Below are 72,089 nucleotides of genomic sequence, written 5' to 3' on the forward strand. Positions count from 1 at the left end.
GATGCTATGCTAGGAAGTGGAGGGGGGAGGGCAGTTTTGTAATTTCCCCCTTGTGATACTGTTGCAGAATGATGAATCCCCCATAACACTTCAGATTCACTGCTACTGTTAACCATTTAATGGCAAGCATACGTATTAAAACGTCATGCTTTAGCCTATTAACGGCAACATGACGTTTTAATACATCGAGCGTTCCCGCCGCCACTTCGCACGTGTCCGTGCCGCTACCGCCGCCATTACCATCGGGTTTCCGTGCTATGTGATTGGGGAAGAGGACCGAGCGGTCCTCTACCCAATCGCAGTGCCTGGAGTGAATGGACGTAACCGCGAATGGCGGCTACGTCCATTTACTAAAACATAAAGTGATCACTTCCTATTACGGAGAGTGTTCACTAGCGCCATCTTGTGGCCAAAAAGTATATTACACATACACGCACATACATAATATGAACATACACAGTATTAATAAATTAATACATTACATTTCCAACCCCCCCCCCCCCCCCCGAAAAAAACCCTTGTAAAAAAAAAAATCAGCTTCAAATAAATAAATAAATAAATAGTTGTCTTAGGGACTCAGCTTTTTTCAATCTATATTTTATGTGGGAAATTTTATTTTACTTTATTACATAGGGGCTTGTAATTATGTCCAGAACAACAACAAAAAACCCAGAAAAATAACACCTATATTTCAAAATAATATATTGTCGCCATACATTGTGATAGGGACATAATTTAAATGGTTTAATAATCAGGACAACTGGGCAAATAAAATGAGTTGGTTTTATCCACTGGAGAATGTTTAATTTTAAAACTATAATGGCTGAAATCTTAGAAATAATGATTTTTTCCCATTATTTTTGTATTTTTCCAATTAAAACACATTTAGAATAAAAAAATTCTTAGCAAAATGTACTACCCACAGAAAGCTTAATTGGTGGCAAAAAAAACGAGGTATAGATCATTTTCTTGTGAGAAGTTGTAATAAAGTTATTAGGGAATAAAAGGGAGGAGCACTGACAGGTGAAAATTGCTCTGGTCCGTTAGGGTAAAAACCCTTGGGGGTGAACTGGTTAATAAGCTAAAAACACAAAGCTACATGCCTTAAAAGCTAATAAAAAATAATTAAATGTTAGTTTGCAGTATCAAAAAACAGTCCACCAGGCATGTGTGTCAGATGCCAGGACAAAATGACTCTATTGCTCTCTGTTATTATTAGCTTGCCATTTCAGTCAGTGTTATCTGTTATCACAAGTGTTCCAATGACTACGTTAATCCTTCAGTGGAGTTTCATTTTGTACTTGCCATGTTCCCTTGCTGCACACCTCAAAACAGTCACCTCTAATAACCCTACAAAAGTAAAATGTACGACAGTTATGAGGTGACTACTAATTTGTCTCTGAGGTATTACAACGCAATGACATTAGATCAGAAGCCACTAATTAAGAACCAGGCTAACACCATTGGTCCTGTTAACACACAACCTAAAGCATATCAAGCAAGCAAATGTGGAATAATAGGATAAAATACATAGTCTATCAGTCAGTACAGGCCATAAGATAATTAAATGGTTAAGCCAATGCAGTAATTTCCTGTCTAGCACATTCATTTACTCTTCAATTAGTACCAAAAAGTACCAACATACAGGATTTTTTCTTTGCAACAATATTGAAGTCTCATTGATCATAATTTATTCTGATGGTTTTGTTGAACTTGGTTTACTTGTCTAGCATTGTTGCAGCATAAAATAAGAGTTTGCCCATGGCATGAACTGTACCTGTAAGGTTTTCATGTAAAATGTTTGTAGACATTAGATATGTTTTGGAAATGTCCGAGTCTGTGCTTTGCAGTACATTAGCACAGTCAGATATGTCAAGCTTGCTATTCCTATCTGCTCTTCTAAAGTTCAAGTCACTGGCTGTCAGCTGTAAAGAAAATCAGGATTGTGTATTATGCAGTGAGGCATCAAAGTTTGTTAGCAATGTGTTGGGTAACTTTCTGTCTTCTATAACCTACTCTACAGAAGCACTCAAACAGTCATGACACTTGAAAAAGACAATGTTGTCAAAAAAAAGAAGGAAGAAAAATTATTCAGCTACTGCCTCAGTATATATTAGTTAATTTTATATCCAGCCAATCCTTATTTCTCTATGTTCTTCCAATGCTATATGGTTTTACCTGTCTCTGAGATATCAGTTCTTTAAAGCCTTAATTATAATAGATCAATCCACCTAAAGTACATTTGCTGGCTGATTAGCTGAGTCTCTGACAACAAGCATGTAATTCAACTTGTAGGTAATTAGAAAAAAAACTAAGAACTGCCATATATATGCATATGTAAGTCTAGAAATGTAGGTCTGATTCTCTAAATAAAAGTATGGGGGTCGACCAACTTGAGTCGGAACCTTAATTTCTGACTCCTAGCTGAGGGGATGTGGTCGCACCTTTCTTTCAACCTCTGTAGAGCCAGCCCCAGTGACCAGCATGCTTTATAACCTCCCTCCCACCTTCACCTTTTGCTTTGAAAAACACTGCTTTCTATAGCTTACTTTAGTATAACCCCATACTCCCCTCCTCTATGGACTGTATACCTATACCCCCCTCCCCTATGGACTATATATCTAACCCCCCCATACCATCCATTACATCCTCCACACTCCTATGGACTGTTTACCTATATCCTTCCCTTATTCCCCAAATCCCCCCCTCCCCCATGTTAATGTTTTGTTTTGCTTTGGCAATGCTAAATGTATTTGGTCCTGCCAATAAAGCTTTTTAGATTTGGATTTGGCTTACTTTTGATATGGGCATACATTATCAACCAATGACTGTAACACTGAGCACACTGAGTAATGTGTGTACTATTAGTGACATTGCCATTTGCACTAATTTACCTAGTGGTAAGTGACACTTTCTTAAAGCGGACCCAAACTAAAAATACAAGATTTCAGAAATAAAACCTATTTTCTAAATTATAATAATAAATAGCAGCCTTTTTTCAGCTGCATGATGACAAATATAAAATGTATTTACATTTATTGGAGAAACCCCTCCCCTTTCTTTCATATTGCAGGCAAATAATCCGGCAAACTGGTGGAGTAGATGTTGTCCAGCAAAGCAGGAATTGCTAATGGCTGCCACCTGTATAACCCTAGTTATGCAAAGAGGAGGGTGAAAAGCATGCACTGAAATGCTCAAGTGTTTATTTATATTTGTATGTGTCAGAGTGGTGCAACTAAATATTTTGAATTAAAAAAATGTTTGGTTTGGGTCCGTTTTAATAAAAGAAATGCCAGGAAAACAATTTACATGAAAGGACAGTGGCAAAGATACTGTGCTGCAGTGCTTACTAGTGAGGAGTGGATAATTGCTGCACTTGGTGACCTGGAGGAGTTATTAGCTGCACTTAAAGAGAGATTGTCAGACACAAAATCAAAATCCATTTACCCACAGCACTGTTCATTATGCAATCTGGAACCTCACCCTGCATTGCAAGCACTGCAATCGATTAGAAATGTTTCTGCTGTTATAAATCTTATCTCAGTCAGCCTCACCATCGCCAATGAGTAGGAAACTTGTCATCACCTTCCCACATTCCTGCTCCTCACTGATTGGCTGGGGGCAAGTCAGTGTGAAACTGCTGAAATCTGGTCCATGCTTGTACTCACATGTTCACAAAGCAAGCTAGCTATGACAGTGCAGAGTCTAGGAGAAAAAAAGTAAGGGAGGAAATGACATTAGGATTGGCTTCAGTCAGAGGGAATCAAGATGGCAAATGCCAGGAACAGAATTCTCTTTATTTACTATATAAAATTCACCGAAATCAAAATGTGGACAGTACAATACATGTGTTATGTAAGTAGAACAAGTGGTTATCTCCTTACATATGGGATTTTTCCTGGCATAGTATGGCTGACCCTGCTGCTTTAAGGGCCAGGACGGGTTAATGACTGCAATAATAAACAGTAGAGCCATTAACCGTTCTTGGTTCCCAAGTGGAGCCATTAACTTATACTTGAGTCAATGAAAAATGTAACCTATAGACCACCAATAAATTATATCAACCCCCATTAAACAGAAAGGATCAATCAGACCAGACACCTACTAGACGGCACACCACAAAGCTATTCTTAGCACACTGTGCTTTATGGAATTGTTATACACAACTACTAGTTCAATTAAGAAGTGTATGAATGGGAATCTACTTTTTCAGATTTAAAATACAACTGTAGGGTATCTAAAAAGGAGTCCATTTTAGGAGTAGGAGGATAGATACAATTGTTTATCTATTCAGTTTATTTTCACCTCAGGTTCACTTTAATTTGCTTGGTAATAAAAAAATAGCCATTAAATGGAAAACTTCAGTGATAGGGATGCGTACACCACCTGTTTGATCTCATTTAAAAAATACTATTTTGCTGTCCATGACACTGATCTTCTACCTCTTAAACTAGCAATATATTTATAGATTTTCTCGTCGATTTCCAGCAGTTTTATCAGTCGTAATTTTCATCAATGAAATGATTTATCCCTTGAAGTACGCATGCATACCTTGAGCCTCTCATGAGTCATATCCTGACAAAAGGTGTCGGGCAGAGATTAAAGGTACATAGATGTTTGAATTGCAGGAGCAAGGAAGCACACTGGAGATGTGTTAGTTGTGGTCCATTAATTATTGTTATTGTTTAATTCACTATGTTGAGCATTATCCCTTTAGATACCAGATGATGGTCAGACTTCCACCAGAATACACTACCTACACTTCCCAATACAGGTGTTGGTGAGTGTTTCCTTGGTGGTGGCACATCCCATGTGGAGTGCAGTGAACTCACTGGTGCATGAAATCATTTATGCAGACCATCTGATACCTACTTTATAGCCTAACTGGAGATAACTAGATCAAAAGCGTAACAAGATGGCGCTGACACCGGCTGCCCCAGCACACAGGCTCCGAGAACTTTCCTCTTTTTTTCACTTTTTTCCCCTCTTCCGATAATTTTTGATACTTTTTGATACATTTTATTATTTTCTTAGTTTTTAGCTTAGTGTTTAGTGTTTAGTTAGTAGAATTTTGATTTGAGCGTAGCCAGAAAGACCTTCTGCTCTCCCTAGCAGACCCAGTCTCGCCCACCCACGTGGTTGAGAGAGGCCGGCAAAGCCCACACACAGCTGTACCACGCGGCGTGCCCCGAGCAGCACCTCCAGCGAGACTCACCAGCGACCAGCGACCAGGTTTGTAGGAAGAGAACAGCATAGCAGTTGTGCAACTCCCATTTCTTAACCTTTTCCCTGCCGCTTTGAATTTTGCTTTAGTACGCTGCAGTAGTACATACTTTTTTGGCTCCCCCAGCCTGCCACCACCTATCTGCAGAGTAAGCGCAGGAAGCACTTTGATATTTACCTATTCCATGTACTGAATTGGATCTCTTCTTTTACTACGGAGTGGCACTGTATGTGCACATTCTCCCTCTCTCAAAGTTACATGATATGACATGCGATCTGGACCCAAAGGAGGATGTGTGCATACAGCGCCAATATTTCAGGTGCTGAATCAGGTTTCTTCTATCAGAGTGGCGCTGTTTGCAGATTTCCTCCTTCAGGTCCTAATCACATGATATGTCATGTGATCGGGTTCTGAGGGAGAATGACTTCATACAGCACTGCTCCACCTTAGCATAGTACCTTAGCCCGTAGACCTTACTTGTGTATTTTGTGTGTCGACTTCTCTAACTAGATTTAACATAGATAACAGAGAAGCATCGCTGTTCATGTTGGGAAGCTTCAGGAATCAAGTACAACAATTAATCAGTGTTACATCCTGCTGTGTGTTATTTTGTTGACATAAGAGCTTGCATGTCAGTTTCTTCTACGCTTATTGCACTATTCATATAACACTGGACTGAATGTGGTATGTTCAAAGAATGGTACTTATGTATGCATCGGTGTGCTCCGATTTTAACATAATGACAGAAAAGCTTTCAACGGGTTTATTTAAGAATCATCCATGAGCATTGGCCAAAAAGCAAACTTTGGAAGAAAGACCAATACCCACGTGTATGTAAAACCCAAAAAAGCTGGGACACTGTGTAAACTGCAAATGAAAACAGAATGCAATGATTTTCAAATTATGTCAAACTATATTAAACCAAGAACAGTAGCAAGACAACATAGCAGATGTCGAAAAAAAATAAAGGCTCATTTTGAATTTGATACCAAGAACATGTTTCAAAAAGGTAATACAAGAGCCAGTTCACTATTGTGTTGCATAACCTTTTTATTTTAATGGTATTCTGGTAATGTTTGGGAGCTCAGAAGACCGATTTCTATGACTTTGAAAGTGAATTGTTGCCTCATTCTTCCCTGATATACGATGTCAGCTGCTAAACAGTTTGCGGTCTTGTTCACATTTTTTTGTTTCATGATGCACTTAATGTTTTCAGTGGGTGACATGTCTGGCTTTCATTATACTTTTCCTGGCGTTGCAATGCATTAAGAATATGTTTTGGCATTGTCATTCTAAGGCTGCTTTTATACTTGTGCAGTGTGATGATTCTTCACCGGGGATCCTGCCACGGGATCATTGCACCACGTGAATCTGCAGTTCATATGACCCTGTGGTAGAGTGCGCCGACAGGGTCATATGCATAGGCCCACCCCCTTTCAGTGACGTACTCCCTGCTGGAGAGGAAGTACATCACCCGGATTCCCGTCGGTCCATGCATGCGTTTTATATAAAAAGTATATTGCAGCAAATTGTAATTTTGCAGAGTTTTAAAAACCTTTTTTAGGGTTTCAAAATCAGTTTTCTCAAAAACTACAATGTATTTCTGAAAAAAATGTTTTGACTTGTTCCCACTATTTCCCTTAACATACCTACCTAGTTTGGTGATAATATCATGTATGGGAGTTTTGCAAATAACCACTAAAGTTGGTGGTATTCACTTTAAAGTAAATGATGAAATGTTGCATAACTACATGCAATTGCCAAATTACGATTCATAGTTATGGATACAAGAGAAATTACTTATGAATCTTCTGGAAATTTTGCATTCCGATTTTACAATGTAACTACGAATTCTGAAGTAAAATTACACTTGTGCAAAAGTTGAGCTCATCATTATTGGTCAACTACATTGCATTACATGAAATTCCAGTTAGAAGACAAAGCTGTAAGTAGGCAGGCACCAAGGAAAGATATCACCAGCCGTGTTGGGTCTCCCAACACTTGCTCACAGCCTGGGATAGTAAGTTGGAACCTTCTGGTTTCAGTGGTCCAGAATTTATGGCCTTCTCTTTTCTTCATTTAATGTACAGCTACCAAGAGACCCGTAGGCAGCCATCTCTCCAGTGGCGGACAAAGCCAATGATGGGCCCCTGTGCAGAATAAGTGAAGCGGGCCCCATGTGAATGGGCGTGGTCATAACATCATGGTTGGATCCAAACAATGCTGATAAGATAAAAGTACATGAGACTAGGTCACATTCTGTAGACACTGTATTAACCACTTGCCGACCGCACACTCATACCGCGCGGCGGCGAAGTGGTAGCTGGAGGACCAGCGACGCACATCTGCCTCCCTAATTAATCAGGAAAGGCCGCTCGCACGAGCGGCCGTTTCCTGTTAGATCACGGAGCGGGTCTCCATGAATAGCCTGCGAGGCGCTGATCGCGGCTCGCAGACTAAATGTAAACGCAGGAGACGTTTGTCTCCTTTGTTTACATTGAACGGCGCTGCTGCGCAGCAGCGCCGTAAGGCAGATCGGCGATCCCCGGCCAATCAGCGGCTGGGGATGGGCGCCATGTGACAGAGGACATCCTGTCACAGGCTGCACAGGACGGATAGCGTCCTGTGCAGCCCCGATCACCAGGGGGGACAGGTAAGAGAGAGGGGGGGGAATTTTGCCGCGGAGGGGGGCTTTGAGGTGCCCCCCCGCAACATGCCAGCCAGCAGGAGCGATCAGACCCCCCCTGCACATCATCCCCATAGGGGGGAAAAAAGGGGGGAGATCTGATCGCTCTGCATGCCACCTGATCTGTGCTGGGGGCTACAGAGCCCACCCAGCACAGATCACAAAAAACAGCGCTGGTCCTTAAGGGGGGGGGGGGGGGGGGTAAAGGCTGGGTCCTCAAGTGGTTAATGTAGCACACATTTTAAACTAGCATATGACTGGGGTACAAGTTATTATCACTGTTTCTCTTGAGTTTCGAGGAGAAATACACGGAGAAAAGCCTAGAGGATAATCAGGCCCTAACTGGTGTAATTGTATGGGCCCTAGAGGACATGGGGCCCCTGTGCGGCTGCACGGCCTGCACGGGCCTATGTCCACCTCTGCATCTCTCCTACTCTGTTTTATTGTGACCAAACAGACAACTGCACAGGTCTGGAAAGAATGTCCATGTTTATGGTCCACGAGAAGATAATCAGACTTGATCTGGACACACATGCAAAAATGAAATTAATTTGGAACCCCTGGATGAGATCTATTTCTTCCTAACAATTACAAATCCCGTGCATAATAGTGTGCAGGAGCATAGTTCATGGACTTCTTAGAAATCTTTCCATTTAATCTTCTATTCTTCAAATGTTCTTCCTTCCTTCTTCTTCCATCTTAATAACGCAGAGATAGTGAAGCCCTCACTCACTTACCTGAATCAACCTATCCCATAGACCCTGATCTGGTATGTCTACCATGGTCCCCAACCTGACTAAACCAAGACCCATTGCTATAGACTATCTGTTTTAAGAGTCTGCAATTATGCCCTTGTTATCTAAAGGTCCATTCGAGTGAACAGATGTTTGGATCATCAGTGTAAGGTAATTACAATAGACAATCAAAGCACTAATCACCATCAAAATGCCCTTAATTATGGCATTACAAATGTGGTAAATTGATTTTAATACTGGATAACAAAGAACTGACAATCTGTTAGCAGCCTTTCACGTCTTTTTAAAGAGGTCCTTCACGCTCTGTTTCCACTTGTTCCAGAGCACATGCGGTCAGCTGGAGCCAATGGTCCGCCGTGGTCCCGGATGTAGCCTGAGGCAAATGTGCTCCCCCATATGCTATATGGGGGAACACATCCATGTGCCTGGGATTATCCCAGACTGCACAAAAGTGTGATCTGCTTACTGCATCGGATGCCGCGGATCCTTTGCAGCGTTACAAGTGTGAATAGCTCCTATTTATAAAATAGGAGCTGCTCACTTTGGAGCGGAGAACGGACAAGAAATGTCCATTCCTCCGCTCAAGTAAGAACAGAGCCTAAAGGTGGCCACACACGATACAATAAAATGATCCGATTTTACGTTAAATCGATAAAAACGATCGGATCTCCCGAAAAAATCGAAAGCTTTTTTTCATTCGACTGAAAAATCCGATCGGATTTTCCGTTTTCTTCGATTTTAATCGATCCGGAATGCCAGATATTTTTCTTCAATCATTCTGAAGATTGTATGGTGTGTGTTGGATTGTCAATTTATTAATATACACACCCTAGCAATTTTGTCAGAGTTTCCAATCATTTTTATCATAATTGGGGAAAAATTTAACATACGTGTGTGGTACATTGGTCATATTTTTTAAAATGTTACAATCAGTCAGAACAATTTCTTGCAATTCTTAAATTGAACAGATATTTAAAAAATTGTATGGTGTGTGGCCACCTTAAGGCTCAGAGTCCCTTTGAGTAGCAGTGTCTGCTTACAAACACCCCTAAAACAACATCAAGCTTGCTTTAAATAGTTTCCAATTGACCTAAAGCTGAATTTTAAATGTTTACTATTTCAAGGCAATATAACCTAAAGTAGGAGCCTCAGCTATGCTAAAAGGCAGTCATCCTGACAGTTCACTCAACATTATTGTAACTTTGATGGAGTCAGCAAAGTATCTATCACTGTTACTACTTGCATTCATTGTAGAGTGCCATTATCCTCATACACATATTTATTATGTGCACAGTGCTTATAAGCAATGCAGACATCTTCAAATGTAGCAAGCACAGTAAAGATCTCACATAAGTATATGCTGTCAGTGGTATTTCTTACATGCACCTTACAGCTGACTATAAATGCAATCTTTTCCAGCAATCCATTATATTTCAAAGCAAAGTATAATATACAAGTATTCTATGAAGAAAGGAATACATGTTCTATGGCTTACAGACTGTGATTTTTTTATTCATTACAGAGAGTAATATATATAGTGAAATAACACATGAAATCCAATAAGAATTCACCTTTAACTGATCCAGCTCCAGCAAAGTGAGAGTTGATTACTATAATTTCTTGCACTTCACAGATCAGGTGTGCTCTTAGCTTAGACCTTTATATAGGGGACATGGAAGCAAGGTACAGTCTTTTATCATGTACTGCTAAAGGTGACAAAATGTGATGAAATTAGATACTTGTTCATAAACTGTTGGTCTTTGCTCTCTTTTTATAGTACCACTATTTGATCATCTTTAGTCATGTACTTTCAATCATGTCTAATTATAAATCGTCTCATTCATTATTGTGTGCTTCCTGTAAATTGTTTTATTCCTGATTAATGATGATTCCAGATATCAGATATCCAGACCGCAGTGGCGTACCTAGGGTATTTGACACCCGGTGCTGGATATCTACAGACACCCCCCCCCCCCAAACAAAAAAGGTAAAGTAGTGAGCGTGACAGCTAGACAGTGGTAGGATTAGCTTGTAAGATCCCCTGAGGACAGTCAGTGACATGACTATGTACCTTGTACAGCGCTGCAGAAGAGGTCAGTACTATATAAATACACTATAATAATATGGTAGGACATTAGACTAGGACTATGGAAGGATTAGATTGTTAGCTCTTATGATGATAGACATGACTATGTACTCTATAAAGTGCTGCAGAAGATGTCAGTGCTATATAAATACGACTATACAGTGGCGCGTACTTTACAATAAAAGTATGCCTCACAACCAGGTTAAACACGCACGCTGCACTGCAGTTTGATAGTTACATAGGACTATCAACGCTTTTGTGACAGGATGCAGCATTTCTTTTTGATGCAATGCAGCAGCGTAAAGGTCCGTACACACGCCGGACTGCAGGCAACGTTGGGTCCGTCGTCACCTCCCGCTGGGCGGGTTTTCAGCAGACAGTCCGGCGTGTGTACAGTCTGTCGGCGGACTGATACGGCTGTTTCTGAGCAATCCGCTGGGCAGATCGCTCAGAAACAGCCGTATCAGTCTGCAGATAGACTGTACACACGGCGGACTGTCGCTGGAACGCCCGCCCAGCGGGAGGTGACGGCGAACCCGTCGTTGCCTGCAGTCCGGCGTGTGTATGGACCTTTAGTGTGAAAGGGGACCAAAGGTCCACATAAATGCCAGCGCAATAACAATTATGGCACATAGTATTTTTAGAGGGGGCAGAAAAAAACAGAGAGAAGAAAGGAGAGGGTGATAGGGGAGTGAAGAAAAGATGGAAGATTGGAGAGACTGTATTGGCTATCTAGCAGGCAGGCTGATACAGAATACTCAGCAGTCTCCAATCCCCCCCCCCCCCCCTCGTAAGGGGGGTTACCTTAATTACAGCTATTCAGTCCTTGCTCACATGGCCAGCCCAGGTGGTCACTCCAGTATCAGATAGCAGCCCTCCTGCAGAGCTCAAATCTGCCTGCAGCTAGGATGTGTGACAAGCTGCCCATATAGAGGTGACATGGCTCACTACACTACACAGTGCTGAGCACTGGCAGGACAGCTCTCTGTGCTTCTGTAATCAGACACATAAGCACGTGTCTGATCTCACAGCAACAAACTTTATTAAACTAGGAGACCCGGGAAGGGAAGTCATCTGAAGCAGAGACATTCACAGGGCTGTGACATGTATAAGCCGATCCTGTCCTGCAGCCTACACTGCTGTCTTTCTTCTGCTTCCATAATGTAAGTAAAAAAGTGCAGCCCCTGTAATGACCTCTCCTCTGTATGTTCCTCTGCCAGTTGTATCAGGCTGCAGGCAGCTCTACCCTCCTATTTATAATGAATGTTAGCTGGATACCTGCTCTAGAGTCATGTGAACTAGTGAGGATAGGCTGGGTGTCACTGCACCCTCACGGAGCTCTCACACTCTCTCTGCTGCCGCTGCTGAAAGTTAAAGGGGATGAGTGGGCGGGCTCACTCCACTGTCTTCCTCTCATTCATTGGCAGGAAAGAGGTGCCTGTGCAAAAGAGCCTTATGCTGATTGGAGGGCGGGAGAGAGAGAGGGAGGGACAGACAGAGGAAGATGCCTTGAACTTTTTCTGGCTCAGCCGCTCGGGGATCAGCCTCCCTGTACTGCGGTGCGCAGTGTGACACAGTTTAGTTTAATTTGGGTGATTGGCAGCGCTGTTATAAACTAGTCTCTGGGCTGGCCTTTTTGACACCCCTTTGTAGGCTGACACCCGGTGCGCCACGCCCCCTGGCGCCCTATTAACAGAACGCCACTGCCAGACCGTGAACTATTTATCCATGGCTGCAAAGGACTTATCATTTGTCCTCTGTGAAGCTGACAAGTGGCCAATAAAAATGCTCTTGGCAGCTTATACTTACATTACAACACCCAGATGACTTCTAATCAGTCGCCAACAATCTACAGATGGTAGTCATCAATTTTAAACAGTGACCCAGTCTGTTTTGCTGTTTATATCCTCTAGTACTCATTTGTAATTTTATGTTATACATAACCTTGCCATTAGGTACCATTCAATTCTTACACATATCTGTTTGTTTAGCCTCCTGTAGTTTGTATAAAACCAATAATAATATATATTTTTTATATGAATTGCAGTTGCAGAGGAGAAATCGAACCTCCAAACTAGGTCTTATTACTGCAGGTTCGGAAGATAAATTAATAAATAAAGCAAACCAATGTTTTGAGTCTGCCAAAGGCTTCTTTACACAAGAAGTCCGCTCAACACCAATCCCCTGAAATGCAACAATCCATTTGAGTAAAGCAAGCTGGACAGATACAGTGCCAGGGGGACTGGCCACAGTCACTGCATTTCAGTAGAATGGGGTTTGGTGGATTTCTTTTGTGTGAGTCTAAAGCTCAGGTATCTAACTCAAGGCACATCTTATGTGGTCCTCAAAAACTTCAATTCTGTATCATTGTAAGCAGTAAAAGAACTACAGCACACTACCTTCCCATCCAGAAACATTGTCATTTTGTCAGGGTGCAGCAACAACCCACGGGAACCCTAACAGGGAAGTGCAGTGGAGCAGTACTATATTTACCCACTCCAGCACTGCATCAGATCTCTTCTGTTCTTCCTGACAGCCACATGCTCTATGCTTGCACACCTCCAGCCCCTGATCATGTGACATGCATTTGGAGCCAGAGGTATGCAGCATAGTGTGTCTGTTAGGAAGATCAGAGGAGACCCGAAGGAGCACTGAAGCAGGTAAATATTAAACTGCTCCACTGCGCCACTCTGCAGAAGGAGGGGGATGTGGATTGGAACCCCCCACCTCCATGGTCGCTATAGTTGCACCTCATATTTTGAGACAATAAATGTTAAATCTGAATAAACAATCTGACCCGCGACATATACTAGGTTTTAGATTTTGGCCCCTTATGCGATTGAGTTTGACACCCCTGGTCTAAAGGTGTGTGGCATCCTTTCCTGCACCACCAACCCATATTAAACATTCTGTCAGTAACTGCAGCAAGGAATTGAGCAATATTTTGAGGTTTTGCTTTGTTGGCCTCGTTATTAAGACATAATATTCAAATATATTTTGTGAAAGCTGTAAATAATATTGTGAAGAAACACGGAAAAGCCGCCGCATGGACGCAGGATGAGGCGGCTATTTCCCCCCCTGGCATAGCGGAACGCGGAGAAACCGCCGCGTCAGACGCGTTTGCGCGCATAGGCCTGCTACCGACAGTATGACTAGGCGCGGGGAGGCCACCGCATGTGCTGTTAGCGGTGCATCCCACCCCGCTTGCAGGCCAGCAGAGACATTGCAAAGCGTGACTGGTGTGGATGGGACTGATAGTCCACACAGGTTTAGAATGACACGCTGAGAGGCAGAGTTTATATGACAGCCAGAAGAAGGTCAGCTGACCCAGCTGGTCAACTGACATTTCCACCACTTCTCATTGGTCCAGCACTTAGGGGAGGCGCTGGAAGCGCTGATGTATATATACTGGGTGCTGGTCATTTCTCTGGTGTCTGGCGTTGCGATCACAACGTGGTAGCACTCAGACCTTGTCATATCTGTGTTCTAGCATAGTTTCCAAAGGTGTTGATGATCACGTACCTCACACCTTAGCGTTAGGAAATTGAACTGTATTATTTGTTATGACCTTCTGCTTGCCTGACTTATCCTCCTGATCTCTGATTCTGTACCTTGCTATTTCTGATATCCTGTTGCCGACCTCTGCTCGTTCCTGAACCCTGTATTTGCCTCCTGACTCTGTACCTCGCTATTCTGATACCCCGTTGCCAAACTCTGCCTGTCTATTGGATTACGTTTCTGTCTCCTGTATTGGTACCTTATCTGTCTGTGTGTTGACAACCTGGCTTGCCCGACCACGAGAACTGGCCTTACTGTTAGAGGCAGTTCCCAGATTTGTTAGTGACACCCCCTCACTGGTGTCACTCACGTTCTGTCCTTCCTACCCTCAGCCTAGCTCCTCCCCCGGGAGAGTCTAGGCATACGGAAGGAACTTACTTCTGTGCAGTACTCCTTACTGCTTCTGTACCTTCTCCTAAGGTGCAATACTCAAAGTATTACTGTTACACCAAAACACTCTTATCTCTCAGGTGTCCAGAGGTTAGAATATATATCTGATTATCGGTGAAACTGCAGATCATCAATAATCGGGTATATTCTGCATTCTCGGTGATACTGCAGATCACCGGTAATCAGACCCTCTCTGTGTTACACCGATCGTTACAAATATGTAATCCAACACCAAAAAGTAATTAACCAGCGTAAAAGAAAAATTATAAAAAAAGGTTATCAGTACAATATTTAGTTAGAATATGGGGGGGAGGGGGAGAGGCTATCCCATATTGCTCTTGGCCACAATTGAGCAGGACCTTCGCCACTGACCAAACCATTGTATTATGAGAAATATGTCAAATGAAATGGGGTAAGAATTTTAAACACCTAAAGGCCAATTGGATAAATAACCATATACCATCCTCCTCCGTTTGTGTCCTACCTGATCATGCACCTCCATTACTGTGCACCCATGCTATGCATCTGAGTGAACCTAACTTGCCTAATCTCCATGCTCCCCTCCAGTTACTGACTAAGCATTACCTTGTACTCATACTGTGCTGCATGATCTGGTCTTTCTTGTATTCCTGTATTGTCATATTGCTGTATGTCACCCCTAAATATTGTCTGTAACCTAAACTAATGTGCAGCGCTACGTAATATGTTGGCGCTTTATAAATACAATAAATAATAATACAATAAATAATATAAGGGTCCACTACAAAAATAATGTTCTTTGGACATGTAATGGTCTTTCCATGCCACTTTTGAGCATTTGGCTGCTGTGGTTGCTTGGCAACAATTTGAAAATTACATAGAATTTTCCACCGATAGATTCAATGTTGTTCAGATTTGAGAACTACCAACCCCTGAATCATGGTAGGGCCTGTTTGACTAAATAAGCCATTCATGTGAGCGGTGTCAAATTCAATCAACCCTATTTGTACTATGTTAATGCAATATATAAGTTATCCAAATGTCCAAAAAGATCAGGAGAGCTTACAATTTGGGGAGGGGTAAGATTTGGGTGATCTGAGCAGATTAGAGCAGTCTAGGTAGATCAGTTGGGGTGTCCCAAAGCAAGCTTGAAAAAACAGTGTGAAGGATTGAATAAAGAGGCTTTGTGTGTAATAGCTAACCTTTGAATAAAGAGGCGTTTAGTAATGATTGTAACTTTAAATAAAGAGGCTTTGTGTGTAATACCTAACCTTTTTTAAATTCGGAGTTACTTATCTCATGCTGTGTGGGCTAGGGAGCACTAGGTGGAGGAACCAAGAAAGGTGATTAGAAGCCTGGGATAGGTGATTTGGGCTGATTTGCTGCTCTTTGCAAGTGATCCACTTCTGCTTCAGTTTTCTTTGTGTCTGTCTTTGAAAATTAGTCCCAGTTTATTGTAGAAGGTGTTCAGGACTTTTTGCAGTTCTTAAGTTCCTTATGTTATGCTGCTTCTTGCTACTGCTGCTGCTTCTTGCTACACTTATACTATGCTATGTTTTGATCCTCCTTTAAAACATAACCCAGGGATTTACAGTTTTGATGCACCGAGTGAATCGGTCCTGATTGGTGACTCTCAGCTGCCCTTCGGAAGCATGGTAAACTACGCTTGGGAACGTTGCAGTTGTGTGTTTGAAGTTTAAATTATTTCGCATAAATCATGAAATGATGTGCCTCTAAATGAATGAAATTACTCTCATGTGCAATGGAATTAGTATTCATTTAAAGTGGGCTTTCTGTAATATTACAGATACCGTTACTGAATAGCTTGGAGCCTTACAGAAGCCCCTTGTTGGCATTAATTTCTCTTAAGCTTCCACACATTTAAGAACCGTGAACAGGGAATTAAAATCCCGAGTGTTAATTCAGCGAACACAATAGACATCTTCCCTGTAGTTCATCCTACTTTGTGGTTGTAGTTTAGTAACTATAAAATGTGGGGATTTCTCCTCTCATAGGATGTCCTAGTCCTCTGCTGAGATAGTTACTTCCCACTCTGATATACTTGATGTCCAAGCCAAGATCCTGCCAGATAATACCTTTATGACCTGGGGTGGCTGAAATAGGAAAGAGCATTTAGACACAAACTGCAGTATACATCTGTCCTTAAAATGGTATGAAACTCATAGTTACATAGTTATTTGGGTTGAAAAAAGACATACGCCCATCGAGTTCAACCATAAAATAAATTACAATACCAGCCTGCTCCCTCACATATCCCTGTTGATCCAGCATGTCTTTTTTGCTCTAAAAATTATTTGCAGCCTAAAACCTACCACCATGAAAAAAATTGGTAACAGAACAGCATTCAAAAAGTTAAACACAGCACATTCTTCTTCAGCGGAAAGCTTGTTGCTGAATCTGAAGAGGTTATAACATTATATTTTGTTTACATTCCTTTGTCAGCTACAATTAGTAAACATTAGCAGCGTTGCTGAAACTGAGTTGCACACATAGTAGAAGCAGAGAGAGCTGAGAAGTGATAACTAGATAGATTTTAATGTATAAATACAGCAGCTATGCAATAAAATGCAACAGCTATCAGAGCAGATAAAATGTGCCTTGGGAATGTATTTTACTTGTGCACAAAAGCAAATATGGTAACTATATGAGTATTAAAAAGTAGCAAAACACATTTTTATTGAATGTTATGTGAGAATTGTATCCCACCTTAGCTATTCCAACCACAGCTTAAGAAAAATAACCCACAAGAGCTCCTCTCTGGCATTAACCTATTGAGTTTTGGAATTTGTTATGCATTTTATTCATCGTGTTGCTTTTGTCACTGTAATTACCCATTCTGTATTCTATATTTCTATATTTTGTACCAAATCTGCATTTTGTATATTGGTGTATACCATTGTCTGTATTATTATCTGCACCATGTTTGTTTCATACTTTGGAATGGAATATGTTGGCGCTTTATAAATCAATAATAATAATTACCTATCTGTGTACTGTACGGAGTACTAAATCCCTTAGTAAAGTTAATTTACCTTGCTTCAGACTCCCCTGACTCACCCAGCATTGTCCGCATGGATGAACTGACTCTGAGGGTTCAGGGAGGTAAGTCAATGGAAAGCTCAACGATAGGAAGGGACTGCCTTCCCATCCATGTAAACTGGTCCTACATAAGCTGAGTTTAGCTCATATGACCACTATTTGGGGTTAAAATGTGTTTAGGCTTTATTAATGAAAGAAACATGCTTACAGTGGGATGCAAAAGTTTGGGCAACCTTGTTAATCGTCATGATTTTCCTGTACAAATCGTTGGTTGTTACGATAAAAAATGTCAGTTAAATATATCATATAGGAGACACACACAGTGATATTTGAGAAGTGAAATGAAGTGTATTGGATTTACAGAAAGTGTGCAATAGTTGTTCAAATAAAATTAGGCAGGTGCATAAATTTGGGCACTGTTGTCATTTTATTGATTCCAAAACCTATAGAAATAATTATTGGAACTCAAATTGGAACTCAGTGACCCCTGACCTACATACACAGGTGAATCCAATTATGAGAAAAAATATTTAAGGGGGTCAATTTTAAGTTTACCTCCTCTTTTAATTTTCTCTGAAGAATAGCAACATGGGGGTTGCAAAACAACTCTCAAATGACCTGAAGACAAAGATTGTTCACATTATGATTTAGGGGAAGGATACAGAAAGCTGTCTCAGAGATTTCAGCTGTCTGTTTCCACAGTTAGGAACATATTGAGGAAATAGAAGACCACAGGCTCAGTTCAAGTTAAGGCTCGAAGTGGCAGACCAAGAAAAATCTCGCATAGACAAAAGTGATGAATGGTGAGAACAGTCAGAGTCAACCTACAGACCAGCACCAAAGACCTACAACATCATCTTGCTGCAGATGGAGTCACTGTGCATCGTTCAACCATTCGGCGCACTTTACACAAGGAGATTCTGTATGCGAGAGTGATGCAGAGGAAGCCTTTTCTCCGCCCACAGCACAAACAGAACCACTTGAGGTATGCTAAAGCACATTTGGACAAGCCAGCTTCATTTTGGAATAAGGTGCTGTGGACTGATTAAACTAAAATTGAGTTATTTGGGCATAACAAGGGGCATTATGCATGGAGGAAAAACAACACAACATTCCAAGTAAAAAACTCGCTACCTACAGTAAAATATGGTGGTGATTCCATCATGCTGTGGGGCTGTGTGGCCAGTGCAGGGACTGGAAATCTTGTCAAAGTTGAGGGACGCATGGATTCCACTCAGTATCAGCAGATTCTGGAGACCAATGTCCAGGACTCAGTGACAAAGCTCAAGCTGCACCGGGGCTGGATCTTTCAACAAGACAACAACCCTAAACACTGGTCAAAATCCACTAAGGCATTCATGCAGAGGAACGAGTACAACGTCCTGGAATGGCCATCTCAGTCCCCAGACCGGAATATAATTGAACATCTGTGGTGTGAGTTAAAGAGAGCTGTCCATGCTCAGAAGCCATCAAACCTGAATGAACTAGAGCTGTTTTGTAAAGAAATTCCTTCAACTAGAATCTAGACTTTCATTGGAATCTACAGGAGGTGTTTAGAGGCTGAATTTCTGCAAAAGGAGGATCTACTAAATATTGATTTCATTTCTTTTTTTGTGGTGCCGAAATGTATGCACCTGCCTAATTTTATTTGAACAATTATTGCGCACTTTCTGTAAATCCAATAAACTTCATTTCACTTCTCAAATATCACTATGTGTGTCTCCTACATGATATATTTAACTGACATTTTTTTATCCTAACAACCAACGATTTATACAGGAAAATCATGAAGATTAACAAGGTTGCCCAAACTTCCCACTGTATTTAAAGTGAACCTCCAGACTAAAAATCGACTCAGCAGCACTGAAAAGGCTTGGTGTTTCTTTAACAGCATCACAGCATCAGACCTTTGTTTCTCTTATACAAGTCTCATTTTTAGCTGCACAGAAGAAAACTGCCCGGGCATTTTTCCCCTAATGCCGTGCAAAGCATGATGGGATTTCTGATGTTGTTGTTCTCGTTCTGTTGTTTTGGTGCAAAACATTTTTTTTACATTTTGAATTTGACATTTGAAGCCTAGGGTGTGCAGCTGGGAGGGGTTATCAGGACACAGGACAGTTGGAACTGTGTCTCATGCTCCCTGTCACCTCGTTTCAACCAAAAAAGATGGCTGCCCCATGACAAAGATGGCAGCCCCCATGAATCACAAACATTTGCCTGTTCTTTTAAAACAGGGTGGGTAAAAGATTGTATTACCTATCTATTCTAATTAACATAACTAATGTAACTTAATGACACAGTATTGTAAACAGAGTTACAGAGGCGCCAAAAGTATAAAATAAGATAAAATGTTTAAAAGACAGGGAGGTCGTAGGTGGACTTACCTCCCTGATGCAGACACAAGAGAATGTCGGGTTTTCGGCAGAAAAAGTTTTATTTACATACTCCAATTAAACGCGTTTCGCGGGTTTGACCCACTTCATCAGGCTATAGATAGGAGCAAAAAAACTTGTGAACAGCTTCAGTCAGCTTAGCGCCTCTCTTACATTCACACACCTACATTTAACTTCCAGTACATACTGCACCATAGCGGGCTCTCGGTGTCTCCCTCCCCCCATTGTAACTTAATGACAGTATGTTTGTATAGGCTGAAGTTCCCCTTTAACTTGTGTGTGGTTAGTAGGGGAGCTGATGTGCAAATTATTTTGGAAACTAGTGGCCATACCCTTTAAAGCTGAGCTAATAATAAAATACATTTTCACATTAATCAATATGGTTCCTTATGATAAATTATATTACTAATTTAAGAAAAAAGTATTATTTTCAGGGTCACTATGTCATATCACTGAAGCATGCAGGCACTTCATAGACTATACAAAGGAAAGATACCAAGATATTCTAAAATTGCTGCCCATACGCATTACGGTAAGTATAATTTTCAGCAGAACTATGTGTGTTTATTTTACAAAATGAAATGTTTTTCTTATGATTAGTAAGATTACTTTACATTTTTTTTTTTCAATACACTGACAATATAACAGATAGGCAAGGGAGTACACTATACAGTACAGTTACTAGTGTGATGACGAATGATAAGCCAGGAAGAGGGGCAAATATCACAATGGGTATCATTCATAAAGCATTTCCGCATGCGGAAATGCTGAAAACAGCTGACTTTACCGGACACTTGGCAAAATCTCCATTCATAAAAGCTCTTTCCACATGAAAAGCTGACATTACCAAGCAGAGTGATAAATCACCGCCTTGTGCGGTGATTATCGTAAAAAATGCAACAAAATGTCAATTCATAAATATTACCGCAAGCGATATGAGGACGGGAAATACCGCTCCCTTGGATGTGGCGATAACCATGCTGAGTTAATGGAGACACAGACCTCCCAGGCAGCTGCAGTAGAGCAGAACACGGAGAAATGTATCAACTCGGCAGCTTCCTGTGTGTCCCAAGCCTACCGCCTGCCTAGCTCGGGAAATCTCCGCACTGCTATCGCACCTGTACACTTTTTCATGAATGACCACACAGAAGTCTAAAATACCGACAGCAGTGTTTTCCCGCACTGATTCTCATTACCGACAACACTTTTATGAATGATACCCATAGTGTCTGAGAAAAAAAAGAATACTAAATATTAGACATGTATATGTAATTGTATTTTCACCTTTGCAAATGCCAGAATACTAGTACAGTGCTGATGGTGTGATGACACAGATTTTTTTTTTCCCGACAATTTAGTCATGCAGATTATTGTCACACACAGATTACTTTCTTAATGAAAAAAAGAACACAATTTTTTCTCAGAGGTTTAGGTAGGTACAGAGGTTTAGGTAGGTACACTACACAGTACAGTTACTAATGTAATGGTGTAGGACAGAGGTGCCCACACTTTTTTGGCTTGTGAGCTACTTTAAAAAGTTAGCAAGTCAAAAGGATCTACCTATTTGCAATTTCAGGAGCACACTTGTAGATACAGAATGTAAAATGTAGTGGGGTCGGGATCTACCATGAAGTCCTTCTCGATCTACTGGTAGATCGCAATCTACCTAATGGGCACCCCTGGTGTAGGATATAGGTGGTGATGGAATAGCACAGGATTTTTTTGTCACACAGATGACAGACAGGAATATGCAGTCACTTTCAGTCAGTCCCTAATACAATCACTAATCTATATGCTGTGTAAATATCATACAATAAATGAAATGCTATTATAACCTGTAACTGGCACTGCATGAAAACAGAGCCTTGGGTAATGTGTAGGCTCTGATAAAGCTGCAGGAGGCACGGTACTGGTAAGGCAGTTCACTTTCTGTGTAAGTGGTTCAATCTGGAATAACACTCTGAAGCTGAATATACTCACCTGCTGTTTGATTGGGGAACCTCATAGCAACGCCTCCTGATGAACAAGGTTCCCCACGATACATCTTCCGGCCCACGGTAACAATAGCGGCACTTTGCGCGGGAGTAGTCTAGAATCTTAAAGATCCAAAACCATTGTGAGGGTCACTATCGCCGCACGTTGCAAAGTGTTGGTCACCTAATCGCGCACTTGTACCCACCTCGTGAGATCACAGGAATGATCGCTTATGGCTCAAAAATTGCATAAAGAATCGCAAGGAGGGTACTTGCCTTCAGTGTTTTGAATCTTCTATTTCAGCACTTGCTGGTTTATCACTTCCCATCAAGCTATTAACCATTTCCCATTGTAGGCATTTGCACAGAGTAATGGATTGTACTTAGCTCTGTATTGGCACATTAGTGATTCATTTATTTATATAGTAGTTGATGGCCCAGCGTTGCCCAGGTATGTAATTGGCTGGTGTTGGACCCACCCACTTTTTCTACCACTAACACACATTTACTCAATGACCTAGTTTGTGTCTTTGTCATCAATAATTTGCATTGAAATGAAACAAATCTGATTGGCTGTTTGTGGCTCCACCCTCTTTTGTGAATTTTATCCCCAGTCATCGAATGACCAACTGTACCAGGTTTGAGGCTTGTGCCATTAACATTGCAAGAATGGCAGCAATTAAATAATACTCTTGAAAATCAATAGGTGAATTTTGATTGTCTTTTGTACCCACTTTTCTGTATATTAATCCCAGTCCCCAGTGACCAATTGTGCAAAGTTTGAGAACCCTACGATTACAAGTGTAAGAATGGCTGCAGTTTAAATGTTCCCAGTGAAACTTATATTTGTTTCCGCCCACTGATGACTTAGCATTGCCCAAGTATGTATTTGGCTGGTGTTGGCTGCGCCCACTTTTTCTAACCCTAACACACAATTACTCAATGGCCAAGTTTGTTAGCTTTGCGGTCTTTGGCATCAATAATTTGCATTGCAATGAAACACATATGATTAGCTGTTTGTGGCTCCACCCCCTTTTCTGAATTTTATCCCCAGTCACCCAATAACCAACTGTACCAGGTTTGAGGCTTGTGCCATTAACAGTGCAAGATTGGCAGCAATTAAATATTCCCCTTAAAAATCAATAGGTGAATTTTGGTTGGCTTTTGTAGGCTCCACCCACTTTTCTGAATATTAATCCCAGTAACCAACTGTGCAATGTTTGAGAACCCTATCATTAACAGTGTAAAAATGGCTGCAGTTTAAATTTTCTCAGTGAAATTTGTATTTGTCTCCGCCCACTGTTTGGTTATGGGGATACAAAGTATCCTATATGTTATTCCAGGTAATGCACTATGTGTGTTCCAAATTTCATTCAAATCCGTTCAGCCATTGAGTATGATTAAGTAACAAACATCCAAACTTTCACATTTATAATATAAGTAAGAATTTTTTATAGCTGAAAGAGGTAACTATAGGTCAATTTATGCTTATGTATACATATTTTATTATATTACTTTTTACTTAAAAAAATGTAATTCCAGGCCCCCCTGGAATTACCCCATCTTAATAAATACAGTAGGTCTTTTAATTTATGGGCATGGCAAAGTACTGTGATCATTATCTAGTGTTACCTTGCTAAAAGTTTTGTGAAACCCAGGGTGTTAGTGATCATACGATGTCAGTGCCATATAAATGTGTAAATGAATGATCCATATCAGATTGTTTATAAGGGAGATTATTTTTCAGATATTAGTGTTTCTGAAAAACAAAGCAAAACAAAATTGTTGACTCTAAAAATACATCTACTTCCAGGTCAATAATTCTCACATCTGTGATGACTTGTGTATTTTCTTGTAGAGAAAACGGGATTGCAGACTTTCCTACCTCCAGGGATCTCTTTGCTTCTCAGGAATCAGCATTCTGAATCAAGTGTTCAGCACAAGGATTTTTCTTCCCAGTGCTTTATTTATCCTCGTTCATATGGTATGTAAGTTATATTTAATAATTTATTAAATGGATAGTGATAATGCATCGATGGATGGGAAGTACTTTTTCTACCGGCTCATGTAGAACGCAGAGCAGTTTGCATCTGCATAAAAAAGGTGAACTTCATTAAACACACCTGGTTATAAGGCAGTTTTGAAACATCTGTTTATTGTGTGACACAAATCATGCTCCCCTTCTAAAAGTACAACATTCCTTTAATTCTCTTGAGGACTCGTACAAGTACACCGGAAGGTGTGATATCAAGAGACTATGCCATCACCAGAAATGTCAATATGGAAGTTGAAAGCGTAATTTATGGCAGTCAAACTGCAGAACACTTCATGTGCCACAGCAAAAGTGTCTGTAGGTAAATTACTGTAGTAAGTACTGTATACAAAACGCTTCTGAATCCCAACATTGCTAAAAAGGCATAGAAGATACTAAAAAGCACTTGGCATACACATAGTTTAAATTTCATAGGTAAAAAAAGATAAACTAATGTTAACCTGTCAGAAACAGAGTACCTCTTATCCTGGCGCCGGGCAGTTTGACGCAGGGCAAGCCCGAATGACGGCTCTCCCTGCTGCCAGCCCTGAATTAACGTTATGTGGGGCGTGCAGCATAGCATTGCTGCTATGGGGCGCCCAGCTTTGACGCTTGGGCACTCAGTGCCGCACACTAAGATGAACTGCTTTGCAGAAATAGGGTAGCAGAGCTGGTGCACATGTTGGATATTATAGCTTAAAGTCCCCAGATAGCCTTTGCCCCTAGGTCCCAGTACCACTTAAACCGGCCCTGCATCTGAGGAAAGATGTGTAGCCTCAAACAATGAGCCTGCCATTGGCTATATGATCTGCCACAACCTAATGCAATCTATCACACAAATAAATAGTGATGTAAGGGTTGAGCTTCGTCGTCTATCATGTCTAGTGATGTCATCGAACGGTTCCCGAACCGTTCGCCGGCGAATCCCTCACCCCGTACTACTTCCGGGTCGCTATGACCCATGGTAGTACGGCTGTGCTGGGCCGGCGGTGCTCGTCCTTGATTGCACGCCTGTTGCCGGGCACTTTCTGCGCATGTGCGTGACATCATGAGTGACATCACGCTCATGCGCAGAGAATTCCCGGCAACAGGCGCGCGATCACAGACTTGCACCGCCGGCCCAGCGCAGCCATACTACTACGGGTCATAGCGACCCGGAAGTAGTACAGCCACATAGAGATTCGAGGGCGAACTGTTCGCTCACATCTCTAGTCATGTCTGGCCTACACCAAAGTGTCTCAGCTATTCAGCTAACCAACTTATTCCCCAACATATAATGACCTCATATATATATATATATATATATATATATATATATATATATATATATATATATATTGTTTATACAGTATGTTTATATTCAGACCCAAACCTCCAAAGCATACTTCTTTGTAATGAAACATCACTCCACACACTGTATTCAGTGAAATAACACTTCAGCTTTGTGCAGACAGAGTTATTTGCAGCAAATATTAGTGCTAACAGAAAAGGCATTTGAGAATGGCACTATGCAGATTCTCTGCAAATGAAATGTATTGCGCAATTAACGATTTACATAAGAGAGTGATGGCAAACAAGCCAGGATTTAGCACTGATGAGACACGTTAAGGTGTCTGCGTAGGAATGTGAAGCTGCTCTCATGCAAGTATGATTTTATAGTTTAGTTTGATAATGCTGCAGTAAATTGCCATGGATAATAGATTTACTCTTCCATATTATTGTTATTATATAATAGATGAATGAGATAGCTGTAATAACTCAATGAAATATCTGGCAATTAAATGACTCGTACTCCAGCGTCTGCCATCTGGTCACACCTCTGCCAGTAATAATGGATTGAAATCATAGAGTGTAGCAAGATACTTCTAGGCACAGCTGTACAAAGTGGAATATACATATATATATATATATATATATATATATATATATATATATATATATATATATATATAGCCAGCATGCTTTTGCATTTGTTTTTATATTAGATGCAAGAGTAATTGCCTCACTAAATGTATGGAGGTACATCAGAGTCCCTAATATCCGGCACTGGCGGGGATCACCTGGTGCCAGATACATGTGCTTTCCAGCTTCCCCCCTGCATGGAAGCCGGGGTGTCAGCTGACTCGCATCGGTTTACATGACATGCCGATTTGCGTGGACGGATTCCGAAGCCGCTAGGAGCCTGCTAAGTGATGCAGGAAGGCTGCTACACATTGTTGGAGGCTTGGTAAGTAATTAAATAGCCTCAAAACCCATCTCATGCAAAGTTCCCATTATCCATGCCAGTTAGTTGAGACTTCCGGTTGCCTGAGTTCCGGATAACAGGGACTATGCTATAATTTACCTTATTTTACTGTATCCCACCCTAGAGCTCAAGTAACTGGAAGAAAACTTGATGAGTAACACAGGAGGCTGAGTAGGGGTGGAAATTTGGCTCTTAGAAATGGGAAGACTTGATTGTATTATGCATTTTATTTATTGTGCCATTTTAATTAGTCAATAGACAACTGGCAGCCAGTATATAAGTCAGGTACTACGTGGTCTGAGCACACACCTTTTTTTTTTTTTTTTATATGCAGAGGGTTATATTTTATTTGACAGCCCATTTTAATTCAACCTAACCCTAATGTATACTGTGTCCCTAAAGTGCAGCTGTCTGCCTCTTCGGCAAACATCATATGCAACTGAGGATATTTATATAGTAATTTCCCAAACAGTATGTGCTATAATGAGAAGACTGAGTGCAGTTGGGACCATAGACACCTTCCATCCTCCACATGAACACACATAGTAACAGTTATTTAGGTTAAAAAAAGACATATGTTCATCATGTCCAACCAGAAAATAAGGTACAACACTAGTCTACACCTCAGATATCTCTGTTGATCCAGCTGAAGGCGGAAAAGCCTTACAAGTCATGGTCCGATTAGCCCCAAAAAGGGAAAAAAATCCTCATTCCACATTTTAATCAATCTTTCTTTAAGCAACCCTTTCCTAAATAAATGGCTAATCTGCTTTCATGCACAGATCATGTCCCTTAGTCCTTTGCACACGCCTAGTGACAAAAAGTGTATCTGCTAAGGTGGGTTTTTGCCCTCTGATGTATTATTAGTTCTCCTCTAAGGAGTCTTTTCTCCAGACTAAATAAGTCCAGTTTATCAAGTGGGACCTTCCATCCCTCTAATCAATTTTGTTGCCCATCTCTGCACCTGCTCTAAAACTGGACTATCCTTCCTGTAATGCGTTGCCTAGAACTGAATTCCATATTCCAGTTGGGGCCTTATTATTATTATTATTAATTGTATTTATCAAGCGCCAACATATTACGCAGCCTTACTAGAGAATTAAACAGGGGCAGTCTTATGTTAGCATCCCCGGTTTTTATTTCCCTTTTAATGCATCGCAAAATTGTATTTGCTTTAGCTGCAGCGGCTTGGCATTGAATATGAATATTTAACTTGTCGTCTTATCAGTCTTATCAGTTGTGTGAACAATAGCAAACAACTTTTATTTGGTTGTTTCAACTTGTTTCACAACAAAAGTTGTTTGATAATTGTGCTGCATAAAAGACCGCCGTTGAGCATGTGAATGGGGCTTAACTACTCTCTTATTCTTTACACTGCTCAGCCCCCCCCCCCCCCCCCTCAGCCCCTAATGCTAGGCTTCCACAGTCTATTTATCCAACTTGTTGATATATTGAGAATTTACCCTCCCCCCAGATTCTAGTTTAAAATTTCCTCCAACAGTTTAACCATCTTCTCCCAAATGTCGCTGCACCCTCCCCATACACAGGACAAATACACAGCTGCGCATTGATGAAGAGGCTGGCTTATGGTCATGTGAGTAAAAAAGTAGTATAAACACATTTCTTACCCAACCACCTATCTTTAAAGAGACTCTGTAACAAACAAAAGTTCCCCTGAGGGGTACTCAACTCGGGAGGGGGAAGCCTCAGGGTCCCAATGAGGCTTCCCCCTCCCCAGCTGCAGGCAGTCCAGCGATGGCTCCCCCGAAGTGTCCCGGAATCCTCCCTCAACAAGCCTTACAAGCGCTGATAAGCTCTGATTTATTTACCTTTCCTGGCTCCAGGGGAGACTTGCGCCTGCACAGTAGAGGCCCGACAGCGATCAGCTATTTCCACCCATCTCCGAGCCGAGAGCCGATACTGCACCTGCGCTGGAGTCTGGAAGGTACATATTTACATCCCCGCTGTTCGGGGAGCTTTATCGCCGCCGCCGTGGGACCGAGGAGGACGGGGGAAGCCTCAATAGGATCTGGAGGCTTCCTCCACCCCAGTTGAGTACCCCCCAGGGGAGGTTTTTCTCATTACAGGTTTTCTTTAAGAGACTGGTTTCATGTCAGGTGGGAGCCAGATAAAAAAAGAAAAAACTGAGTGACACAGAGGGGGTCTTAAGATGCATTGTTGTGCTCTTTAGGGGGAGGATACACTTCCCAGATTTATTTCAAAGTATTCTGCCATGAAAGCAGCTCATTAGTTTACTTCCTATCCTACCTGTTTGCATTTAGGTAATTATATATATATATTGTAGGGGCCATCGGGGCTGGGTAGTAGATGGGAGGTACATTTCCCCGGTATTTGGACTATGGTCACTTTAAAACCTTGTGTGGTCCTAGGAAAGGAGTCCGGATTTTGGCAGCAAGCAGTTGCTGCTTGGTTTTTTTGCTTTTCAGGGCCGGACTCCTGGGATGGGAGGGAAGGAAGGGCGGGCCTTCCCATCCCACCTAGGTACACACCTGGTTGTCAGTGGGGCTGAGAGCCTCACTAATATGGTATTGATGAGATGCAAATTTATGCATAAGAAGCAGCCTCACAGGCAGTCTGAGGAGAGGTGTTGGAGGAGTAGCATGTCTGCTACGGAATCTCCTGACAAGGAATATTGGAGCACTTGATGGAAGCCAAACCATACCCTGGTCTGTTGTTAGTATGGTATTGGCCTGATGAAAATTGAACTTTGTTTGAACCTGCTGGACTTTCTATTACAAAGCTGAAGTAAGCTGTTTATTTTCCACTTGTTACTGCTGAACTGAAGCTGTTTTTCTTCTACTGCACAATAAATGGACTTTATTTTATACATCTGTGTACTGCGTGCTGGCTGCGACCCCTCTAAACTTTACAACTGGTGCTTGGATGCAGGCAGCGCAGCACTGCAGGAAAAAGTTCCGTTTAAAAAGTGACATTTAAAGGGCCAGTCTCCTTGTCTGCATGATGGAGGAATTGGTGAAACAAATGGCCCTAGCAACTGTGCAGCTGCAGCAGAGCATGGTGTCTCAGCAGGCGAGTATGGTGACTCAACAGCAAGCCACGGAAGCCCTGCGAGAGGCCTCAGAAGCGCAAGCCAAAATACTGCTTGAGGCGGTGCAGAAGCTGGCCCAGGGGAGAGAGACAGCAGGAGCTGCCCCTAGCAACCAGGCGATGGTGAGAGCCAGTCACTTTCTGCAGAAACTGACACCCACAGATGATGTGGAAGCCTTTCTAAAAACGTTTGAAAGGACAGCAGAGCGGGAAGGATGGCCGAAAGACAAGTGGGCTGATATCTTTGCACCGTTCCTGACGGGAGAACCCCAGAAGGCCTACTACGATCTCAACCCTGCAGACACCCTCAACTATGATCGACTAAAGGCAGAGATCCTGGCCCGACTAGGTGTAACCACAGCGGTCCGGGCACAGAGGGTGTACAGCTGGCAATACCTGATGGATCGTCCAGCCAGATCGCAGATGTATGACCTCATCCAACTGGCGACAAAGTGGCTGCAACCAGAGGTATTTACCGGGCCTGAGAAGGTGGAGCGATTCGTGCTGGATCGTTTTCTACGTACCCTGCCAGTGGGACTACAGCGATGGGTCAGTTATGCAGACCCCAAAAAAGCGGAGCAGCTGGTGAAGATGGTGGAGAGATATACCGTAGTGGAAGATCTACTCTCTCCAAAGGGCCAGGCGGGCCCCACCTTATCCCGTGTTGCAAGGTTCCCTGACTCTGGAAAGGGTGCTTCACGGAACCCCGCAACCAGCATCACCAGCAATAGGAAAGTATTTCCAACAGCCGCTCAGGGGTTGCCACCTGCTATTGCTACACCTCGGAAGGGAGGTGCGATCCAGTGTTGGAGATGTTCTGCTTGGGGCCATACCAGAGCCCAGTGTCAACTGCAGGAGGAACCCATGCAGTGTGACGTGCTACGGAGGGTGTCCTTTTTTGCCCAGGAGGTATGCCTGGCAGAGTGCCAGGAGAGCTTTGTGTGCCCCGTTAGTGTGAACCAGGTACCTGCTAAAGCCTTGCTGGACTCAGGCAGTATGGTAACCATGGTGCACGCTGATCTGATTGGAACAATTGACACTGTGCTAAAGCCGCTTAAGGTGGTGTGTATTCATGGAGACACAAAGACTTATCCTGTGGTGCCAGTGTCGATTTCAACTGACTGTGGGACAATTACTCACGCCGTCGGAGTGGTAAGAAACCTAATGTGTCCAGTAATATTGGGTCGAGACTTTCCACTGTTTTGGGAACTATGGGAGAATGTAAAAGGGAAGTTATTTAAGGATTCTGATAATAACTTATCCCCTCCTCCCCCTACCAGAGAACTTGATGCACCAAGTCTGGACAAAGATGTTGCAGAAAATTTAATGCAAAGTGATAATGTATTATTGCAAAATGATGATGTAATGTTGCAAAAGGATGAAAATGTGACTGACCATCCTTGTCGGGACCCTGAGCAGGTTACTGAGGGGGGGGGGATGATTCCCCATTACAGGTTATGTTGGGCGAGGATGATGAGGAATCTTCCCCCCAATCTATGCTCCCTGACCTGGATGTGTCAAAAGGGATATTCATCACTGCGCCGGTTGCGGGATCCAACGTTATCCCATGCTAGAGAACAGGTATCTGTTGTAAATGGAGTTTCCCAGGAACCTGGGGCAGAGGAGAGATTCCCTCATTTTGCAGTTCATGGGGATATGTTATATCGGGTTGCAAAGGTCAGAGAAGAGGTTGTTGAGCAGCTGCTAGTGCCTCAAGAGTTTCGGAGGATGGTACTAGACTTGGCTCACAATGAAGCATTGGGAGGTCACCTGGGTGCCGAGAAAACGGAGGCGCGGATAACTGAGAGGTTTTACTGGCCTGGGTTAAAGGCCGAAGTAAAGAATTACTGCGCTTCTTGCCCCACCTGTCAGTTAACCGCGCCAGTGTCCCATTTTCGAAACCCTTTGGTGCCCTTGCCAATAATCGAGGTGCCATTCGAGCGCATTGCCATGGATATAGTGGGGCCATTGGTAAAGTCTGCCAGGGGGCACCAATATATCCTTGTCATACTCGACTATGCTACTCGCTACCCGGAAGCCTTTCCGTTAAGAAAACCCACGTCCAAAGCTATCGCTCGAGAATGATTTAATATGTTCACTCGGACGGGTTTTCCTAAGGAAATCCTTACGGACCAAGGAACCCCGTTTATGTCTAAAGTTATGGCTGATGTGTGCAAACTGTTCCAGATCAAGCAGATGAGAACCTCTGTTTATCACCCTCAGACAGATGGGCTGGTTGAACGGTTTAAAAAGACCTTAAAAATGATGTTAAAAAGAGTTGTTCAAAGGGACGGAAAAGATTGGGATTGTTTATTGCCTGCGGTGATGTTTGCTGTTCGGGAGGTACCTCAAGCCTCCACAGGTTTTTCACCATTTGAACTGGTATATGGGCACAGACCTCGAGGGTTGCTTGACTTGATAAAAGAAACATGGGAAAGTGAGTCCAGTCCCAACAAAAGTGTGGTGGAACACGTTTCCCAGTTGCAAGAACGCATTGCCAAGGTGATGCCCCTTGTCAAGGAACACTTACGGGCAGCCCAAGAAGCGCAGAGCCGGGTATATAACCGCTCCGCAAAAATCAGGCAGTTTCAGGTGGGGGATAGAGTGACAGTATTGATCCCCACCGTGGAGAGTAAATTCTTGGCCAGGTGGCACGGTCCCTTCGAGATCATTGAAAAAGTGGGGAAAGTGAATTATAAGGTACATCAGCCCGGGAGACGGAAACCCTATCAACTTTATCATGTCGATCTGTTAAAGCCCTGGAAAGAGAGAGAGACTGCTCCGGTTATGGTGGGTGTGAGTGTTGTACCCCAAATCAGCATTGAGGATGTGAAAGTAGCCCCCACTCTTTCCAAATCACAGGTCCAACAGGTAAAAGAGTTTCTCCAGAGAAACAAGGGGATATTTTCTGATTTGCCTGGACTCACTAATATGGTTGAACACAACATTATTACTGAGCCCAGGGCTAAAGTGTTTGGCAGGCCCTATCGCATTCCGGAGGCCCGCAGAAAGGCTGTTTCAGAGGAAGTAAAACGCATGTTGGAATTGGATGTCATTGAAGAATCGCAGAGTGAATGGTCAAGCCCAATTGTGTTGGTACCCAAGCCAAACGGAACTTTGCGATTCTGTAATGATTTCCGGAAATTAAATGAAATTTCCAAATTTGATGGCTATCCCATGCCACGTGTGGATGAACTGATAGAGAGGTTAGGCCCAGCATGCTACATAACCACATTAGACCTGACCAAAGGATATTGGCAAATACCCTTGGCCAAAGAAGCCAGAGAGAAAACGGCATTTTCCACACCTGAGGGCCATTTTCAGTACAAGAGAATGCCGTTTGGGTTACAGACCGCCCCTGCCACATTTCAAAGAGTTATGGACAGATTGTTGCGTCCACACCAAAGATATGCATCGGTCTATTTAGACGACATCGTAATTTTTAGTTCAGACTGGGAGTCTCACCTTCCAAAGGTTCAAGCAGTCCTGGATGCATTAAGGAAGGCGGGTTTTACAGTGAACCCCGAGAAATGTGCCCTAGGCATGGAGGAAGCAAAATACTTGGGGTACATTGTCGGAAGGGGGTTGGTAAAACCCCAAATTAATAAAATTGAGGCAATCCAGGAATGGCCCCGCCTCCTCAGTAAGAAACAGGTTCGAGCTTTCTTGGGGATAGTGGGCTACTACAGACGGTTCATTCCCAATTTTTCTACCCTAGCAGCTCCCTTAACTGACTTGACCAAGGGCCAGAAGTCAGTGATGATACAGTGGACGGCAGAGACAGAAAAAGCGTTTTTGGAGCTGAAATCGGCATTGTGTAGTCACCCTGTCCTGGTAGCCCCCGATTTCACTCGAGAATTCATAGTGCAGACAGATGCCTCAGATGTTGGGTTGGGGGCGGTTCTGTCACAGGTGATTGATGGAGAAGAACATCCCATAGTTTTTCTCAGTCGGAAACTGACGGCCGCTGAGAAAAACTATGCGGTAGTGGAGAGGGAATGCTTGGCCATAAAATGGGTCCTGGACTCCCTGCGCTACTATTTATTGGGTAGGAAGTTCAGGTTGATCTCTGACCATGCCCCGCTAGCTTGGATGAAAAGGAACAAAGGAACAAATGCAGGAGTGTCCCGGTGGTTTCTCTCTCTCCAGGAATTCAACTATGTGGTGGAACATAGGCCGGGTAAAGTGCACCAGAACGCTGATGCCCTTTCCAGAGTCCACTGTTTAGTGGGTCTATGTGCCTTTGGGTTGAGGCAGAGGGGGGGGATATGTAGGGGCCATCGGGGCTGGGTAGTAGATGGGAGGTACATTTCCCATCCCACCTAGGTACACACCTGGTTGTCAGTGGGGCTGAGAGCCTCACTAATATGGTATTGATGAGATGCAAATTTATGCATAAGAAGCAGCCTCACAGGCAGTCTGAGGAGAGGTGTTGGAGGAGTAGCATGTCTGCTACGGAATCTCCTGACAAGGAATATTGGAGCACTTGATGGAAGCCAAACCATACCCTGGTCTGTTGTTAGTATGGTATTGGCCTGATGAAAATTGAACTTTGTTTGAACCTGCTGGACTTTCTATTACAAAGCTGAAGTAAGCTGTTTATTTTCCACTTGTTACTGCTGAACTGAAGCTGTTTTTCTTCTACTGCACAATAAATGGACTTTATTTTATACATCTGTGTACTGCGTGCTGGCTGCGACCCCTCTAAACTTTACAATATATATATATATATATATATATATATATATATATATATATATATATATATATATCCCGTACTATATTTTGCTCTAATGCTGTTGTTGTTACCCTCTGGCCACCTGATGTTGTTTTATGTTTAATATGTTTTTCTTGTTTTTTTCTTCTTGAAAATAAATAAAAGATGATTGAAAAAAAAAAAAAAAAAAGCAGCTCATTAGTGTTTCCTCTGATAATTCCATGAGACGGAAAAAATAATGTAATTCTATTTATTGCTACAATGTACAGTAGAATGAGGCTCTCCATTACCAATGTATTGTACGGTGGCGTAGTCACTCCTGGCACACCGGTTTCCTCTCACATCCCAAAAACATAGAGATAAGTTAATTGGCTTCCCCCTAAATTGGCCCTAGACTATGATACATACACTACACGATACATACATAGACATACGACTATGGTAGGGATTAGATTATGAGCCCCTCTGAGGGGCAGTTAGTGGCAAGAAAATGTACTCTGTAAAGCGCTGTGTAATATGTCGGCGCTATATAAATACTAAAATAAATAAATAAATATTGTATCTGTTAACCATCACGCTACAAGAGTTGGTATAATATTGCACAATCAGGTTGTATGCTGTGTTGATTTTCAAACAGTGAAATAGGACACAGAACAGAAAACTGAGAAACTGTATAAAATACAAACTAATCATACCTGAGAAAAGTTAATACAGCAAATAAAAGGTAGAAACTGTTGGAGTTTATACAGTTTATTCCCTATAGGTTTGATATTATTTATACTAAAATTTACCTCTGGCATACTTTATACAGAGACATTCAGAGCTATACAGGCGCACACATAGACATCATATGGGAATTGTAATAATTAAAGGCTGTAAAAAAATCTAACTCCATACTTTTTTGTAGCAGCCATCTATTGCAGAGTCGCATACAATTTCCCTTTGCAGAAAAGCTACTTTTTTCCTCCATTTCAACTTCTTGATCTTTTTGAATAATGTGTATGTGCGAAAGGCATTTGAAATCCTTGGTGAGTGCTTAGGAAACCATTATATTTTATTTGGAGATAAGAGTAAGGCTTGATTAATCTATCCTTAGGCAAATTTTATTCTGCTATATTGACAGTGAAATCTTTGTTCTTCCTCATTGTGTGTTAGAAGTTTATATGCACTGATTTTAAGTGATAGTTCTTGGAATTAACTCCTTTACTGCAAGTTATCACAGTTTGATAGAAAGCAGAAAAAGATTTAATATAGAGGTAAGCAATAAGCAGGGGCTACATTTGCTGCATACTAAACTGAGCTGTGTTAAACAGTGATCATTTTCCATGCACATTCCTTAAGCCCTAATACCATCCCTCCCTTCACCTTTTTGGTTTAGGGCAGCCTCTGCTTACTGCTCAACCCCATTTAAAGAGAATATGTAGGAAAGCCCCTTATGGGGTACTTACTTCGGGAGGGGGAAGTCTCTGGATCCCAGTAGCGTAGCTAAGGAGCTGTGGGCCCTGATGTAAGTTTTACAATGGGGCCATACATAACAATTGATACGGTGCACCAAAACCTGCCAATGGCAATTACAGTGTCAGAGGTGCAAGAAGGGGATGGGTAACAGTTTGTTAATGATTGCCACTGATCAAAGCATCTATAAAAATGATTATTATGAGCACAGGACCAATAGAGAGCTAATACTGTAGTTGAGGAAGGGCCCTTCGTTGCCCCTCTGGCCCAAGGGCCCCGATGCGGTCGCAACCTCTGCAACCCCTATTGCTACGCCCCTGCTGAATCCTAATGAGGCTTCCCCCATTCTCCTGTGTAGCCCCAATCCAGCACTGGCTCTCCCTGAAAATCAGTATTGCCGGCAACACACAGCAATATTTACCTTTGGCATCCAGCGCAGGTGCAGTACCATCTTCTCCCTCAGGCTATGGCGGAAATAGCCAAGCCTGATTGGTTCTGCTCTACTGCTCAGTTGCGAGTGCACCTGCGCAGTAGAGTGGACTGGATTGGGCTCAGTTATTAGCTATTAACTATTTTACACAATAAAGGTGCATGGGAAAAAGGGTGCAAGATAATGTTGATAGTAGAATATTTTTTTTCTACTGTACCTTTCTGCAACCTAATTCTCACATGAACCCTCCCCTGGCTATGCCTAACACTATCCTCCCCCCACATAAGCTACTGAACTGCTTACCTACTTCTAAAGGGGGCCACTAATGGTCCAATTTCTAGTGAAAAATCATTCTAGTGATCAGAAATTCTAATCGGATTGGTTGTAAATAATCTCTGTTGATGGGCATAATGATTACAAACGATTATGAAAACAATCATCCAATTGAATTTTCGTCTAACCAAAATTTGGATTTCCTTGTTGGTTGTGATAGATAGGAAGCAAAGATTGGTTTGTTGATGATGTAGTGAACAATTTCACTTCCGATCAGAATTTCTGATTGCTCGAGCGATTTTTTGCTAGAAATTGGATCGTTAGTGGCCACCTTAAAGGGGTTCTGTTGTGGCTGCTGCAGATAAAAACAGACACTTACCTTGGGCTTCTATCAGCCCCCTGTAGCTGTCGTGTCTCACGCTGTCCTCCTCCGATCTCCTGTTCCCCGCCACCGGCACCGGGCTATTATTCGTCTAACACAGATGAATAATGCATGCTCCCGTTCGCGTCATCGGGAGCTTACTGTGCAGGCGCAGTGCTTCCGATGACGCGGGCGGGAGCGAGCAGCCGCGCAGCCACAGTTGGATGCATGACGCGCTAGACCGGGGCCGGCGGCGGAGAACGGCAGATCGGAGGAGGACGGCGTGGGACATTACAGCTACAGGGGGCTAATAGAAGCCCCAGGTAAGTGTTTATTTTTATCTGCAGCAGCCCCCACAGAACCCCTTTAACACTAACCTCCCCCCGTATATGCCTAAAACAAACCTAATAACTCGGCACCACTAAATTATGATAACGTAGCAGCAGCCTATAGTCATAGCTGCAATTACTGCTCCTCTGACCAAACTGCAGATAAAATAATGCTGCACCTTTTTTTTACCTTGCGCTCTTATTAAATGAGCCTAGCCAGACAAATGACATTTCAATTTCCAAGGTTAGCTTTTAAGATTCCAGTGTCATTCGTCTACTCTCTGGATTATGGACCATAACAGTGGATGCTGATTATTGCACACTAAGCAGGCAGATGACAGAGACCTCCAAAACAAGCAATAGAGAATTGTGATCTCAGCTAACTGGTTGTTCAGTCTGGAAAGGATGACTGAACAAACTGCTAATTGTTTGGCAGGTTGAGTACTTCTCATATGTATATTTAAAGTGTATGTTTATTTGTTTTCCTTTGATTTTTCTTAAAAAATAAGGTTGGATGCCCTTTATTAAGTCCTAAACACAGTTATAACCTCTCATCCTTGGCAGAGCTTTTCAATTTCACATTTTCGAAATCCGTCCATATCTTTGTAAGTTTATCTTGAACGCTAAGCTCTCTTTCCCATCTGCTCATATTGCAATTAGATTGGGAGATATCAAGTTGCTCATTAAGAGAGGTAGATGAGCAAGACAGATGTATCAAGCCAAATGGAAGAATAAAATAAAATTAAAAAAAGTAAGCTGAAATACCTCCAGGGCTACGTCTGGAACTTGATAAGAGTCAGAAAACTCCATAATTTGTCAGTAACCCTATAGCACAGTGTTTACTGAGGTATGTAATGTCCATGAGTTCAGCTTTAACAATTAAGAAAGTGAAGAAGTCTGTTTTATAAATTAGAGAGCTAGTAAAGGAAAGACTGCCTATTATTTGTAAATGTTTACCCATTCTGTTCTGTAAATAAGAACATGAATATGTTAACATCTGTATAGTGATGCTTTCCTGTCGGACTCAAAGTGCTAGAGAGGGAGTCTAGCTAAAGTACTCCTTAAAGAGACTGTAAAGTCTATTTTTTTAACCTACTTTTCTCATAAAATCCTCTTCAGCATTAATGCCTCACTTGAATCCCTGCATCCCAGTGGCAGATGGGTGATTTATTAGTGCAAGATAGCCCTGCAAAGCTCCCGGGCTCGCAGGGTTTACTTCCTTGAAGAAGGAGAGCTTTGAGCTGTAGCTCTGCCTCCTCTGCAGTCAATCTCTGCTGATCGCCGCCTCTCCCCACCCCTCTCAGTCTTCTTTCACTGAGAGGGTCGGAGAGGAGGCGGAGATCCACGGAGATTGATTGCGGAGAGGCAGAGGTACAGCTCAAAGCTCTGCCTCTCCAGGGCAGCACAATCTGCGACCTGCAAAGTCGTGGAACTTTGCAGGTCGTTTTTTCGGTAATAAATCACCCATCTGTGGGATGTGGCGATTCAAGTGGGGCATTCATGCTGAAGGGGATTATATGAGAATAGCAGTTAAAAAAAGAGACTTCAGAGTCTCTTTAAGGCTCTTTCACACCAGAGCTCTTTTCCTACGTTTTGACGCAAAGTCAATACTTTGCGTTAACCGAGGTAAAATGAAAGTCCATAGACTTTCATTTTTCCTTTCACACCCGATGCTGCGTTTTGGTGCGTTGTGGTTCGATACACCCGGGAGCTTTTAATCGTTGGGAGCCGGCGTTTTCCCGTCGGGTGAATTAATACCTACCGTCGCTGATTGTGTCTCACCACAACATCCCTATGACACGCCGCAAGCTAGTCAACGCATGCAGGAGAACGGCTCCTGCGCGCATTGTTAGATGTGAAAGAGCCCTGACTGAATGGGTACTGGCTGCAGCCAATATTATACTTGTAAAAGAATAACCACCCTTGACCTGAGATGGAGTCACTCAGCTACTCACCAAAGATGGTGCTCTCAAGGAAGAACAGATCTGAATAGTTGTTATTGTGCCATATGACATGTACGCAGATGCTTGTAATTTGACCTCAGTCTGTGTATAGACTGGCAGAGGCAGCAAGCTATTTATAGTAATAATTGGATTAAGGATCACTGTTGTCATCGCTGATAATGTAACTTTTTATAACTAGGTGTGATCGTAATCAGCTAATTTCACATATATTTTTACAATTACTGCCATACATCATTACCATTTGGAAATCCAATTGATTTTGTGTGATCCATTCATAAATATACATCATTTCAGGCTGACTTTCGCAGTTACTAGCAAAGCATCCATACATGCTATCATTACCAAAATTGCTTCCTGTGTTCAGAGGAATAGTGGAAACAAGTCCAAATTTTCTTTCAAAAAGACCTTGTGGTTTTGAGAAAATCGATGTTTTTAAATCCAAAGTAAAAATGTTTTTGAAACTCAGAAAGATGACAGTTTAAAAACAATGTTTCCTTTGCATTGTTAAAATCAATTTTCACAAAAGCTACAAGGTCTTTTTTGGAAAAAAATTTTTTTTTACTTTTTTCCACTATTCCCCTTAACCACTTGAGGACCACAGTGCTAAACCCCCCTAGTGACCAGGCCATTTTTAGTAAAATAGTCCACTGCAGCTTTAAAGCCAAGCTGCAGGGCCGCACAACACAGCACACAAGTGATTCCCCCTTTTCTCCCCACCAACAGAATTCTCTGTTGGTGGGGTCTGATCGCCTCCAGTTGTTTGTTTGTTTTTAATTAAATATTTGTGTGTGTTTTTGTGTGATTTTTTAATATTTTCCTTTTTTTTTCAACAAACCATTCCCTCCCCCGAGCCGGCCAATCCTGGCAATCGGCTGTCATAGGCTTCTGCCTATGAGAGCCGATCGCTCTCTTGTCCCCCAGGGGGACAGCCGTGTGTAACACGGCTGTCCCTAGTACAGCGCTGCTGCCGATCGCAGTGCTGTACATGTAAATAGACGGCAATCACACTGTCTAACAGAGTCCCAAGCGGCGATTGCCACTCGGAGACTGAAGGCAGGGCAGAGCTCCGCCCCCCCAAGCAGGAGATGCGCGCGCAGCCTGCGTGTGCGCAATCTCCTGCATTAGCTGGCCCCAGGACTTTACGCCGATCGGCGTTAGGCAGTCCTGGGGCTGCCGCCACGGCCACGCCCATCGGCGTGACGCGGTCGGCAGGAGGTTATTATAGGCAATTTTGGTGACAATAGGATGTATGGGGACTTTGCTATTAACCGCTTTAAGTCAACACAAAATGATGTGAAAATTAGGCTTGATTGCAAAATTATGGTTTCTGATTACAGTTACAAATTAAATTAATAAAGATTTTCTCCAAAATGTTGCATTACGATTTTACATCATAATTGCGAATTATAATGCAAAGTTACAATCATGCAAAATCCATGCTCATTGCTAATTATAACATTAGAGCCTAGCTCCAGCAACCAGGACAGTTGTCGTCCGTTGCAGCAACTTTTATATCTGTGTATCTTCTCCTGGATTAACTGATGTCACATAAAGAACCAGACCCCATCAGCAGCCTCATCACCATCTATTCTTCTGCCAAAGACTTCAGAGTTGTGGGTTGTAAACTTCTCAGACAACTTTGCCTATGCATTGGCTCCATGCAATCCATCCAAATACACACAAGAAACAGGTTTTTTATGAACCAAAAGTTCTCTTGTTTATTCTTCGTAAGTGAACTCTTCAAATTGCGGATAATATATGTAGATACAACATCAGACCTTCACTTCACCTCACAAAACGCCTGACACGTATTTCACGGCCAAAGGCCGCTTCCCCAGAGGCACACCGTATACATAACATCCGTGGGCCTACGACAAATTCAAAGCCTCAATCTGGAGTGTAGGATAGAGCTACTATCAGCAGAGATTTCCCAGCTGGATGGGCATCACAGTCAACAGGCACAGGGTAGCCAATCAGTCTATACTCCCTTCTGGAGCCCCCCCCCCCCTTATAAATAGCAGGCAGCGTCAGGCATTTCACTCACTCATGTGGCTGCAGTAATTAGAGAAGGGAGAGGTGCTGCAGAGACATTAGGGAAAGATTAGTTAGGCTTGTTAGGTTGCTCTTTCTTGCTGATCCTTATTACTAAAAATCACTCCTCATCCTCAACAGCTCTTTTGAGAGCTAATGTTGTTCTAGTGATCTATTTTTTTTTGGGTGTGGGGGGGGGGGTGTCCCACAGACACTTGTGTTGCATATACAGCCCTGTCAGTCAGTCTTAGCTGCTGGACCTTGGCCCCTTGGTAATTCCTACTGTTTCCTACTGTGCCACTGCCAGGCCCAGCACATTCAGCGACCACCTGTGTGTGTGACAGTAAGCTGCACATTTGTAATACCCATCACTGCATATACCTACCCGTTGTTCAGTGCACCCACCTACCTACGTGAGTGCACGCAGTGTGATATTTAATACCACCAGTCACTGTACCTGTTCATGGTACCTGTGTGTGTGTGTGTGTGTGTGTGTGTGTGTGTGTGTGTGTGTGTGTGTGTGTGTGTGTGTGACACAGCTGCACATTTGTAATACCTATCACTGCATATACTGACCTGTTGTTGTTCAGTGCACCTACCAACCTACCTACATGAGCGCATGCAGTGTTATATACCACCAGTCACTGCATACCTGTTCACTGCACCTGTGTGACTGCACATTGTTGTACCAGCAGTCACTGCAACCTGTTCACTGCACCTGTGTAACCGCAAATTGTTGTACCAGCAGTCACTTCAACCTGTTCACTGCACCTGTGTAACCGTACATTGTATTAGCCAAGTCAGTGCATACCTTTCACTTTATCCCCCCAATATTGACAAAACAAGAGGCAGAGCCATAGACAGGCCACCTGGCAGGTCTGTTCGAGGTTGCGCTGTCGTGATTTAGCGCGGCCCTCGACCAAAGTACAGTGTTCAGAAGAAGGCACGTGCCATCAACCCCCAATATTGTCAGGACGTAGTTGACTATTTAACCTCTTGAGGACTGCAGGGCTAAACCCCCCTAGTGACCAGGCAATTTTTAGTTTAAAAGGCCACTGCAGCTTTAAGGCCAATCTGCAGGGCCGCACAACATAGCACACGAGTGATCCCCCCCCCCCTTTTCTCCCCACCAACAGAGCTCTCTGTTGGTGGGGTCTGATCGCTCCCCCCATGTTTATTTTTTTTTTAATAAATATTTGTGTTGCCGTTTTTAAAAAAAAAAAAAAAACCCTCTTCCTTTAAATCCCTTCCCTCCCTCGCTTCCTCCCTCCCCACAGCCTGCCAATTACGGCGATCGGCTGTCATAGGCTTCTGCCTATGAGAGCCGATCGCTCTCTTGTCCCCAGGGGGACAGCCGTGTCACACGGCTGTCCCCAGTGCAGCACTGCTGCTGATTGCAGCGCTGCAAAGAGTAAATAGACGGCGATCACGCCGTCTAACAGTCTCCCGACCGGCAATAGCCGCTTGGAGACTGAAGGCGGGGCGGAGCTCCGCCCCCCAATCAGGAGATGCGCGCGCAGCCTGCGCGCGATCTCCTGCAAAACAGAGCCCCAGGACTTTATGCCAATTGGCGTTAGGCGGTCCTGGGGCTGCCGCCACGGCCACGCCTGCTGGCGTGACGCGGTCGGCAAGAGGTTAGCACAGAACACCTCAGCTTCCACACGGAAGCGTGATATATCTTACTCCTCCTGCTCTGATTCTGGCACCCCACTTAACACTCCGTCGGCAGCCATCACCAAAATGCCATCATCACAGGGCTCAGCGGTGTGGAAATGTTTTTGTGTGTCTGCCTCAGATGAGAGCAATGCCATCTGTACTCTCTGCCACCGAAAATTGAACCGTGGAAAGACCAAGACCCGCATAGGGACAACTACCTTACGAAGGAACATGATTTCAAAGCACAAACTGCAATGGGATAACCACTTGAGGAAAAGCAGCACACAAAAGCAAAGCCACACACCGCAGTGGAAGATACCAGACCGAAATTATTTCTCAAAAAAGGCGATACCTAAACTGTACCGTGATGTTGAAAGGCAAGTGGTGACATCTCTGGCACACAGCGTTAGGTCAAGGGTCCATCTGACCACGGATGCCTGGTCTGCAAAGCACGCTCAGGCCTGCCCGAATGCAGGCTGCCTTATTCCCCTAGTGTGTTCCAGTATAGCTAGTATAGTGCCCAGTGTAGCTAGTATAGTGCCCAGTATGGCTAGTATAGTGCCCAGTATGGGTAGGTAGTGCCCCAGTATAGCTAGTATAATGCCCAGTACAGCTAGTATAGTGCCCAGTATAGCTAGTAAAGTGCCCCAGTATAGCTAGTATAGTGCCCAGTATGGCTAGTATAGTGCCCAGTATGGGTAGGTAGTGCCCCAGTATAGCTAGTATAATGCCCAGTACAGATAGTATAGTGCCCAGTATAGCTAGTAAAGTGCCCCAGTATAGCTAGTATAGTGCCCAGTATGGCTAGTATAGTGCCCAGTATGGGTAGGTAGTGCCCCAGTATAGCTAGTATAATGCCCCCACACACAGCATCTCGGGAGGGGGGGCACACCCTAGATAATAAGGTTGTTGCTTCATTGTGGACAGACCAAATTCGATCAGCTGGACAGTCACTGTTGTTCTGTCATTGAGCTACCTCATTTCGGCGACCATATTGGCTTGAAAACCACCATGGCCTGCACTCTCGCCATGGTGCGCACCAGTCCAGCACGGCCGTCACTATACAAACAGCTCTGTGCGGTGCATTACACAGTGAGTTTGGTCTGTCAGTGTGAAGCAGTACTCTAATTACACTCCCTGATTGATGTATACACATGCAAGATGTTTTAAAGCACGTTAGGCCTCCAATTTAGCATGAGTTGTGATTTCTGCCCTTAAAACGCTGCTTTGCGTCAAATCCAGATTTCTCCCCGGGACTTTTGGCGTGTATCTCACTCATCCATGCAAAAACTCAGATGTTAGACCCCTTGAAACATCTTTTCCATCACTTTTGTGGCCAGCATAAAAGTTTCTAGTTTTCAAAGTTTGCCTCCACATTGAAGTCTATTGTGGTTCGCGAAAGTTCACGCGAACTGAACTTTTGCGGAAGTTCGCGTTTGAGGTTCGCAAACCGAAAATCGGAGGTTCGAGCTGTCTCTAGGGATCACATGGCCCCGGGAGGATTTTTTAAAAATAAAACTTGCGCTATATGCTTAACTACCGTATATACTCGCATATAAACCGACCCGCATATAAGCCGACCCCCCACTTTTACCTAAAAAAACCTGTAAAAAATGATTGACCCCCATATAAGCCGGGGTTAGGAAATGCAGGCTGCCTTATTCCCCTAGTGTGTTCCAGTATAGCTAGTATAGTGCCCAGTATGGCTAGTATAGTGCCCAGTATGGGTAGGTAGTGCCCCAGTATAGCTAGTATAATGCCCAGTACAGCTAGTATAGTGCCCAGTATAGCTAGTAAAGTGCCCCAGTATAGCTAGTATAGTGCCCAGTATGGCTAGTATAGTGCCCAGTATGGGTAGGTAGTGCCCCAGTATAGCTAGTATAATGCCCAGTACAGATAGTATAGTGCCCAGTATAGCTAGTAAAGTGCCCCAGTATAGCTAGTATAGTGCCCAGTATGGCTAGTATAGTGCCCAGTATGGGTAGGTAGTGCCCCAGTATAGCTAGTATAATGCCCCCACACACAGCATCTCGGGAGGGGGGGCACACCCTAGATAATAAGGTTGTTGCTTCATTGTGGACAGACCAAATTCGATCAGCTGGACAGTCACTGTTGTTCTGTCATTGAGCTACCTCATTTCGGCGACCATATTGGCTTGAAAACCACCATGGCCTGCACTCTCGCCATGGTGCGCACCAGTCCAGCACGGCCGTCACTATACAAACAGCTCTGTGCGGTGCATTACACAGTGAGTTTGGTCTGTCAGTGTGAAGCAGTACTCTAATTACACTCCCTGATTGATGTATACACATGCAAGATGTTTTAAAGCACGTTAGGCCTCCAATTTAGCATGAGTTGTGATTTCTGCCCTTAAAACGCTGCTTTGCGTCAAATCCAGATTTCTCCCCGGGACTTTTGGCGTGTATCTCACTCATCCATGCAAAAACTCAGATGTTAGACCCCTTGAAACATCTTTTCCATCACTTTTGTGGCCAGCATAAAAGTTTCTAGTTTTCAAAGTTTGCCTCCCCATTGAAGTCTATTGTGGTTCGCGAAAGTTCACGCGAACTGAACTTTTGCGGAAGTTCGCGTTTGAGGTTCGCAAACCGAAAATCGGAGGTTCGAGCTGTCTCTAGGGATCACATGGCCCCGGGAGGATTTTTTAAAAATAAAACTTGCGCTATATGCTTAACTACCGTATATACTCGCATATAAACCGACCCGCATATAAGCCGACCCCCCACTTTTACCTAAAAAAACCTGTAAAAAATGATTGACCCCCATATAAGCCGGGGTTAGGAAATGCAGGCTGCCTTATTCCCCTAGTGTGTTCCAGTATAGCTAGTATAGTGCCCAGTGTAGCTAGTATAGTGCCCAGTATGGCTAGTATAGTGCCCAGTATGGGTAGGTAGTGCCCCAGTATAGCTAGTATAATGCCCAGTACAGCTAGTATAGTGCCCAGTATAGCTAGTAAAGTGCCCCAGTATAGCTAGTATAGTGCCCAGTATGGCTAGTATAGTGCCCAGTATGGGTAGGTAGTGCCCCAGTATAGCTAGTATAATGCCCAGTACAGATAGTATAGTGCCCAGTATAGCTAGTAAAGTGCCCCAGTATAGCTAGTATAGTGCCCAGTATGGCTAGTATAGTGCCCAGTATGGGTAGGTAGTGCCCCAGTATAGCTAGTATAATGCCCAGTATAGCTAGTATAGTGTCCAGTATAGCTAGTAAAGTGCCCCACTATAGCTAGTATAGTGCCCCAGTATAGCTAGTATAGTGCCCAGTATAGCTAGTAAAGTGCACCAGTATAGCTAGTATAGAGCCCAGTATAGCTAGTAAAGTGCCCCAGTATAGCTAGTATAGTGCCCAGTATAGCTAGTATAGTGCCCAGTATAGCCAGTAAAGTGCCCCAGTATAGCTAGTATAGTGCCCAGTATAGGTAGGTGGTGCCCCAGTATAGCTAGTATAGTGCCCAGTATAGCTAGTATAGTGCACAGTATAGCTAGTATAGTGTCCCGGTATAGCTAGTATAGTGGCTGTATAGCTAGCATAGTGTCCCAGTATAACTAGTATAGTGACCAGTATAGCTAGTATAGTCCCAGTATGGGTAGGTAGTGCCCCAGTATAGCTAGCATAGTGCCCCAGTATAGCTAGCATAGTGCCCAGTATAGCTAGTATACTGCCCCAGTATAGCTAGTATAGTGCCCCAGTATAGCTAGTAAAGTGCCCCAGTATAGCTAGTATAGTGCCCAGTATAGCTAGTATAGTGCCCAGTATAGCTAGTAAAGTGCTCAGTATAGATAGGTAGTGCCCCAGTATAGCTAGTATAGTGCCCAGTATAGCTAGTATAGTGCCCAGTATAGGTAGGTAGTGCCCCACCGCCTACTGTCCCGTCCCCCATCCCCGCGGCCGCCGCTGCTTTTACCTTAGCTAGCGCCGCTGCTTCTATGCCCCTCCTCTCCGGCTCCGTAATTCACAGCACCGCTCTTCACGGCGGCTGCTGTGATGAGGCAGGAAGCAGTAGAGAGCGTGGCTTCCTGTAGTGACGATGTGTATCGCCGTTACTATGGGAACCGCTCTCTCTCTACTGCAGCCGCCGTGAAGAGTGCTGCTGTGAATTACAGAGCTGGAGAGGAGGGGAATAGAAGAAGTGGTGCCGGCTAAGGTAAAAGCAGCGGCAGCTGGGGGGGGGGGGGGGTGTTGGACGCGGACCACACAACTCGCATACAAGCCGACCCCCAACTTTTGACCCACTTTTTGGGGGTCAACAATTCGGCTTGTATGTGAGTATATACGGTACTTCAGCCTTCAGTCGTTTTCACTTTATGCATCCGAGCAATGTTCACCTCTCATTCATTAGCTTATAACTTTATCACTACTTATCACAATTAACTGATCTATATCTTGTTCTTTCCAACACCAATTAGGCTTTCTTTGGGTGGTAAATTTTGCTAAGAGCTACCTTACTGTAAATGCATTTTAACAGGAAAAATAAGAAAAAAAACTGAAAAAATTCATTATTTCTCAGTTTTCAGCCATTATGGTTTTAAAATAATACATGCCTCCATAATTAAAACCCATGTATTGTATTTGCCCATTTGTCCCGGTTATTACACCATTTAAATTATGTCCCTGTCACAATGTATGGCGACAATATTTTATTTGGAATAAAAGTGAATTTTTTTCCGTTTTGCATCCATCACTATTTACAAGCTTATAATAAAAAAATAGAAATATTTCATCTTTATATAGATATTTAAAAAGTTAAGACCCTCAGTTAAATATTTACGTGTTTTTTTTTTTTTTATTGAAATAAACACACAAGATGGCAACTTTAGGTTTGTTCACCACTGAAGTACATAACCTGCAGGCCTCGGACAAACACCTCTTCTGCTGGGAGTCACTGATCGGAAAGAGGGTCCATCAAACCTCAAATGTAAAAGTCCAGTCATGCAAAACCGATCTAGACTCAACCAGTCGACAAGCCGGGAGATTCTCCACAATTTTCACATTTATTTGCAGCGGTTATATAGCACATACAAAAAGCACGACGTTTCGGGCGTGGTGCCCTTTATCAAGTGCTTAATCCAACTGGGAAAACATATTCATTATATAACATGCTGTGACATAAAGACACCCACTATGACATCAGTGGGTGGGCACATACTTAAATTCACAAGTTAACCCTTTCTATAGAGAACAGCTATGATATCACAGAAAACATTTTAGACTAAAGTCGTCGTTTAGACCACTTGGAAGTTGCGTACCCAGTCGGTCCATCCACCAGGCCTCCCGTCTTAACAACATAGTTCTAAGATCTGTACCCTCCTTTCTTTCAACCACTTCAAGCACCTGCCATCTCAATTGGCTGACACTATGCCTCATCTCTATGAAGTGTCTGGCCAAGGGATAGCCCCGCTTTTTCCCTTTTTCCTTCTCCTCTTTTTCTATTCTCTCTCTGAGGGCGTCGGGATTGCGTATATGACTGCGATGTTCATTTAAGCGTGTTTTTATATCCCTAGAGGTCTGGCCAACATAGGCCAGGCCGCATGGACATTTGATCAAATACACTACCCCCTTCGTATCACATGTGGCAAAATCCCTTAAAGGGATAGATTCGCCTGTCCTGGGTTGATGCACTGTGGGACCCTTAATGATCCCGTTACAGTGCTGGCAACTAAGACAAGGAAAGGTGCCCTTTTTAGGGTTCCCCAAGAACAATTGTCTGGCTGGCTTTGATCTACCTATGTCTGCTCGCACCAGGGTGTCTCTAACTGATTTACCCTTTCTATACACAAACCTGGGTGGCGACCTGCAAACACGGGCCAACTGGGTATCTGCCTCCACCAAGGGCCAAAACTTCGACACTGTGTCACGAAGAATAGGCGCTTCTCTGCAAAACGCCGTGATGAAATTGACCTCCATTTCTACCTCCTGCTCGTGCTCCTTATGAGTCCTCAATGTTTCTCTGTCCACACCTCCCACCTCTATAGCAAATTCCTCACACTTCTTTCTATCGTAACCTCTCTTTACAAAATCTTGAGTGAGGAGCCGCGCTTGCTTCCAATACAATGCATCACTCGACGTAATCCGTCGTAATCGCACATATTGGCTTTTTGGTAGACCATTGACAAGGGGTCTCGGATGGCAACTACTAGCCAACAAAAAACAATTTTTGTCAGTATCCTTACGATATAAATCAGTATCAAAACCGTTTGCTTTCTTAATTATCTCCACATCTAAAAAATATAAGACATCCTGACCATATTCCATTTTAAACTTTAGCGTTGTGTGTTTATCATTTAATGCATTGAAAAACAATCGCAGCTCCCCTTCTGACCCCGTCCACCCGAAGAATAAGTCATCAATAAATCTGCAGTACCCCCGGATGCCAACAGGGGCCTCCGAGCCCAAAAAATTGACTTTTTCAAAGTCACACATGACAATATTCGCTACAGTAGGAGCATAAGGGGCCCCCATCGGCACCCCGAGGCACTGCAGATAAAATTCATCCCCAAACCTGAAATAGGCATGGGATAGGCAAAATTCAAGGCAGGACATGATAAATGTAAGCATCCCATCAGATATTCGTTCATCTTCAACAAGCCTTCTCCTAACTGAAGATAGCGCTTCCTCATGTATTATATTATTATATAAATTGACCACATCCATGCTGACCAAAAATTTGATCTCACTGGCATCGACGTGGTCAAGTTTATTGAGAAATTGCGTGGTATCTCTTAAACAACATTCCTCAGATTTAACAATGGGTTGCAACCATGTATCCACAAAGATGCCCAAAGGCTCCAAGAGGGAATCCACTGCCGACACTATAGGTCTACCCGGGGGCCTATGTAGATCCTTGTGGACTTTTGGCAATGTGTAAAAGACAGGTACTCTTGGTGTATCTTTTTTTAAAGCTACTGCCAGCTCTTTAGTAATTAACCCTGTCTCTGCTGCATCATCAAGCAATATGTCAATCTCCTGTTTGAACTCTATTGTTGGATCTCTAGGCAGCATTTTATACATGTTGATGTCCCTCAGCTGTCGTTTAATCTCATCAATGTAATCCGTCCGATTTTGGACCACAATTGCTCCCCCCTTGTCCGCTTTTTTAATTATTATCGACGGATCCCCCTTCAGGCCTTTTAAAGCAGCATTCTCCGCTCTTGTCAGATTATGCTGCCTAGGCATCCTTTTCTCTTTAATAGCTTTTTCAGTCTCTCTCACCACAAGTTTCTCAAATAAGTCCAATGTTCCACTGGAAAATGGCGGATCAGTTTTACATCTAGATCTTAACTTATTTGGAATTTCTATGACATCTGCAGGCCGGGCGATAGGTCCCTTCTTTGGCACTTGTAAACTATGCCATACACGCCACTTCAAATTTCTAGTATATTTATAGAGATCAGTTTTTACATTAAACATATTGATGCCACACGTGGGTACAAACCCCAATCCCTTGTCTAGAAGTGACATTTCTGCTCGGGATAATACTCGATCAGAGATATTAATCACCCTCTGGTCCCTGTCCGTTAGGGATGCAGTATTACTAACCACAGTCACATCACTCATCGCTAAGCAATCTGTGTGTGGAGACACTCCAACTGCTCCCGTCTCTTCTCCCCCTATGTCATACACAGCATCAGAGCGTGGCTTACCTCCGGCGGCTGTTCCTATGCTCTGCCGCTCTTTTGGAGGATCCTGGCGGCACATGTTTACTGTTGACTGCGGGTCACTGGACGATTCGAGTGAGGCACAGCTCCTTGCGGCTTCTGCGAGCCTCCTGCGCCTCTCCCGCGTCCTCTTCCGCCTCCGCCTCTGGCTCCGCCCCTTCCTCTCGTACGGCTGCCTCGGCCCCCTCTGGTATCTGGGGGTTGATCGTAGGAAAAAGGGGTAGCGTAATCAGGCTCACTCACTTCAGAATCTGATGCGCCCTCTGCTGGTGGGGGGTTTTTCTTCAATTGACGTGCAAATCTCCGGATTAATCGCCAGCTGTAAACCCGGTTCTTTTCGTAGTCTGCAGTATCTCTTTTGAATTTATCCAGCTTCCCTTTCAGAATACTGGTCTTCAACTCCTCAATGGTAACATCAAGTTGCTCTTTAAAGGTATTATAGGCTACAACAGTGTCTTTAGCTAATAATTCTGCTGTCAAGCGCTCTATCTCCTTTTGTTGCTCCAAAATTTGTGGATGTAGATATTGTACAGTTAACAGCATTAAATCCTGAGAACACTTATTTAAAATGCCATACCATTTGGTGAGGAAATCAGGATTATCTTTGCAAAGTAGAGGTGAGAGGATGATTCTTAATCCCCTGGGAATCCTGTCGACTTTTATATACTCTGTTAAAGTTGATGCATGTAAAGATAAAGTCACTTCCTTGCGTATTGCGGCTTCTAATTGTGCTTTGACATGTTCAGCTGGATCTTGTTGTATGCCAGTGAATGTATATCTGACAGAATCACCAAGTTCAAGGATAGCTGCTCTCTCTTCAGATGATATGCTATAGTATTCCGCTTTTTCTTCACTGGAAACTGCAATTTCATTGAACGACATATTCATTCCCCAAGGCTGCTTGCAGATCTGATGGTAGATTCTACACCACTGAAGTACATAACCTGCAGGCCTCGGACAAACACCTCTTCTGCTGGGAGTCACTGATCGGAAAGAGGGTCCATCAAACCTCAAATGTAAAAGTCCAGTCATGCAAAACCGATCTAGACTCAACCAGTCGACAAGCCGGGAGATTCTCCACAATTTTCACATTTATGCAGATGTCATAGAAATTCCAAATAAGTTAAGATCTAGATGTAAAACTGATCCGCCATTTTCCAGTGGGACATTGGACTTATTTGAGAAACTTGTGGTGAGAGAGACTGAAAAGCTATTAAAGAGAAAAGGATGCCTAGGCAGCATAATCTGACAAGAGCGGAGAATGCTGCTTTAAAAGGCCTGAAGGGGGATCCGTCGATAATAATTAAAAAAGCGGACAAGGGGGGAGCAATTGTGGTCCAAAATCGGACGGATTACATTGATGAGATTAAACGACAGCTGAGGGACATCAACATGTATAAAATGCTGCCTAGAGATCCAACAATAGAGTTCAAACAGGAGATTGACATATTGCTTGATGATGCAGCAGAGACAGGGTTAATTACTAAAGAGCTGGCAGTAGCTTTAAAAAAAGATACACCAAGAGTACCTGTCTTTTACACATTGCCAAAAGTCCACAAGGATCTACATAGGCCCCCGGGTAGACCTATAGTGTCGGCAGTGGATTCCCTCTTGGAGCCTTTGGGCATCTTTGTGGATACATGGTTGCAACCCATTGTTAAATCTGAGGAATGTTGTTTAAGAGATACCACGCAATTTCTCAATAAACTTGACCACGTCGATGCCAGTGAGATCAAATTTTTGGTCAGCATGGATGTGGTCAATTTATATAATAATATAATACATGAGGAAGCGCTATCTTCAGTTAGGAGAAGGCTTGTTGAAGATGAACGAATATCTGATGGGATGCTTACATTTATCATGTCCTGCCTTGAATTTTGCCTATCCCATGCCTATTTCAGGTTTGGGGATGAATTTTATCTGCAGTGCCTCGGGGTGCCGATGGGGGCCCCTTATGCTCCTACTGTAGCGAATATTGTCATGTGTGACTTTGAAAAAGTCAATTTTTTGGGCTCGGAGGCCCCTGTTGGCATCCGGGGGTACTGCAGATTTATTGATGACTTATTCTTCGGGTGGACGGGGTCAGAAGGGGAGCTGCGATTGTTTTTCAATGCATTAAATGATAAACACACAACGCTAAAGTTTAAAATGGAATATGGTCAGGATGTCTTACATTTTTTAGATGTGGAGATAATTAAGAAAGCAAACGGTTTTGATACTGATTTATATCGTAAGGATACTGACAAAAATTGTTTTTTGTTGGCTAGTAGTTGCCATCCGAGACCCCTTGTCAATGGTCTACCAAAAAGCCAATATGTGCGATTACGACGGATTACGTCGAGTGATGCATTGTATTGGAAGCAAGCGCGGCTCCTCACTCAAGATTTTGTAAAGAGAGGTTACGATAGAAAGAAGTGTGAGGAATTTGCTATAGAGGTGGGAGGTGTGGACAGAGAAACATTGAGGACTCATAAGGAGCACGAGCAGGAGGTAGAAATGGAGGTCAATTTCATCACGGCGTTTTGCAGAGAAGCGCCTATTCTTCGTGACACAGTGTCGAAGTTTTGGCCCTTGGTGGAGGCAGATACCCAGTTGGCCCGTGTTTGCAGGTCGCCACCCAGGTTTGTGTATAGAAAGGGTAAATCAGTTAGAGACACCCTGGTGCGAGCAGACATAGGTAGATCAAAGCCAGCCAGACAATTGTTCTTGGGGAACCCTAAAAAGGGCACCTTTCCTTGTCTTAGTTGCCAGCACTGTAACGGGATCATTAAGGGTCCCACAGTGCATCAACCCAGGACAGGCGAATCTATCCCTTTAAGGGATTTTGCCACATGTGATACGAAGGGGGTAGTGTATTTGATCAAATGTCCATGCGGCCTGGCCTATGTTGGCCAGACCTCTAGGGATATAAAAACACGCTTAAATGAACATCGCAGTCATATACGCAATCCCGACGCCCTCAGAGAGAGAATAGAAAAAGAGGAGAAGGAAAAAGGGAAAAAGCGGGGCTATCCCTTGGCCAGACACTTCATAGAGATGAGGCATAGTGTCAGCCAATTGAGATGGCAGGTGCTTGAAGTGGTTGAAAGAAAGGAGGGTACAGATCTTAGAACTATGTTGTTAAGACGGGAGGCCTGGTGGATGGACCGACTGGGTACGCAACTTCCAAGTGGTCTAAACGACGACTTTAGTCTAAAATGTTTTCTGTGATATCATAGCTGTTCTCTATAGAAAGGGTTAACTTGTGAATTTAAGTATGTGCCCACCCACTGATGTCATAGTGGGTGTCTTTATGTCACAGCATGTTATATAATGAATATGTTTTCCCAGTTGGATTAAGCACTTGATAAAGGGCACCACGCCCGAAACGTCGTGCTTTTTGTATGTGCTATATAACCGCTGCAAATAAATGTGAAAATTGTGGAGAATCTCCCGGCTTGTCGACTGGTTGAGTCTAGATCGGTTTTGCATGACTGAACTTTAGGTTTGTTTACATGACGTCCCTCTAAGCGTAACTTGTACGCTTAGAGGGACGTAGGGGGACGTAGGAGGCAGAAAAAGTGAGGCTTTCGAGAGAAGCGGTCACTTTTTCTGTGGGGGAGAGGAATCAGTGATCGGGCACCATGGCCCAATTCATTAATTCCTGGGCTAACGATCCACGGCCGGGAGCACCCATGGACGCGCACAATCGCCTTCTGGACGTAACTAGTACGTCCAGAAAGCTTAAATGGTCAAGCTAGCCCTTTGCTAGCTAATTATGTCCCCGAAGTCCCTCCGGTCCCCACCGATCACCGCCATAATACGTACCCCCCAGGGATCCCGCAATGGCGCAGCCTCCCAATCAGCTCCAGGCTTCGCTATGGGCAGGATCGGGACTGTGCATGACGTTATGTCCGATCGTCGCCATAGCGACGAGTGAAGCTGGATCGTGAAGCTGCGGCTCTCGCGGGAACGCGGAAGGGTAAATATTGCCGGCGGCGATCGGGGGGTTTAGTTGGGTGCTGGGGGGCTTGGGAGACATAATTAGCTAGCAAAGTGTTAGCTTAAGCATATAGCGCAAGTTTTATTTTAAAAAATCCTCCCGTGGACGCAGCCTCTAAAATTGTGTACTGCCAGGGAGGTTAACTTAAAATAGATTATATGCACAAAAATGTGGTAATATTGCAGTGTGCAGACAACGTATAGCAATTTTACTGGTAATTACGTCAGCAGAGTACCGCATGTTACATAATCAGTGCAACTCCTTGTACATAAGTTACGTGAATGTTACTGTGGTAGCATGCACTACAAAAGTATTGTAATGTGCATTACTGTAGCAACCCTCATGTTACGCATGTACTCTGCTGGCGGAAGTACAATAAAGCAAGATGCCACATCTGTAAGGCCACAGCAATAAACTAGTTAATTCCAGGCTTCACCGAGCCATTTGTCAAGCAAGAATGGCAGACACATACATTTGCAGGTGCTTATGAGAAATCTGTGTCCAACCATGGAATATCACCAATGCAGTGTAGGTGAAAAATGTTAGGGGTACGCCTGGAGATTTCTTCAAAAAAGGAATCAGTTAAGGCAGCTAATGCATGGCACAGCTGAGATGCCTGTCTGTCACTGTAGGCTGACATTGTCTGTCCCACTAGAAGCAAAGCTCATCAAATCTGTAACTGTCACTGAAATTGTGTTTTATCTCCTCAGGCTGTACATTGTTAACTAACTTGGGTAAAAGAAAACTAAACTCTTCAGTACTTTGAAGAATACAGTATTTAATGTAATAGAGTATATAAAAAAATAATGGACTTGAAAGAAACATTCTCATGTATTGATGGCTACTAGGGCTGTTTGGTAAAGCCATGCAAAATCAATTGTGAATAGTGAAAAGTGTAAATTTTCAGCTGCAAAGTGTTATCAAATATACATGTACTTTTCTGCACAAGTAAATAATAAATAACCGGTTCAGCACCGCAGTCCAAAAATCTCATGCATCCGAGCAACGTTCGCCTCCCATTCATTCGCCTATAACTTTATTGCTACTTATCACAATGAATTGATCTATATCTTGTTTTTTCCGCCACTAATTAGGCTTTCTTTGGGTAGTACATTTTGCTAAGAATTATTTTTTTCTAAATCTTTTTTAACAAGAAGATTAAGAAAGAAATGAAAAAAATTCATTATTTCTCAGTTTTTGGCCATTATAGTTTGAAATTAATATACGCTACCATAATCAAACTCATGTATTTTATTTGCCCATCTGTCCCGGTTATTACACCGTTTAAACGATGCCCCTATCACAATTTATGGTGTCGATATTTCATTTAGAAATAAAGGTGCATTTTTTCAATTTGCGTCCATCACTATTTATAAGCTTATAATTTTAAATACTATAATAACATATTCTCTTGACATGCATATTTAAAAAGTTTAGACCCTTGGGTAACTATTTATGTTGTTTTTTTATTGTATTATTTATTTATTTATTTTTAATAAAAAAAAAGTGTATGTGGGTAATTTTTGGTGTGGGAGGGAAACTGCTAATTTTAAATGTAAAATATTTTTTTTTTATTAAAAATGTATGTTGGTGCAGTTTACTATTTGGCCACAAGATGGCCACAGTGAAAAAAGTCCTGGATGCAAACGATCTCGCATCCAGGAACTAAAATGCTGGGGAGAAGTTTCCTGGGGGCAGAAATACCGTGCTCTCTGGAGAGAAAGCGTCGGTATTTCTGCAGGGAAGTTAAATCGGTGAATGGGAATTATATTCCCATTCACAGATCGGGGGGCTAGCAGCGGGCAGCGGGAGCGCGCGGGGGCACGCCCGATCGCACGCACCAGCCGGCGGCAGCAGCAGTGCTTGTCTGGACGAGGAAGCTCGTCCAGATAGGCCGAACTGGATAATAATGAGCCATCAACAGAGTCTTACATTGTACAGGAACCCACTGCTATGGTAAGAATGACTACAACTAGCACCCCCCCCCCCAACACACACACACACAAGGTCTGTGCCTTTTATATGCAGAAATAGACAACCAGAGGTAAACAATACGACTGGTTGGCCAGTGCAAATGTAAACAAGGGCACTGATTGGATTTAGTCTGACTGCAGTAGTCCTGTGTCTATTCCACATAATAAATCACCCCGAGTGGAATCTATCCCATTTTGTTTTATAGCAAGAGCCAAACTTTTTTTTAACCCTACTAATGGAATTCCCAAGTGTGGCTTAGGGTCAAGTTTAAGTGCCCAAAGCGGTAATTGTAAGCCACACTCTGGGATGCCTCATTCTGGCTATACTAGCCTGCATGGGGGAAAAAGGGGTTAATTAATGCTTTGGAAGGGGCTATGTTATTTTTTTAAACAGTAAAAATTGGGGAAAAAATTGCATACCCCCACCGATAAACTTTCTTTAACCCCTTGTCAACCATGCAGGCTGGTATAGCCAGGATGGCTTGGCTGACTCATTCTGCATGGGGCTCTGCCATACTAACTGTACCAGACCACATGGTCCATGATATGGGAGGCTCTATAAAAGAGCAGTGAAAAAGAGCCTCCCCCCTCTCCTACAGAGCCCTTGTCCATATCAAGGACAAGAGGCTCTTCCCCCCCTCTGGTGTCCAGGTCAGCTATTGTCAAATCTGTGCCACCTTTTAACAGGGCACACATATATAGGCAACACTTTTTTTAATTTGGTTTACCATAAAATATGTGAAGAGGAAAAATAAATAAATATAAAAATGGTGAGGGCAGGTGGGAGTGGCTCCAAAGTTCTGAACTCTGTGCCCCTAGGCAGATGAGAGAGGAATAGGAGGTAATTTTAAACAAATTCTGATTGGAAGAGTACTTCTGGAATGAATATTGGATTACCCATTCACAGATAACCACAACTTCTCAGCTACCACAATAACTTGCCCTCCTTTTCCAACAACAGCATCTTCTGGAAAGTAAAGCAACTCTACAACATGCAATACAAGGAAGAACATCTAGAAGTCCTGATCTCACTAAACTATTCAGATCCACAGCATTTGCATGTGCACTGCAATGCTATGTGAGCTGTCAGTCCTTCCATCACAGCAATCAGTGCCATGAAAGCCTTAACTCCACTCATTCCAAAGACTGCTGTCTCACACGTGTACTCCCCTGCCCCACCATTCTATGCATAATTATCTCATGATACAGACCTCATCCCAGTGCTGCTGTAAGGCATGTGATCCATTCCATAGTGTGCAAGAGCCTCAGAAGAGCCTCAGGGTTGGATTTCTGGAAAGGCCACAAAGGCCTGGACCTTGGGCAGGCAGCAGCCCAAGGATGCACCTGAACATAGAAGAGGAGTTGCTACATAGGAAAAAGGAGGCTGAAAATGGGGAGCAATACATGGAAAAAGGGAAACTGACGCACAAGGGAGATGTACATGAAGGATAGTGGCAGCAGTATATCTATCATACACATGGGAGAGGGGACTGTGCATGGAATGGGAGGGGCACTGCTGCACATGGAAGAGGAGCCACAACATACTTGGCCTAGACTCACAAAAAGTATAAATCCAGCCTTGCCAATGCTTCCTAAATTGGGGATGCTACAAGCTCCATCCCAGCACTAAAGGTAGTGGAATTGAGCTGCAACACATCTACTGCATAATTATATATGATATGAAACTTTGATCTTGTGCTTAAAAACAAGCAAAGAACATTCAACATTAGAGTATATTTTTAAAACATTCAAGCAAAGAACATTCAACATTAGTGTATGATTAAAAGTTTGGGTAGCGATGAGAGTAGCTTTTAATAAATGCTCTGTATCTGAGGATCGCTGACTAGAACAATCACGACACCCAACTGAAGATCTAAACTAATGTGAATTGGATTGCTTATTCCAATAAAATACATTTAAATAAAATGTTTTAAAAATGCCAGGCCCTTCATTATTGAAGCTTAGAAATCATTTTGATCTGTTCCCAGTTGGATGAACAAAATCCAGCAGCAATTAGTTTGCAGATCTTCAGCAGTCCCCAGACACTAAGATGCGAACCACATATTTAATTTACTACAGCTAATGCAAGATTCCAGTGTTTTGCAGCTATGAGCCTCTAATAAACATTACAGCACACAAGCTTTGCACAAATGATTGCTGTGATGTATACATTTATTTATGGAAAGCTGAAGATCAGCGTTATCATTCAAACACATACAATATGCAAACTGAAGCCTTCTCTCCCCGCTTTATGCTCTTTTCATTAGTTGCTAAAATTGTCAGAAATACAAGTGCAATTTTTCAAAGCTAAAAAGCAGCAATGAGCTCTGTATCTGCACTGGTTAGCTTAGATGGTTATACATGTTCCCTTGAAAGCAGTGATTGTAATCTTGACAGAGATAGGATAGTCACAGAGATCTTCCCCCCCACTCCCTTTTTTTCTGCACATCAAAGCGGAGAGAATATTTCTGCTACGGTGGACTGGAAAAATGAGGAAAACCTCTTGGGCAGAAATAGTAATTATGACTTTTAATCATAAATGAAAAGACTCAATCATAAAAACTTTTACAATAGGATAAAATAAAGAAGATTTTGTTTTTCAAAGTTTTGCAAGATAACCTCAACTTTCATCTTACGTAAGCCATGAAATAGAAATATCTAAATTACTTTGACAACATTTTGTTTTTCTTTTTGTATGTGTAACAACTTGTGAATCGGCGGCTGCTGACACGCAGGGGGTGTCTGCAGCCGCCTCCCTCCCTGGCTCTCAAGTGTTCTCCGTTCCGTCTGCGTCTTGTCTGCGGCTCACAGGGGGTCTGTCTCGCGCGGGCGCGTGCGGAGACAGGACCTTTATGCTAACAGAAGGAGCGTCAGCTGACCTGCCGGTCGGCTGACGTCAGGGATGACTCTCGCCGCTCGGATTGGCGGAGATCCGAGGTGGGAGTGGCTGAGAGTCTCCCTCTTCCTCATAAGCCTTCGTTTGCCATTCAGTCAGCGTCTGCTGTCGTGAATACTTACGTGTTAGTGCTCAGACCTTAGATTAGTATCCAGGAGTTGAAACCAAGGACTTCACTAGACTAGGAATTGTTATTGTTATTGTTATTGATTACCTGTGTATGATTCTGGCTTAACCTCTGACTTCGCTATTGCTTTACGTTTCTGTACTTTTGCCTATCTGCCTAAAGTTGCTGAACCCCTTGCCTGATTACTGATTACTCTTCTACCTTCCGATTTCTGTACTGATACTGTCTCTCTGTTACCGAACTTAGCCTGTCTGACCATTCTACTCACCAGTGGGCCCTCGCCACTGGTGAGGTGTGCTATTTAACCACCAGCCCTCTGGTGTGGTATCGCTACTCCTCCTTTAGTGACTAATAGTACCTTGCCAGCTGCTCTGGTAAGGTTTAGTGAAACTATACAGTCACGACTTCTGCTAATACCTTTCCAGCCCCTCTGGAAAGGTCTGCTCACATTAAATTGTCACTTAACTGATAGTGCCTTACCAGCTCTTCTGGTAAGGCTTTGCCAAACTATCCAGTTATCATTACTGCTAGTGCCCTCCAGTTCTTCTGGAGAGGTTTCTCCTGATTTCCTTGTTATTGTACTGTTTCTGTGGGCGCCTTCCCAGCCCCTCTGGAAAGGCCTATCCAAACTATATAGTCTCCATTACTGATAGTACCTTACCAGCTCCTCTGGTAAGGTTCAGCTAAACGATTGAGTTACGGTTGCACCAAGCACTACACACTTAGCATCCTTGTAGCTATACCGGTATTATTGGTGATTCTGCAGATCACCACATAATCGGGTATAGCGTCTGCATTATTGGTGATTCTGCAGATCACCATATAATCAGGCATCTGAGTTGCTACACCCAACCGTTACAGAACAGCAGACCAGAAAAAATATGGAGACACTGTGCAATCGGGTTGATGTGTTGGCCACTACCCTTAACGAGCTTATCAAAACGGAGCAGACTCAAATTGATCAGCTAGTCGAGTCAGTTAAGAGCTTAATAGACCCTAAGGCACAAGTGTCATCCCCTTCTGTGATTGAACCCAGGGTGCCCCCTCCTGAGAAATTCTCGGGGCATCGTTCCGAGTTTCGTAATTTTAAGCACCGATGTTTATCATATTTTGAGCTACGGCCCATTACTTCAGGTACCAAGAGGCAGAGAGTTACTTTCATTAAGACTTTACTGTCAGGCGATTCACAGTCCTGGGCCTACAGTCTCCCTGAGGGGAATGAGGCCTTGGCTTCAGTGGCAGATTTCTTCAAAGCTATGGCAGTAATATACGACGACCCTGATTTGGCAGTAATGTCAGAGAGGAAATTAAAGACCCTCAGGCAGGGACACAATACCGTTGAAATTTACGCAGCTGAGTTCAGGAGGTGGGCAGTGTCGGCCAGGTGAGGGCAGTTTGCACTTTTAGATCGCTTCTTATTAGGGTTATCTGATGATGTAGCTGACCTCATATTGGGTCATCCAGAACCCAAATCTTTGGATGAGGCCATATCTTTGGCCATTAAAATTGATAGGCGAGTTCGCTATCAAAAGCAAACTCGGGCTAAGACCCCAGGGAGATTTTCTTCCTGTACGTTCTCAGCTCCTACGCCTTCCTCTCCACCCGCTGACAAGCCAATGCAGATTGGGCACGCCAAGCTTTCAGAGGTCGAGAGAAATAGAAGGCGTTTGGAAAAGTTGTGTCTATACTGTGCTGACAAAGGGCATATGGTTTCTGCTTGTCCCAAGAAGGCGGAAAACTCTATCGTCTAGGAGTAGCTGGAGGTACTACCCTAGGCGATCCAGTCTTACCTCTAAATAACAAACGATTATTGCTCCCGTGTTCTATCACCTGGGAGGGACAGGTTCACTCTACCCAGGCTTTTATAGATTCGGGTTCCGCTGTTAATGTTATGTCTAAAAAATTTGCTAACCAGTTTGGGTTTCCCTTGACTTCTGTGGGACAGCAGATTAAGATTACGGCTGTGGACGACTCTCCACTACCGCTCACTATCACTCAGACTCCTGTATTGTTATGTCGGATTGGTGTCTTACATAAAGAACAACTACAGTTTTTGGTACTTGAGATGTCCACCTCCACTGTCATTCTGGGTATGCTGTGGTTAAAGAAGCATTCCCCTGACATTGATTGGAGTACCAGACAATTGTTAAGCTGGTCTCCATACTGCCATGTTCATTGTCTGGAATGGGTTGCCCTCGCGGCTACTGAATTACAAGTGGAGAAAACTGTTGAGCATGATTCAGAACCCTCTGGGGAGGATGCCTGGATGGATTGGGCATCTATGTTATCCCCATTCCAACAGGAAATTCCAGAAGGGAAACCAGAGGGGGTTCTGTTTGTACCCATCCAGTTTAGATTTAAAATTCTACAGGCTTTTCATACTCACAAGAATGATGGTCATCCTGGGATTTCTCGCACACAGGAGTTATTAAACCGTTGTGTATGGTGGCCCTCAATAATCTCTGACTGTAAAGAGTTTGTGGGGAGCTGCTCTGTTTGCGCCAGGAGCAAGACATCTAGGCGGGCTCCTGCAGGCACCTTACAGGCACTCCCGGTGCCCGAGCAGCCATGGACACATGTGTCCATGGATTTCGTGGGCAAACTGCCTGCTTCTGAGGGTAAAACAGTCATATGGGTGGTAGTCGACAGGTTTAGTAAGATGGCCCCCTTCATCCCCTTGAACAGACTCCCCTCTGCACAAGAACTGGCAGAACTTTTTATACTCCACATCTTCAGATTGCATGGAATTCCCGAAGATGTGGTGTCAGATAGGGGAGTCCAGTTCATTTCCCGGTTCTGGAAGGCCTTCTGCCATCAATTAGGGATGAATTTATCATTTTCCTCCGGCTACCACCCACAGACTAACGGCCAGACCGAAAGGGTAAATCAGTCTCTTGAACAGTTCCTCAGATGTTATGTTGCTGATGCCCAGACCGATTGGGTTAAAATTTTACCCTACGCCGAGTTCGCCCATAATAATTTGAGGTGTGCTTCTTCGGGGTTCTCCCCTTTCCAGATTGTTACGGGGAGATCACCCAAATTCTCACCACTGCCGGTGGTGGCATCACCATTTCCAGTGCTGGAACAGTGGCTGGGGACCATGAGGGAAATCTGGAAAAGGGTGAAAGAAAATTTTAAAAAGGGCTTTTTTCATTCAGAAAAAAACAAGCAGACAAGAGACGCTCAGTGGAATGGGAATTCGCACCAGGAGATTTGTTGTGGGTTTCCACTCGACATCTGTCGTTAAGGCAGCCCTCCGTTAAATTGGGCCCCAAATGTATAGGGCCATATCCTATTTCCAGGAAAATTAATAATGTTACCTATGTGGTGTCGCTCCCACCCAGTTTCAGGGGTGGTAGGACATTTCACGTGTCACTTTTGAAGCCTGCCGTGTATGTGGATTCCACTCCCCCCCCCCCCCTGTGGTAATGAATGGGGAGCCCGAGTACGAGATAGAACAGATTTTGGATTCTTGGCTGGTGCACAACTCTGTCCAGTACTTGGTTCATTGGCGGGGGTATGGTGCCAAAGAGAGATCATGGGTGCCAGCTTCTCGCATGCATGCCGAGGAACTCAGAAAGGAATTTCATAGGTCGCATCCAGATAGGCCGGGTGGTTCGTGTCCGGAGTCCATGACTAGAGGGGGGGGGTACTGTAACAACTTGTGAATCGGCGGCTGCTGACACGCAGGGGGTGTGCAACCGCCTCCCTCCCTGCCTCTCAAGTGTTCTCCGTTCTGTCGGCGTCTAGTACGCCGGGAACGGTCTTGCCTGCGGCTCACAGGGGGTCTGTCTCCGCGCGGGCGCGCGCGGAGACAGGACCTTTATGCTAACAGAAGGCGCGTCAGCTGACCTGCTGGTCGGCTGACGTCAGGGATTACTCTCGCCGCTCGGATTGGCGGAGATCCAAGGTGTGAGTGGCTGAGAGTCTCCCTCTTCCTCATAAGCCTTCGTTTGCCATTCAGTCGGTGTCTGCTGTCGTGAATACTTACGTGTTAGCGCTCAGACCTTAGATTGGTATCCAGGTGTTGAAACCAAGGACTTCACACAGACTAGGAATTGTTATTGTTATTGATTACCTGTGTATGATTCTGGCTTAACCCCTGACTTCGCTATTGCTTTACGTTTCTGTACTTTTGCCTATTTGCCTAAAGTTGCTGAACCCCTTGCCTGATTACTGATTACTCTTCTGCCTTCCGATTTCTGTACTGATACTGTCTCTCTGTTACCGAACTTAGCTTGTCTGACCATTCTACTCACCAGTGGGCCCTCGCCACTGGTGAGGTGTGCTATTTAACCACCAGCCCTCTAGTGTGGTATCACTACTCCTCCTTTAGTGACTAATAGTACCTTGCCAGGTGCTCTGGTAAGGTTTAGTGAAACTATACAGTCACGACTACTGCTAATACCTTTCGAGCCCCTCTGGAAAGGTCTGCTCACATTAAATTGTCACTTAACTGATAGTGCCTTACCAGCTCTTCTGGTAAGGCTTTGCCAAACTATCCAGTTATCATTACTGCTAGTGCCCTCCAGTTCTTCTGGAGAGGTTTCTCCTGATTTCCTTGTTATTGTACTGTTTCTGTGGGCGCCTTCCCAGCCCCTCTGGAAAGGCCTATCCAAACTATACAGTCTCCAGTACTGATAGTACCTTACCAGCTCCTCTGGTAAGGTTCAGCTAAACTATTGAGTTACGGTTGCACCAAGCAATACACACTTAGCATCCTTGTAGCTATACCGGTATTATTGGTGATTCTGCAGATCACCACATAATCGGGTACAGCGTCTGCATTATTGGTGATTCTGCAGATCACCATATAATCAGACATCTGAGTTGCTACACCCAACCGTTACAGTATGCAGTTGCTTTGAACTAAAGCATGGTACACAGCTACAATTATGAATGGCCAATCAATGACAAATTTTACCACTACCATGTAGTATGAAGGTGTACCTACACAATTGGCTCATAGTATTCAATATTATTTGACCCACATACAACATGGAGTTGGTAAAATTGGTCAGTTATTGGCCAATCATAATTGAAAGAGTGTACCAGGCTGTTTACTGTGTGTTCTGGAGCCAACAGAAATAATACCTGGTCTCCCAAAATGCTCAGGGAGGTGAATTCTGCATAATAAATAACCAAGGCTAAACATCACTGGAAGGGGGAGGTTACATACCAATATACAGTAATATATAGATACAGGAAGTTTTTCTGATTCTGAAACCAGGATAATTAATGTAAAAGTGGGGATCCTGATTCCTAAATACACTACAGTCTACTATATGTTATTGGAGTTCCTCTTTAAGATCTCTCCCTTTAGACAAAAGTCCAAAGTTTGAAATGAAGGAAAAGGTCAAAGATTACAAAAGAAGGGTGATAGTGTTGAGCCTTAATTGCTATTTACTAATGAACCTATTTTGAAGATCAGATTCCAATATTAAAGTGACCCTGCCACCTATACAGTATGTGTGTGTGAGAGAGTATACATAAGGGAAAACATAATGTTAGGACCTTTACAGACGAAAACTGCAAACAGTTGTGACAAGGAAAACATCAAAGCATTCATAAGACAGACAATAGCAGGAAAGTGGCCCTGTACTGGAACAGTGAGCTGTAGGAGGATCCAGGAAGCCTATGAACCATCCAGAGGTTTCCTACTACTGTGGTAAGTATGTAACTGTCTTCCCCCCTCACGTCAGGTTCACCTTGAAAGAGTGAAGATCTTTATGCCTTTAAGATCACCGTTATAGACAGGTCCTATTAATCCAAGTCATGCAAAAATCACCCATATAAAAATGTATTAAAGAGGAACTGTAACCAAGGACTAAACTTCCTGCCAATCAGTAGCTGAAACTCCCTTTCACCATGAGAAATATTTACCTTTTCTTGAATAGATAATTGGGGGGGGGGGTCTATGTGGCTGATATTGTGGTGAAACCCCTCCCACATTGTAATGTCAGGACCTAGGTCATGACAGTTTCCTGTCTGTGAACCTTGTTGCATTATGGGAAATAACTGCTGTTTCCAACTGCCAAGCAATCATTGCCCTCTGTGCACATGTACAGTATGTCTATTTAAAAAAAAAAACTTTTTGCCTATCACAATGTTAGTGGGTTTGGTTATAAATAAAGGAAGTTGGTGCTGTCTAGTTTTTTTTCTTGTCTGCTAGTAGTAAAAATGGTTATGTGCAGGCTCATTGTGGATCAAAGAACATGAACAAATTACATGGATAATATCAATCATTTCTTGATGTCTCTTCTATTTTTTAACTTCTCACTTGCAATGTATTGATTTATTTTTTTCCCCTTTTCAAAAAAGTTCCTCTTTGTGATTACAACTATGAAGATGTGGCTGTCTGCAGGCTGAGTAGAATTGGTGTGCTTTTCTCCATTTGTGTAAAATGCCCAGTCAGAAGTTATATGTCTCCTGTAAAATATCAGAGGGAGAAAAGCCTTACTCCCGATTTGTAAATAATTTAATGATTCTCCAAGCTAATGGCAAAATATGTATGAGCTCTTTCTGATTAAAAGAATTTTTACTTTCCAGCTTTAGTTTCATCCTCCCGCTGCTCTTAATTAAATATTACTGTAATGGCATAATTCTGCTTTAATTTGTGTGGTCAGAGGGAAGCTGGTGCCTTTCTGAAATGAAAGCTTTGTTTGTAACTGTTTGAATTTACACAGTTTAATGCTAGTATCACTGGGGATGTTCATCCCTGTAATTATACCCAGTTCCTGTATATTACAGATAATATTTCCAAACATTGTTAATATGCACAATGATATAAACACGTCACAATGCTGCTTTATACAAGTTAATTTACCCTGCAGTGTTTTCATTAAAGTGCATTAACTGTTATGAACAAGTTAGATCAGTAAATGATTTATTGTTTTCTCTGAACTTATCATGGAGACGTCTCTTACCTCCTGTGTTGGTTAGCAGCAGTGAGTAGAAGTTACTTTTTAAGTTTTTATGTTGTACCATATATGCTCGGATATAAGTTGACCTTGTGTATAAGTCGACCACAATATCTGACCCTCTAAACCTGGAATTTTTGAATGACTCCAATATAAGTCTACCAAAGATAGTTACTGATTGCACTTGGGGACTGTGAGGAAACGCGGAAAAGCCGCCGTCTCTCGAGGTGAGGCGGCTGTTTCCGCGTCCAGCATGGCGTCACAACGCGGAAAAAACGGCATTGGTAACGGCGGAATCCGCATCAGAGGTGACCCCCGCATTAGATTCATTGCATGACAGTACTGGTGTGGCTGGGACTGATAGTCCACCAAGATTCAGACTTACACGCGCGCGAGCACAGAGGCAGAGTTTAAATAGCAGTTAGAAGGGTGTCGGCTGACCAGCTGGGTCAGCTGACAAATTCCACTGCTCCCATTGGACCAGCAATTAGGGAGGTCCTGGAATGGTCCTAGAGTATATATACTGCTGGTTGTTCACTTGTTCTTTGTCTGGCGTGCGATCACACATGTGGGAGCACCCAGATCCGTAGTCAGATCCGTAAGTGTGCCGGGACCAGCTGGAGCTGTAATCCTACACTTAGCTAGATTCTGTTGATAGCTAAAGTACTAGTTTGATTGTGATTATCTGTTATGACTTTTGCCTGCCTTGACCACCCTTCTGAACTCTGATCTTGTACCTCGTTATTTCTGATACTCTGTTGCCGAACCTCGGCTCGTTCCTTGACTCTGCTTCTGCCTCCTGATTTTGTACCCCGATATATCTGATACCCCGTTGCTGAACCCTGCCTGTACTTTGACTCCGCCTTTGCCTCCTGATCTTGTACTTTATCTGTCTGTGTGTGTACGACCTGGCTTGTCCGACCTCGAGAACCGACCTTACCGTTAGAGGCGGTTCCTCGCTCTGTTAGCGATCCTCTCTCCTGAGGGTCACTTTCAGATATACCTTCCTACTGTCAGTCTGACTCCTCCCGTCTTGGAGAGCTCAGGTCTGCGGAAGGAATCTGTGCAGTACTCCTTGCTGCATTGAGGCCTTGTCCTCTAAGTGTTACTGTTACACTAAACACTACACTCTACTCAGGTGAACAGAGGTTAGTTTGTATATCGGATTATCGGTGAGACTGCAGATCACTTATAATCTGGTATATATCTGTATTTCCGGTGATACTGCAGATCACCGGTAATCAGATACTTTCTGCACCCACCGATCGTTACAGGGACCAGGAGGAGTTAATGGCTGCACTGTATAAGGTATTGCAATCATTAACTCCACTTGGTCCCCAATTGAAGCCAGTAACCCTCTTGGTCGCAAAGTACAGCAAATATCCACTCCCCCACATCCTTAGTATGCCAGCCATGTATCTATGCAGCCAGTATCTTTCACCTTCTCTCCACCAACTAATCATCAATAAATTACCGTAGCGGAGTCAGCCGCAGTAGAAGCCTTTCAGCACAGAGTAGAAGTAATGACCCATTGAACTTCCTGGCCGAAAAACCTTAAAGAAAACCTGAGGTGGGTTTTAAGAATGCCATTGGGACACAGAGGCTGGTTCTGCATACAATGACCAGCCTCTGTTACTATACTGTGCACCCCCAGGCCCCCTCCTGTGCTCTGCTGTCCCCCATAAATCAAACCACCGTGCCAGCGACATGCAGCGTGTTGCTAGTAGCTGTTTACCTCTGAGTGTCTGTCACCGCCGCTCCCCCACCTTCTCTATAGCGCCGCTCTCTGCCTGCGTCCCTTCCCTCCAATCAGCGGGGAGGGAAGGGATGCAGGTGGGGAGGGGCGCTATAGAGGCGGCGGGGCAGCGGCGGTGACAGACACTCAGAGTTAAACAGTCTGCTAGGGACAAGCTGCATGTCCCTAGCACGGCGGTTTGATATATGGGGGAAAGCAGAGCGCTGGGGGGGCACAGTATAGTAACAGAGGCAGGGCATTGCATGCAGAACCAGGCTCTGTGTCCTAATGGCATTTTTAAAACCCACCTCGGGTTGTCTTTAAGAAACAAGAAAGAGTGAGAGACAGGTTGAGAGTGCTTCAGAAAACAGTACTGTAGCACTTCAAGTTGGGTTGAAGAGCTCAGAGAAGCTCTTTTGTATAGATAACAAGTGAAGTTTCTTAACTCTTCCTGTACTGGAAACAATATATATCTGTGCTACTAATATTTTGTTTCTTAGCTGTAGTACACATACAAATCATTATCTCATAAGTTTGTGTTCACTTCAGATTCCCTTTAAGCTTGGAAGTCCAAGGGGGGCAGCCAGGGAATGGTGCTGTCCAAGGGGCTAGGTTGCCTCAGGAGGGCAGACGTGGCATGAGGGGCTGGAGTTCCGCAGGAGGACTACCTGGGGGAAGAAGGTGCTCCTGCGCCAGGAGGTTCTGGAGGGGACAAGTGCAACTATCATTACCCCATTAAAACAAGCAGCCATAATTATCTCCATATAACAAAAGCAGCAATCAATGAACCTTGTAACAAGTGTGGTCATTATGCCCCCTTATAATTAGCATTGCTGTCAAATTCCCTATATAACTAATGTAGATGTTATTCCATCTATACTGCAACTAATGTGATCATCATGATTGTTCATAGTCTGGTAAGAATAAAAGACAATGGGCCTGATCCATTCAAGTTTTCACCTAGAAGATAATTCTGCTTGCTGGTGGCTTAAAAGGCATTTTATTTATAATGTGAAAATATCATCTAGGAGGAAAAATAGGAAAAAAAGTGAATTGGATCGGGCCCGATACTCTTACCAACTAGAGTAAGCTCAGTTGTGCCCACTAAGCCCACAGCCATGACGCTTCTGCAAACTCCATACTGTGCCAAAAACCAAAGCATATTGGTGGGTGATGTGGATGCAGTGCATGTCAACAAAGATGAGAAAGCAGGACTGTTTTGTTATTTGAATGTGTATTAGGCCTCTTGCACACTGCAAGTGATTCCGATTCAGATTCCGCTTTTTAATCAGTTTTTACATCCGATTCAGATTCCGATTTGCAGTTTGCTCCCTGCACACTGCAAATCGGAATCTGAATCGGATGTAAAAACTGATTAAAAAGCGTTATCTGAATCTGAATCGCTTGCAGTGTGCAAGAGGCCTAAGATGACACTGAACTCCTTTAAAGAGCAACTGTCAGGCTGCAGAAGCTAATTTAAACCTCTATTCTCCTGTGTTAAACAGTTTAGAAGGAAGCCAAAAAGCCATTAGTGAAGATAAAAATCTCAGTTACCTTTGATGTGGGCTTATCAGAAAAGCTGTTAGACCTAAGAGGACGCAAGCCGCATACTATACTGCAAAGCATTCTGGGGCCCTCCCCTCGGCTGCTAATGAGACATTACAGCAGCATGTAATCAGTCCAGCGCGTAGCACTGATCTGATAAATCTCTGGGCTGGGTACACTGCAGGAGTCAGCTATTGTTCCTAGCCACATGGCTCATTAATATTCACTGCACACTGTGTTATTCAGTACCAGCTTATCTGTGATCAGGAAGCAGGCAGGACATGACGACACATTTGACAGAAAAACATGGAACCTGCCATGAGCTGTCAGGAGCATCAATCTCTGCATATACTATATAAAAATTCTGTGAAGTACAAACGTGGACAGTGAAATGCATATGTAATGTAAGTACAGCCAATCTTTAGCTACTGATATATGTGTTTATTTTCTCTGAGACCTTATACCTAACAGCTCCTCTTTAAAAGTTTCACTAGACCCTCATTGAGTAAACCTGATCTAATGTTATACCAGCATCAAGGCTTCTGTTAATAGGAAGAAAAAAAATAAAGACGCTGTTTAGCTAATGGCACCATCCTCCTGCCTATGTCAGTTCATTGCAATAGCATTTGCTGCACTGAACATGTACAGGGTCACATAATAATGCAGCAGGCATAAAAAATACTGTGCATCACTATTTTTATTGTGTGTAATGACCCCGCTGTGTAAGGGCCTGTACACACTGCTGCGCTTTTAAAATCACATTTATTTTTTAATAGCAAGGTCTTTTGAAAAATCATGAAAATCGTGAAGACCTGTACACACTGGTGTGATGCGTTTTTTCTATTCTCATGAAGGTTTTGCGATTTAAAAATCACATGCGTGATTCCCCATCCTAAACTAGCCCTGGATGGCGATTCGTCCTCTTCCCCGCCTCACATAGGCATCAGCCTATGAGAGGACTTTATTTCCGAGCCGCTCTGAGGGACAGCCAAATGTCCCCCGTACAGCACTGCAGGAGATCGCAGAGATGTACAAACGTAAACAAAGGGGTTTTTATTCTCCTTTCGGTGAAAAACGGTTTGCTAGCAGCGATTGCGGCGTTAGGTGGTCGTAAGGTGGTTAAGACACCCCTGGCCACACCTCTAACCATGTCCCCACCACATCCCTCTCTATGCATATCACAAAGAATTCAGAATCAAAATATGTAGTTTTATTATTGAAACCCCACTGGTCCTTTCTATTATTAGTTTTTTCTTAATTTTAACATTTGAAAATAAGAAATATAGAAATATATCAATTTAATTGGGGGGAATAAAATGTAGAGTCTGAAAAACACATTTTTCAGTAGAACAATACATATATCAGCACAAAACTGTACATCAGTCCTGAACGAGGTACAAATGAGGAAGAAAGAGAGACAAAAGGATTTGGTTCCCAAAAAGGGACATTCCCTCCAAAAGAGGGACAGTTGGGAGCTGGGCGACTATGAATAAATCTGCATTCAAATTGCAATTTAAATACAGAAACCAGTTGCTCATATAAAGGAAGCAGTTTGCTGAACAAGTGAAGTTATTTCAAAGGACAAGTAAATACTGTCACTACAAATAAGATATCTCTATAAAAGTGAAGATTTATTGCCTCTGACGTATTGCATGTCAATAAGGAAAAGACATGCTCATCTTCCACAATTCCTATTTCCACAGATATATTTTAGCCTGCATCAAAGAAGATTGCTAAGCACTCACATATGTCCTGTAGGTGAGTTCAATGAACATTTTCTTTCACTGGCAGCCCAAGGGAAATTGTACAGATTCAGCTTTTCCACTGAGACGAACATTAACTAACGGCAAGATTTCTTACATGCAGTCCAATATCTTTGTAGAATATCAAGGCCAGCCAAAGATTCAGATAAACTGCCATTGAGCATATGCTAAGGGCACATTTCAGGGCTGCTCTTGCTTGCTATCCCAAAAGAATTTCAGTAATGGACATTCCTTTGTTGAAGCTAATTATTCTATACTTGGCATAGTAACTCAGTCTGTGACGTGAATTCCATTTGGATCTTATATTATTTGTTCTATCACTGGTGTATTTAGTCTTGTGCCAGTTTATTATTATGATTTACTTTTAGGTTCACTCCTTTATGTTGGTGCAACACTTTACTGCTTCTCATTTATGTTTAAAGGGAAACTGAACCAAAAAAAAACTTATGATATAATGAATTGTCTGTGTAGTACGGCTACTTAATAGAACATTAGTAGCAAAGAAAATAGTCTCATATTTTTATTTTCAGGTATATAGCTTTATTACATTGCATCATTCTCTAATAACGGCGGTTTACACACTACCCACATCATTTTAAATGATAAAACAGAGCAGGCTAATGGCCCTTTGAACTCCCCTGAGTAGTAAAACTTTAACCACTTGAGGACCACATTGGTAAACCCCCCTAAAGACCAGGCCAATTTTAACTAAAATGGCCACTGCAGCTTTAAAGAGGAACTCCAGTAAACATTTTACTGTTGGCAGGTGATGTAGCTGCTGCATGGTATTTGGCAGTTGGAAACAGCTG

The sequence above is a fragment of the Hyperolius riggenbachi genome, chromosome 4, assembly GCF_040937935.1.
Source record: "Hyperolius riggenbachi isolate aHypRig1 chromosome 4, aHypRig1.pri, whole genome shotgun sequence".
Lineage (NCBI taxonomy): Eukaryota > Metazoa > Chordata > Amphibia > Anura > Hyperoliidae > Hyperolius > Hyperolius riggenbachi.